This window comes from Tachyglossus aculeatus, chromosome Y2, assembly GCF_015852505.1.
Source record: "Tachyglossus aculeatus isolate mTacAcu1 chromosome Y2, mTacAcu1.pri, whole genome shotgun sequence".
In the NCBI taxonomy this organism is placed as follows: Eukaryota; Metazoa; Chordata; class Mammalia; order Monotremata; family Tachyglossidae; genus Tachyglossus; species Tachyglossus aculeatus.
The window spans coordinates 1,979,493-2,051,037 of NC_052094.1; the positions used below are offsets into that span (position 1 = coordinate 1,979,493).

Below are 71,545 nucleotides of genomic sequence, written 5' to 3' on the forward strand. Positions count from 1 at the left end.
GCGGCCATGTGGCTTCCCTCAAAGGAGGTGGAGATGGCGGAAAGGCTAGCGGGGATTAAAGGCTTGATGTTATTCCACTTCCTACTGTGATGAAGACCAAGCTTTCCCAGCAAGCAAAGGGCAGGTCACCCAGGGACTTTTCCCCTAGAGCCCTGCCTCTTACAGGGATCCTATTCCTCTGAAGCTATATTCTGCTCTTCTTTGCAGCATAAATAAGCATTAAAATGAAAAGTAAACTCAGAAGGCCTATAGCTGTCCCCCTGGGGAATTGCAGGCCAACATGTGGTTGGGATTTGTTTTACTTTCCTTTGGTGAGAGGCTGACCTGAGGGTGAATGGCCCCTTAAAATCCCCCACAGGGCACTGAGCCAAGGGGTCATTTGGGTAGAGCTGCTTTCTACACTCACAGGGCAATAAGGAGAAAACGTACTGTTCTTCTGATGACTACCATGCCTGAAATGTTCCTACCTTGGGTTTATATGCTCAGGGAGAAGTGAAGGGCTCTGTGGGATTCCTGACCAGTAAGAGGATCTAATGCAACCTGTGTTAGCACTGGGAAAGTCAGGAGCATGTTTGCCGTGAGCACACACACAACTTTAAAACAGGCACTTTTTTAATCCCCCACCTAGGCAAATTTCCACATTCCACCAGGAGAAACTACTTTGACTCATGGTAAAGTGGAAGCAGGAAGATGCATGCATGATTCGTAGTTAATGGGGAAATTCACCTGGGGAGACACTTAACCCACAGTCTTCCAACAACTCAGCTCCCCAAGAGGACAGGATATCACTAGCCTTGTAATGTCTTCAATGGAGCCCGCTTCCCTACTCACGGAAAGACAATTAAGATTTTGCCTGGGGCTGAACCAAGAACACCAATGGTGTAGGAAGCCTATTCCAGCAACTTCTTCCTGGATCTCCTCGTAGGGGACTACATTCCTCAGAATCCCTTGGGTAAGAAGGTTTTCTGGAGCTTGCTGGAACAATGGGTGGGTCTTGAATTTAACCAATCAATATACACAGTGGGAAATGGTATGAAAACACAGAAGAACCAGAAATCCTTCCTGTCTTGTTCTCCTTCCCCTACCTGGTCTTACACATGGGTCAAGACCATTCTGACTGGTGGCTAAATCACTGTTTCTGTTGGCTTAATAACTTACATCTCTGGGTGCTTTTGTTACGGAAGTATGAGTCTCTGTAATTTATTTTACTGTCTTTCTCCCACTTTAGGTTGTAAACTCCCTGGGGGCATGATAATGTCTACTAATTCTATGCACTCCCTTGGCATAGTAAGTGCTCAATAAATGCTATTGATTGATAGAATGAGTAGTGTCTCTAGCTTTGAGTAAAGAGACTTATAAATGCTTTGTTAAAGACAAGCTAGGAAGAGCTTTTAGCCCTGGCTGTTTGTAAGATACCAGAGAAGCAGTGTCACTTGATAGAAAGAGCACAAGACTGGGAGGAGTTAGGACACCTGGGTTCTAATCCAGTTCTGCCACTTGTCTATGTGACCTTGGGCAAGTGGTTTGATTTCTCTGTGTCCTTATCTGTACAATGGGGATTAAATCTATTCTCTCTCCTTAGATTTCAAGTCCTATGTGAAACAGGGAGTGTGTCTGATTGTATAGTATCTAGCACAGTGCGAGGCACATAACAAGCGCTTAACAATACCATGGTTGTTATCATCTTTGGTGGCTGCTGTAGAAGTTGGAGTTTTATTTCTTTCTCATTCTTTGTGCCAAATCAGGAATCCTCTGCTGTGAATTCACGTATCACTTGAGTTTGTCTGGGCTGCTGTGAATCATCTCCTGGCTCTGTTACCATTACTGATGGTCAACGTCTTTCGCCAAACGCCTCATGGATCGGAGCCATTATCTTGTGGTGTGGAATAAGAGGTTTGAAAAAAATATCAAATCCCAACAAATTGGCATCCTCGGGTGGACTGCGCAGAAGAAGAAGTTGGATATGGAGACCCTCCTGTTTGGAATACTAATAACTGTGGTATTTGTTAATAATGATGGCTTAGAATAGTGCTCTGCACATAGTAAGTGCTTAACAAATACCATCATTATAAAGCACTTACTATGTGCAAGGCACTGTTCTAAGCATTGGTGAGGTTACAAAGTGATCAGGTTGTCCCACAGGGCGCTTATAGTCTTAATCCTCATTTTACAGATAAGGTAACTGAGGCTCGGAGAAGTGAAGTGACTTGCCCAAAGTCACACAACTGACAAGTGGCCGAGCCGGGATTTGAACCCATGACTTCTGACTCCAAAGCCCAGGCTCTTTCCATTGAGCCATGCTGCTTCTCTGTTAAGCCCTTACTATGTGCCAACAATGGACTAAGAGCTGGGGTAGATATAAGGTAATCAGGTCAGATGCAGTCCTTGTCCCACTTAGGGCTTAAAGGCTAAGTAGGAGGAAGAACAGTCATTCAGCCCTGTTTTGCAGATGAGGACCTGAGGCACAAAGATATTAAGTGTCTTTCCCAAGGTTATAGAGGAGGCATGTGGCGGAACCTATATTAGACCCCAAGACTGTTCTCTGACTTCCAGTCTTATGTTCTTTCCACTAGGCTATGCTGTTTGCTGGATTATGATGATGATGATGGTATTTGTTAAGCATTTACTATGTGCCAAGCACTGTTCTAAGAACTGGGTATAAGCACACTTCTTCTCCTCCCAGTTGCTCTACCTCCTGCGCTTATGGACCACTGATTTGTGCCTTCCAGGCACTAAACCTCCAATTTCTCTGAATGAAGAGGAAGGTCTTTCCTGATGTACACCTTTCAACCAAGCCAACTAAGATCGTTCTAATCAGTCAGTCAATCATATTTATTGAGCTTTTCCTGTGTGCAGAGCACTGTACTAAGCGCTTGGGAGACTACAATGCAACAATAAACAGACACATTTCCGGCCCACAATGAGTTTACAGTCTTGATGGGGAGACAGACATTTCCTCGGCTGGCTGGGTGGAAAGTCTAATGGTCAGGGCTTCCCAACTCTTAAAATAATAATATCATCATTATTATTATGGCATTTGTTAAGTGCATTTCTATGTGCCAAGCACTATTCTAAACACTGGGTTAGATACAAGGTAAGCAGGTTGTCCCACATGGGGCTCACAGTCTTAATCCCCATTTTACAGATGAGGTAACTGAGGCACAGAGAAGTTAAGCGACTTGCCTAAAGTCACATAGCAGATAAGTGGCAGAGCCAGGATTAGAACCCAAGATATCTGACTCCCAAGCCTGGGCTCTTTCCACTAAGCCATGCTGCTTCTCTCCTCCTTCCTGACAAGTGCCTCATCAGCCACCCTAGCATTTACATATATAGCGGTTAATTTCTTATGTATTGATAATAATTATTTGGGGATGTCTTAAATGCTTACTATGTGCTGAATACTGGAGTAGATACAAGGTTATAAGATCAGATATAGTCCCTGTCCCACATGGGGCTACCGATCTATTTTGTCCCCATTTTACAGATAGGGAAACTGAGGCCCTCAGAGAATTGACTCATCTCCTGTCACAGAGCAGACTAGTGCTGCTAGACAAGACTAGTCCACTAGGCCAAACTGCATCTTTATGCATTTATGTTATTGATTAGTTTTGGCTTTTATTGCCCGCCAATGCTCTTACTATTTTACTTAGAATATACTGGCAATTTTTGCCCACTTGCCTCTCCCAATAGAGTGTAAGCTCCCTGAGACCAGGGCCTATGTCTCCTCCTCTAGCATATGCTCTCTAGCACCTGGTACAGTGCTCATCACCCACATTGCTCAATCAGTGCTGTTACTGTTGATGACGATGATGACAAAGGTGATTAAAGGGCCTCCACCTCAGGTTATAGGGAAGAAAAAGTCTTAAATTCACTGCTTCCTGGGCAGCTGCTGAATTTTCAAGACTCTCATCTTAGTGATGCAAGACTCACTTTCATTTTCTGCCCTCCTAGAAAGACACAAAACCTTTTCAAAGGTCAAGAACAAGGGTAAAACACTTCCTTGGACTAAAGTCTCTTAAGAAAACTAAAGTGAAAGAGAAAACTCAAAGTCCTCCAGTTCTCACTTTGATCACCACTGAAAAATAAGCTCCAGACCAGTCCTCTCTCCCCTGCAGGGTTTAGGAATCAACTGCCTTGATGATGCCAGGAAGTAGAAAGCTGGAGTGATGAGGTCTCCGTCTCCTTCATTCTTGGATGGCATTAAATTCCACCTTGGAGTTTCTCTCTCTGCTAGCCTTTGTTGAGTTTCCTTACAGGTCATTAGAACATGTCTGTCCTATCAGTTTCAAATCGTACTGTCAGTATTTCTCCTCTTGCCAAACTCAGCTGCTGTTCTTTCACTGGAAAAAATGGGGGAAAATGGAAATAGGGAACACGTAACTGGGGCCACTTTAAATTAAGGTTGAGGGGCAATGAAGACCTAATACATCCCTTGTTTCTCATCGTGGTGGTTCAAAAAGACTCTCAAAAAGATACAGGGATGAAGTTACGTCCCCTTGCCTTTTTTGTTTTCAGCAGTCAATCAATCAGTAGAATTGATTGAACCTCATTGTGCACAGAGTGCTGTGCTAAATCCCTGGGAGAGCACAGCATGAACAAAAGACAGTCTCTAACCTCAAGATGCACGAAGAAAAAGTGGACATTTAAGTGTGAATAAGGTGATCACAAAGGCCAATCTTTCCCTGAAACAATCTCATATTTTAACCCTTTGCCCGGCTGTCCCCACAAAATATCTGGGGGATGGGAAGAGCTCCTGCTTTCTAACAGTGCCCCACTAACTGTCTTGTTTTCATTCATTCATTCAATTGTATTTATTGAGTGCCTATTGTGTGCAGAGCACTATACTAAGTGCTTGGGAAGTACAAGTTGGCAACATATTGAGACTGTCCCTACCCAACAATGGGCTCACAGTCTAGAAGGGGGAGACAGACAACAAAACAAAACAGATGCTTCTGTTAGCAACCATCTAGCTCCCTGGATCCTAGCCCTCTTCTAAGAGAAGGGAAAGGAAGACTGAGCATGCAGAGTGTTGGAATAAATCTTCCTGTGCCATCAACCTGCAGGAGCTCAGAAAAGAGATACAGGGTAAAGCCGAGGGTTATGAGAGTAGAGGTGAAGTGGAAGGATAAACCAGGTACAGATTGTTTGGGGGCAAGAAGAAGTGTGGTCTCATGGATAGAGTAAGGGGCTTAGAGTAAGAAAGACCTGGGTTCTTATCTTGGCTCCATTACTTGTCTGCTGGGTAACCTTGGACAAATCACTTCACTTCTCTGTGCCTCAGTTACCTCATCAGCCAAATGGGGATTAAAACTGTGAGCCCCATGTGGGACATGGACTGTGCCCAACCTGATTAGTTTGTAACTACCTCAGCACTTAATACAGTGCCTGGCAAATAGTAAGAGTTTAACAAATGCCATTTTTTTTAAAAGGCAGAGAAGCAAAGAACAAGAAATAGGTAAGTGGAACTTCAAGAGGGGAAGATCTTGAGGATAAAGGGCAGAATGAGGAGGGCATCAGTGGGTCTGTCTATCTGACTATGTCTGCTTTTCAGGCCTTTTCATTTTCTCCCCACAAGCCGCTTATTCCCCTCTCCTGGAAGCCCAGAGGATGAGGAGATGAAGTAGAGTGGTATCCCTGCTTAATCTAAGAAAATTTGGCCTCTTTAGGTCTGGGCTCTATTACACTGGGGCATATAAAGCAAATTCCATAATGTGGCCTTGAGGCTTTTTGGTGTGTTTTCTTTTATTTTTTAACTTGAAAGTCGAGAAGCTAAGATCTAAACTGGCCCCTAGGAGAGAGGATGCAGAGTGCACATTGTTTTGCATTTTAGCCTCCCGAAAAGGTCAACATCCCCAGGGTTAAGAGGTAATTTATTCTTCTGGACAGGCACTGGCCAGGGCCTAAATCAGCACCTAATTTGTTAAGGGTTTGAAAGGACAGCTGTAATTTGTAAAGCCTGAGAAAAGTCCACTTTATCCAATGTTTCACAGTCAAAAGCCAGGGAGTGAGAGACTCTATAGTTTCCATCCAATAGGCCTATATCAACTACAGAGCCATCACTGAATCTCATTTTAACCAACAGAGGTGTCAAAATACAGTGTTGGAGACATGAAGCAACCCTTGTTACCCCACCAAATTCCAACAAACTCCTCTCAAAACTGTTCTGAAATGACTAGATCGATCAAGGCCAAAGTTTCTATTTCCGCTGAACTAGGTGGTGGATTGGATCTTCCCAGCAAGCTTTTTGTTTACTTAAGGTCTCCGAACTAGGATCAGGGAATTCTAGCCCTCTGTCTTTTGCAACAGTCACCCCGACAACGGATATAATACTCCATTTTCTTTTCTCAATCCTTTCACACATTAGTCACAACTGCCGACTGAAGCTGAGGGATATTTGTTTCAAATCCAAGTCATCTCAATCCAACAGCCACCCTCAGTGCTGGAGGAGAAGAAGCATTGTGGCCTAATGAAAAGGGTTAGGATTGGGGCCAGTGAGGCCTGGGTTCTGATTCTAAATCTACCACTTGCTTTCGGGGTGATCTTGGAAAAGTCACTTTACTTCTCTGTCCCTCAATTTCCTCATCTGTAATATGGGGAATCAATACCTGTTCTCTCAGTCACCTGGACTGTGAGTCCCATGTGGGACAGAGAGTGTGACTGGTCTGTTCACAATTTAGCTACCCCATGTCTGACACCAAGTAAGTGCTTAATTAATATCATGATCATTTTTACCAATCCTCTGCACTTTTGAATACATTTGTATTCAATTTTATATACAGTTATTTGTCCCTGGTAGTAATAATATTTATTAAGCACTTTTAGTGCACAGAGCACTGTACTGAGCTCTGGGAGAGAACAACCCCTGTCTCTCATGGGACTTGCCATATAAGAGTTTCGATGGGGACAACCTGATCACCTTGTAACCTCACCAGTGCTTAGAACAGTGCTTTCTTTGCACATAGTAAAATCCTCATAAATGCCATTATTATTATTAGTAGTAGTAGTAGCATCAGGGTACTGGGATATATATATACAGGAAACTGCGAGACTCAGGAAGTAATTGTTCCCCCATAATCTTCATTAATAAGAGTCCTATCAGAGTATTAGATTTACTTCTTAGACTTTTGGTTGTCCTACTGAAAAAAGATTTAGAGAAATTGGAGCAGATCCAGAGTAAAGCAGCATTAATGATTAAAGAGATGGAAAATCCATCTCTTGAGAAACAATGGTTGTTTTGGCTGGAGAAGAGAATGGCCTTAATAATAATCTTTAAGTATTTGAAGGGTTTTATGTTGAAGATGCTGACCACCCTGTCTTGCCCACTGAGAGCTGAACAAGAAGAACAGGGCCCAAGTTCAAAGCAGAAGAGTGAAAATGGACTTAGAAGCTTGAGTCTGTGACAACCACTGACTTGGCTAGCAAAAGGGAAGTCTCCATCCCTGAAAGTGACTGAGGAAAGAACTTGTAATGAGTGGCCTAGAGGCAAGAGGCTGGACCAGATGACCCCTAGCCCTTAGAGCTCTTCCAGATCTCTGATTCTCTCAGTGGATAATATGACTTCTAGACTGTGAGACTGTTGTGGGACAGAATTATCTCTGTTTGTTGCTGAATTGTACTTCCCAAGCACTTAGTACAGTGCTCTGCACATAGTAAGCCCTCAATAAATATGATTGCCTGAATGAATGAATGAAGGAGAAGAGAAGTAGCGTGTTCTAGTGGCTAGAGCATGGGCTGGGGAGTCCCCCCTAGACTGTTAGCTCATTTTGGGCAGGGAATGAGTCTGTTTGTTGTGATATTGTACTCTCCCAAGCACTTAGCACAGTGCTTTGTGCACAGTAAGCACTCAATAAATGCGACTGAACAAATGAGTGAATCAGATGGACCTGGTTTCTAATCCTGGCTCTGCCACTTGTCTGCTGTTTGACCTTGGGCAAGTCACAACTTCTCTGGACCTCAATTACTTCATCTGTAACTGGAAATTAAGAATGTGAGCCCCATTTGGGATAGGGATTGTGTCTAACCCAATTGGCTTGTATCCACCCCAGTACTTAGTATAGTGCCAGACACATAGTAAATGCTTAATGAGTAACACAATTATAATTATTAAGAGGGAAGGACAGAGGGTGTCTCTGAGAAGCACCAGGGAAGAGAATCAGTGAAAGGCCAAACCCCCTAAGAGGGGAAAACATTAACTGTAGAAAACTGACTTGGTCGGGGGATGAAGCCAGTGTCAATGGACAAACAGCAAGGGCAAAGAGGAGGAGAGACCCCACTGATCAGAACCAAATGTGCAGAAAAAATTTGAGATTCAGGTTAAGAATTGAGATGTGGGGTGGCAGGGAAGGTTGAGGTGCAACGGGGGGAAGAAATCACTCAATCAATCATATTTATTGAGCTTTAACTGTGTGCAGAACACTGTACTAAGATCATGGGAGCGGTCAGTATAACAGAGTTGGTAGACATGATCCCTGCCCACAAGAGTTAACAGCTTAGAGGAGGAAATAGACATTAGTATAAATAAATAAATTACAGTTATCTTCATAAATGCTGATGGGGTGAGGGACGGGTAAATAAAATGGGCAAATCCAGGTTCAAGGGCAGTGGAGAATGGAGGGGGAGAAGAGATAATGAGGGCTTAGTTGGAGAAGGCCTTTTGGAGGAGGTAGGCTTTTAAGGGAAGGAATGAACTGTCTGAGACAAGCCATTGAACAGGGGTAGTGTGGCTGGACTGGAGTCTTCCTGTCTCTTCATCTTAGCTTTTCAGAGTGTTTCAACACCAAACTGAACTCAGTCTGACAGGAAGGGTTTTAGTCAAGATGCGTGAGATCTGGATTGTGTTGGGGGACTTAGTGAACTCAATTAGCCCCTAAGAATCAATCCTCTTGTTTTTTTCTAAAATGTAAAACATTCACTCTATTGGAATGGAAGGATATTTGGTGCATATGTTTCTGTTTCATTCGCTTGTCGAAATGTTGTTCTGTTAGAGATATTGGATGTCTAAATACCTTTTCACTAGAAACAGGAAATTATATTTTGTTCATTGTGAGCAAGTTAGGATGTTAGAACAAGTCAGAACTCCAAGACGTTTTAGTTTGACTGGAAACTCCATCCTCTAACAGTTCAAATGAGGTAAAAACTAAAATAAGCATTATGTGGCCCTGGTTTCAATTATACACTTTGGCTTTTGTGTCTTCCTTGGCATCTGATAGTTTAGCAGTTCCTGGGAACATCAACAAAAGCAAGAGAAACTATTTTAGACATTTAACCAAGTGTCACTGAACCAGGAAATGAGTCAACTTCATATAAGCAGGGAACCATTCCACCGAGGTTCCTAGTATATAGATGGCTGATACCTTTACCACCATGTAGAGGGTTTTGGAGTCAACTGCATAGACGATAACCAGGATTTTCCCTTCGGCAGTAAGCTGGTAGCCACCCCAAGATGGATCGGCTGCAGTATATCTTGGCCCTGGAACAGGATGAAGCACCACATTTGTGGTGGAAGCTTCAAATCTAGATCAATGTCTCCAAGAACTTTTGCCTTTCTCAGCTTTCAAGGCCATGTTTCATTAGACCAAACCCTGAATCATGTGAGCTCCAAGTGAGATGGAGGTTATGTCCAACTTGATTACCTTGTATCGACACCAGTGCTTAGTACAGTACTTGGCACATGGTAGGGGCATAGAAATTATTATTATTATTATTATTATCTAGAGCTCCTCCTAATACTTTTCTTCTTCTACTACTACTACTATTCCTCCTCCTCCTCCTACTACTACTACAATAACTAATACAATTACCACTACTCCCTCTAGACCGTAAGATCGTTATGGGCAGGGAACATGCCTGCTAATTCTGTCGAATTGTACTCTCCCAAGTGCTTTGTGCAGTGTAAGTGCTCCACGAATACTATTGTGTTACTCCTACTGCTCCTAGTATTATTACTAGGAGCTGGTAGCCCAAAAGGAGATTAAGTCTAGAGGTGCTGACAGACATTAAAATAGATTAAGTATAGGGGAAATAGTGGAGCCTAAGGATTTTTACATATGTACTGTGAGGCTGTGATGAGTATCAAAGTTCTCAAGGGATACGTAAGCTAAGTTCATAGTTGCCACAGAGGGGAGAGCAGATAGGGGAAATGAAGGGCTTAGTCTGGGAAGACCTTTTGGAGGAGATGTGATTTGATGAGGGTTTTGAAAGTGGGGGAGAGGGGTGGACTGTTAAATATAAAAGGGAGAGACTTCATTTCTAGAATGATCCTTTTGGTCAGAGTTTGACATTGTGAGTGGGGATCACAAACTCTTCAAGGATGCCGGGCCAACCTCAGCAGATCAGGAAATTGTAGTCTTGAGAGGTCATCTAGTCAATCCCTCTGTCTTCAAGCAGTCCCCAAGCAGGGGCATCTGCTGGCTTCCATAAAAACCACTGATTGATCAAAGCACTCAGCCTCAGATCTCCCTGCCTGCTTCTCTCCTGTTTTTGGGTGGCACAAAGAGGCAACTTCGAATTCAATATAATTTCACATTTACAGAGAAAAATCAGTTAGATTGCAATAACATCATTCCTCATTCTAAATGAAGGATCTTAAAATTAACCATCTGCAGCTGGGGTTTTTTTTATTACATCTGAGTGGAAAATACATGGTTTTACAGGGCTGGCTGGTTTCTTACAGTGTAGAGTAGCAAATATACTTCAGTGGGTTAGAAAAATCTCCCCTTTTATATAGTGATGCCAAGGGGAGAATGGGCCCAAGGGATTTCTGAACACTTCATCTTTGACAACGCGAAGCAGCCTTATACCCAGTGTGTTGCTTTAAAACACAGAGATGAGGAACTTTATTAAAGCATCTTAATATTAAATATTCAGTGCCTCAAGGGCAAGACCTCTCAGACTTGATCAGAGCAAACTTCCTTCAGGCTACTTTTTTAATGGTATTAGTTAAGCCCTTACTATGTTCCACACACTGTACTTAGTGGTGGGGTAGCCACTAGATAATTGGGTTGGGTGCAGTCCTTGTCCCACATAGGGCTCACAGTATCAATCCCCATTTTACAGATGTGGTAACTGAGGCACAGAGAAGTGAAGTGACTTGCCCAAGGTCACACAGCTGACAAGTGGCTGAGCCAGCATTAGAATCCAGGTCCTTCTGACTCTCAAGCCCATGCTCTATCCAATAGACCATGCTAATTTCCAGACCTACTGAAGTGAAAGCAGCCCAAGGTGTCATTTGGAAGAAATGGAAACTTCTGGAAGTGTGAACATAAAATATACTGTTGTCACCAGGTTGAGATTGTTCCTTTCCAAAGCACAGAGCACTCTGGGGCCTGGTAGAAGCTGGTGACAGGTCAATCACCAGTTCATGGGGAAACATTTAGCTCCAGCCTTCTCCTTGGAGAATTTCTGAGTCAAACCATTCTTCCCCAACGTAAAAAGCTCTGAGGAGCTGCCCCACCATCAATGCGTCTGTTGGAGGAAAAGTGGGAGAGCAGATTGCAGTAATGATTGTGGACACCATTATTATATTTAAGAGTTTACTATGCTCCAAGTACTATACTAAATGAAGCACTGGGGTAAATACAAGATAATTAATTCAGGCACAGCCCCTACCCCACTAAAAAGGAGGGAGAACAGGTATTTCATTCCCATTTTACAGATGAGGAAATCGAGGCCCAGAGAAGTGAAGTGACTTGCCCCAAATTGCACAGTAGGTAAGCGGCAGAGCCGGGATTGGAATGCAGGACCTCTGACTCCCAGGAATGTGCTCTTTCCACTAGGTCATACTGTGCCTCAAAGGAATTTTAGGGGTACCCTGGGAAACAAGAAGCCTTTTGAATGGAAAGTGTGTGATCTGGAGGGCAGTGAGTCCCTTTCTAGGAACAAGGGCTATCTGAGTTCACAAAACAAATGCTCAAGTGCCAGTGTTAGGGACTTTGAGCAGACTCAGCCCTCAAGCCTTCAAGAGAAAAGCCCAACCATGCACTGAAGCCTAGAGGAGTCTGCAGGCAGCTCCAAGAAAGGTAGGGCACTGGGTAACATCTTGATGGGGCACTGGGTAATATCTTGACTCTCAGGAAAACGACAGAGAGGGTTGAACATTCACCCAATCAGAAATTCAGCTGGGTCTTTGATGGATTTTAAAGAGGTATCCCTGTTGGATGCTAATTAGAAAAGAGCCAAGCACTGTCTTAAGTGTTGGGATAAGTATAAGATAATTACATTGGACATAGTCTCTGTCCCACACGGAGCTCACAGTCTTAAGTAGGAGAGTATGAGATTTAAGCCTCATTTTACAAATAAGGAAATTGAGTCATAGGGAAGTTAGGCAACTAGTCCAAGTTCATGTAGGAGACAAGTAACAGGGTTAGACTGATTCCCAAGTTCCTCTGACTCCCAAGCCAAAATTCTTTCCACTAGGCCAGGTTGTTACCCTGGAAAAGCACTCAATAAATACAATTGAAAGAATGAATGAATGACAAAGGCACTAGTTTAGTGACCTGGGGACTTCAATTTGGGAGAGCAGGCCTCTCAAGCCTTAGTCTGAGCCCTTAAAATGATTACTGAGAAACAGTTGGCCCATTGATAAGAGACCACACTTTATCCCAGGAGACCAGACACTCCTTCTGTTTATCCATTAGACTGTAAGCTCCTTGAGGGCTTACATCTTCTTCTCTTTATCTCTCCCAAATGCTTAGTTCAGGCCTTAGCACTCATTACATGCTCAATATATATAATTGACTATTAGACTGATGGGTGGCATAAGGAAAATTTATCTGCTCTCCTAGAATAGAGAGTGGAAAAACTACTTCTGAAATTGTAACTTCAAGGGGTTTCATGGAAATCTCACCCAGCAGAGTCATGATTTGGTATTTTTTCCAAGAACTAGGTATTTGCTAGTATCCTTTCTCCACAATCTCATCTTTGGCCAACCAACCAATCAACAACACCATCCTCCAAGCCATCAGAAGACCCCTGGGGTGGGCGGGGGGGTTCATCTCTCTCACTGTGCCTGGCTCTCCCCATTCACTGAACCCACACTCTGACTTCCAAAGAATAAGTCAAATGGAAATATTGCACAATTCCATCACTGAGCATGTGCCAACCCTCTGAAAGGTAAGAAAAACAAATTCTTTTCTGCCATCCTTCAAAACTCCACATGGACCCCATTTCATCTTCTAACTGCAGCATCGTGCCTGGTTGAATGGGCTTTCTGTAACCTGGGCTGACCGTTTGGAATTTAAAATTAGCACAGTGACTATATTTGCTGGGCTACTGACTGAGGGGAAATTGAATTCTGCTGGTGGATTTGCATATTATGAAATAGGTCAGGGTGGCAGATGGCCTTCCAAGAAGAGAAGAATAACTTGGGGATTGGCTGCTCTTGGTTTGTTTTTGGGCTTACTTAATTAAGCCCTGCAAAGCATGCAAATGTTCAAATCAGTTTGAGGTGATTTAGGGTGGTAGGATGAATAATTATAGGGACTTGGAGACATTTTAAGGTGATCATTTTGAGTTTCAGAATACATTATCAGCATCAGATCAAAATGTATCAGGGCCATTGTGTTGTACCAGATGCTAGTTGAGGTTAGAAAAAAGAAAAACATTATATAATAATAATAATAATGATGATGATGGCGTTTGTTAAGCACTTAGTATGTGCAAAGCACTGTTCTAAGCACTGGGGGGATACAAGGTAATCAGGTTGTCCCATGTGGGGCTCACAGTCTTAATCCCCATTTTACAGATGAGGTAACTGAGGCTCAGAGAAGCTAAGTGACTTGCCCAAGGTCACACAGCAGACATGTGGCAGATCTGGGATTCAAACCCATGATCGCTGACTCCCAAACCTGTGCTCTTTACACTGAGCCACACTGCTTCTCATGAAGCAGTGTATATATCAGACATATCCAGGTTGTAAGCATGCTATGGGCAGGAAACGTGTCACTAACTCTATTGTATTGTACTCTCCCAAGCCCTTAGCTCAGTGTTCTGCACACAGTAAGTGCTCAGTATTTACCATCAATTGACTGATTGATGTCAGGTTAAAAGTGGAAATAATGGGCTCAGCAGAAAACTGTTTATTCTTTCTAAAGTTTCCAAGCACTTAGCATACCGCTCTGCGTACTGTAAGCACTCAATAAATGCTACTACTTTTTTAAAGTATTTGTTTAGCACCTACTATGTGCTAGGCACTGTACTAACCACCTGCATAGATACAAGCAAATTTGGTTGGACACAGTCGCTGCCCTACATAAGGCTAACAGTCTTAATCCCCATTATACGGATGTGGGAACTGAGGCACAGAGAAGTCAAGCGACTTGCCCAAGTTCCCACAACAGACAAGTGGCAGAGCCAGGATTAGAACTCAGCTCTTCTGACTCCCAGGCTTATGTTCTATCCACTAGGCCACACTGCTTCTCTTGATTGATTAAAAGCAGGTATTGATTAAAAGCCCCATTTTCAAGTGAGGAAATAGAGGCACAGAAAGGTTAAGACACCTGCCCATGGTCACACAGTGGATAAATGAAAGAGCTGGGATTAGAATTTAGATGTCTGACTGCCAGGATCGTGCTCCTATGAGCTCTAAGCAGTATGCAGTGTTGCAGTAATTGGTGTGTAGTGTGTGCACAGCACAAGTTGTCATTTCTCCTTCCAGCTGCCTCTTGGTCTCTCTGCCCTGCTCTGGTGATACGAACATGAATTACAGTTCCGGAGTTGGGGTGGATAAGGTAGAGAAGCAGCGTGGCTCAGTGGAAAGAGCATGGGCTTGGGGGTCAGAGGTCATGGGTTCTAATCCCGGCTCTGCCACTTATTGGTTGCATGACTTTGGGCCAGTCACTTAACTTCTCTGTGTCTCAGTTACATCATCTGTAAAAGGGGAATTAAGACTGTGAGCCCCATGTGGGACAACCTGATCACCCTGTATCCCCCCAGAGCTTAAAATAGTGCTTTGCACATAGTAAGTGCTTAACAAATACCATTATTATTATTATTATTATCTATCTGGTATTTATCATGAATTAGAATGTCTGACCTTTTTTCCAGTTCTATAGATTTTTGGAGTTTTTTTTCATATTCCTCACCCCTAGAATGAGTGGATAAGATTACGGAAAGCTTGACAATCAAAGACGTTTATATCAGAAAGCTCCTGAAGCTGCAGATCAATAGGAAATCACCCCCACATGATCCATCACCACCATTGCACATTACATCTGGTTCCTTTTATTATGCAGATGCGATTACCTCTCTATTTTCCATTATTACTAGTTTTACAAGTATTGCCATAGAGCAGAACTGAGAGTCATTTCTTTTAAATGAGAGGCCCATGAAAGAGACCCCTTCCATGACCTTAAACATCCTTCATTTTAGATTACATTCCTTAACCTGCAACTGTTCCCTTCTTCTAGAGTCTAAGCTCTTTATAATGACGATGATGATGGTGTTTGTTAAGTGCTTACTATGTGCCAGGCACTGTACTAAGCACTGGGGTGGTTACAAGAAAATTGAGTTGGACATAGTTCTTGCCCCATGTGGAACTCACAATCTCAATCCTTTTTGAAGAAAATTCTTATTATAGATGGATTCTGGTTTTGGCGTAGCCCGAGATGCATTGTTCTCCTAGTTTGGGGTTTGTTAGTGTCCAGAACTGGTCAAAATGGGCTTTAGGGCATCAACTGGAACCTAGTAGTCCAGAATTACCTCCTTGAGTTTTAAACAACACCCGAAACATTCTCAGCAACGCATTCTCTCCCCAAGTTCTTCTGATCCCTCCTGAACCTGTAAATGTTTCTTCTGACTGGCCGCCCCCTGTACTTTGAGATTCACGTGTTTTAGGCAAAGCACGTCTTGTTTTCTTCCAGCTTGTCTTTCATGTCAGAGCATATGCTTTTCTAGACTTAGATGTCACAGTTCATAGGGCAGGATTCATCCTTCATTTTCTCCACCTTTATGTTTGTGCTCTCTGGCAAACACTTCCTGGCTTTACAAGGCAGCAAGGCTAGTGTTTAACTTGCAAGCCAGCACTTTCATGCAGCTCTGACTGACAATCCCCTGGCAGGCAGCAAATACTTTCTGGAGGGTCCCACAGCTCCTTGAAGAATCCGTTTCTGTCAGGCAACCCATCTCCCAGCTTTGCAAATTGGTCACAGATGTAATTGCATTTGACCTACGCCCCAAGGAATCCCGCGTCTGTGGTTGGAAGTTTAAACTCCTCTGCTCCTTAAAGCGAGGACCATTTCTTCTGACTGCACATAACAGCCATGAAACAAAAATAAACTGACAGAGGAATTCAGTGTTGTCAGCAAGCACGGTATCTGTTGCCTGGCAGGACCAGTGGGCTGGGTGCCTACTATCAAATCAGGACCACTTAATGGGACCATCAGGATGGCTACGTGGTCCCCATCACTAAATTCAGCAACCAATGGGCATCACTGGATCCTGTCACAGGCTCTTCCCTCTTTTCATCTCCACCCCTGTTGCTTCCCTCTGTCTACTCCAGAGTAAGAGGGACTCAGGAAAATTTGGATGTAGCACTCTTTGGATGACAGGCCATAACATGCCTGACATCTATCACAGAGGCACCACATTCACTTTAACTCCCTACAGTTTAATAAAATAAACACAAGGATCAGATCAGGGCCCCACCCAATGCTGGATTAAACCAGGTGCTAAGACACGTGGCTGCTACGTTTACCTCACCACCACTTTTTTACTATTTTTTTAATGGTATTTGTAAAGCACTTACTGTGTCCAAGAACTGGGGTAGCTACAAGACAATCAGCACTTAATACAGTGCCTGGCACATAATAAGTGCTTAACAAATACCATAATTATTATTAATTATTAGATTGGACGTAGTCCTTGACCCTCACAGGGCTCACGGTCTAAGAGGGAGGGAGAACAAGTATTTGATGCCCATTATACAGATAGAGAAATTGAGGCAGAGAGGTGTTGAGCAACTCGTCTATGGTCACAGATCAGGCAAGCAGCTGGTGTCACAGCCTAAATTCAGACCCCTGATCATTTCACCTCTGCCTTCTCTTTCTCCCCAGCCTAAGGCAAAAGACACTTTCTTAACCTGGGTTTCCTGAACCCCAAATCTGACCCAGAATGGGCAGATACACAACTGGGTTGCAAATAATGATTTGGGCTCATACTGGTGATGTCATTCAGGGTTTAGTGGTGTATTACCAGGCTATGTGTTACAAAATGCAATAAATAGCTAAAGCACGGAACCGTGATAGAGTCTTGGGGCAGGGGAATGGGAAATTCCCCCAGATCCCATGAAAATTGATTGACCCAGAAGATAAAAAATCCAAATCATGTTGGATAGTTTACCAGCTAAGAAACCATTGCAAAGGCTTGTTCCAGGGTAAACAGAAATTGGTAAGGATTGCTTGTATTAGCATTTAAAGGATCGTTTATTCTTCTGTGCATAGCAGTGGAGCTGTTTTTAACCTAAACCCTTTTCCCCAACAAGGTATGGGACCCAGAAATAAATAATGGAGCTTTCTAATGCCGATTCGCACACCAAATTTCCAGATTAGCAAAGTGAATGCTCTAAAGCCTTCTTTGTAATTGAAAAGAGCTCCAGAAGCTCAGTCAAAATGATTGATCAATTGATTGGTTGATCAAATGATTGGGTCCTAACCCAAGGATGGGGCTTCCAGTCAGTCTCTTCAGTGACTTTTTGGGGAGAATGTGATCATTTGGACTTATCTTTCTATCACTTTTGCTCAGCAAATATGTCACTGCTATAAGAAACATTTCTAAATCTTAGAGTTTTCAGGGATAATTTCTAATTTCCTGAGCTTCTCCAGACGGAGACTGGGGCATTCTGGGAGAGATATGTCCGTGGTGTCGCTATGATTCAGAAACAACATAAGACAAGAACTTCTCCATCCATCCTTCCTCTTTCTACTTCCCCCTCTCTCTTTCATCTCCTCTTCTTAGGCCAGAGATGGTATTGTAGCTGTTGGTAGGCCCCTTAGAGAGCACGTTAAAGAGCAGAATGCAAGAAGGGGAGGGGATGTGATTGCTTCAGTGTCTGCTTGGCCTAACCAATCCCCTAACTCCATTCCAACAATATAATAACTGACAGCAGTGTGATCTTGTGAAAAGACCATGGGCCTAAGAGTCAGAGGACCTGGGTTCTAATCCCAGCTCTGCCACTTGTCTGCTGTGTGACTTTGGACAAGTCACTTAACTTCTCTGTACCTCAATTCCCTCATCTGTAAAATGGAGATTAAGACTGTGAGTCTTATGTGGGACAGGGACAGTATCCAATCTGATCATCTTGTATCTATCCCAGCACTAGTACAGTGCCTGCCACAGAGTAAGGGCTCAACAAATACCATAAAAAGCAAATAAACCAGTATTGACCTTTTTGGGCTTCCAGATTCAACTGGTAACTACTCATCCTACTAATTGAAAGGTCTATCTATTGAAAAAGAAAATAACATTCAGTCCAACTGACGGAAGGTATTGAATGCTGGAATTCCCATCTCTCCTACTCAATGGTATTTACTGAGCACTTGTTGTGTATAGAGCACTGTACTAAGTACTTGGGAGAGTACAATACAGTAGAGTTCCTCCTCTGCTGCTAATCTCCTCACCGTGCCTTGTTCTCGCCTGTCCCGCCATCGACCCCCGGCCCACGTCATCCCCCGTGTCTGGATTGCCCTCCCTCTGCCCATCCGCCAAGCTAGCTCTCTTCCTCCCTTCAAGGCCCTACTGAGAGCTCACCTCCTCCAGGAGGCCTTCCCAGACTGAGCCCCTTTCTTCCTCTCTCCCCCTCGCCATCCTCCCCATCTTACCTCCTTCCCTTCCCTACAGCACCTGTATATATGTATATATGTTTGTACATATTTATTACTCTATTTATTTACTTATTTATTTTACTTGTACATATCTATTCTATTTATTTTATTTTGTTAGTATGTTTGGTTTTGTTCTCTGTCTCCCCCTTTTAGACTGTGAGCCCACTGTTGGGTAGGGACTGTCTCTATATGTTGCCAGCTTGTACTTCCCACGCATTTAGTACAATGCTCTGCACACAGTAAGCACTCAATAAATATGATTGATTGATTGATTGAGTTGGTAGCCACAATCCCTTCCCTCAGTGATTTTACACTCCCAAATAAAACTGGTGAGGAGATTCTCAATTCCATTCTGGCCTTACTATCTAGTCTTGTGGCTGCTGAAGGGGTTGACCTGACCTCTGGCTGGCTGTTATGGCTACAGAATGGGAGGGAAAGAGCTATCTAATTCTCCGATCTCTGTCTGTTTATGTTTCCAACTGGAGCAGTGCCTTTGGACAGGACAGCTGTTCCCACACTCCAAACAAGGCCCAAGGTGGGACAGAGGGTGAAAGACAGAATGGAAGCTGTGTCTACATGTCGAAACACAGCAGGCCCTTTTCCTCTTCAAGGGAAGCCGTGTTAAGGCCAAATCTGAGCCGAACGTTGGAGAAGAGTTGGGAAAGGCCAAAGGAGACAGAGGCCTGTACTCCACCCGGAAATTCTCCATCAGGGGACAAGAGAGGGCAAGGAAGAAAGTGATGCTCTGTCTCTTCTCATACTTAACAAATACCATTAAAAAAAAGAGAGATAATTAAGTTTGACACAGTCCTGGTCCCACATGGAGCTCTATTCTACTCCTGCATTAATGCTTCCTATTATTGTGTTTAATATTCTCTGTTTCAGACAATGAAGCTGTTGGAAGGTGAGGCTTCTGAATCCCATTGTACTCTGGTCCTCTTGAGAGGGTCACCAGCAGTCTGGGACCACTTGGAAGCTATTTCTATTTTATTCACCAGAAATCTAGTTTATCCAGTGATGTCCAATGATACTGACCCATCAATGGATTTAACACCCCAATCGTCTTGTAGAAATAGCTTGCAACCTGTAGCAGTTTTTTTATGATCATTACCAAGAGGTATTGACTAAGTGTCCACTCTACTATTACCATTCAGGCCCAGATGAATGTGCTTCATTGCCGTCAGAGGGAGGCACAAGGAGAAGAATTTGACTGGTAAGTGGAGCAGTTTGGATGATACATGTACCTTCACACTGTGGCAACATCTGGGTTTCTGCCCCACAGAAGCAGCGTGGCTCGGTGGAAAGAGCACGGGCTTTGGAGTCAGAGGCCCTGGGTTCAAATCCCTGCTTCACCAATTGTCAGCTGTGTGATTTGGGGAAAGGCACTTAATCTCATCTGTAAAATGGGGTTTAAGACTGCGAGCCCCCCGTGGGACAACCTGAATCACCTTGTAACTTCCCCAGCGCTTAGAACAGTTCATTGCACGTAGTAAGCGCTTAATAAGTGCCATTATTATTATTATTATTATTATTATTATTATTATTATTATCATCATCATCATTATTTCTGAACGCTCTGAGCTTCCTCACTACAAAACGAAATACTCAATAGCAAGTACGAAACTGCCCTCTAGTGGCCTATGTTTTTCAGTGCTGAACCTGAACTGAAGCACTGAAAATGTTTCCTTTTTCGGAAGTGTCAGTAATCGTGGATGTCCATCTCTTTTTCAGTAAAATGGCAAAATTCACTGCCGACTACTTCTTTGGGGTTGGCTGAGGAGGTAGGAGAGGAAGGAAAGAGAATGAGGTATCCTGTTTCATTCCCGCAGGGAATGAACACAAATCCCATGTGGAACTGGGACTGTAATCTACCCGATTATCTTGTATCTGCCCCAGTGTTTAGGACAGTGCTTGACACGTAATAAGTGCTTAATAATTGCCATGAAAAAAACCAAGCTCCCCTCACTAGTCTGTAAACTTTTTGAGGGCAGGGATGGTGAACAACTCTGTATTAGTACTCTCCCGAGCCCTTAGTACAGTGCTCAATAAATACTATTGATTATGACTGATTTAGCTTTTAGAAGGTGGTATGCCTGTGTTTAGCTCAGAGCTTGGAGTGAAAGATCATCACAGAAAAACCCTCATGTATTAAAAGGGAAAAATCCAAGGAGGTTTGAAACAGCAGAATCTACCAAATGTGCAGTTTCTGCTGGTCTTAAATCCTCTCAATAGCCAGAGTGTAAGAGTTCAACGTATCAATCAACAAGTTTTTATTAAAGCACCAGCGCATTGGCCAGGAACGGTGGACAGGGAAGGGAGGGGGGAGAAGGGTGTGTGTGGGTGTGTGTGTGTGTTTATGAGTATGTTTGTGTTTAAGCATTGCATGAAAGCTGGGAAGAAACCTCCATTTTGTTCTAAGGACAAAACTTGCAGTTGTCTGCCTAGAGAGATTGTCAGTCTCAGAGCTGCTTATCCTGGACTAACATGCTTCTTGATTGGTTAATAATTTCTAGGTTGACAGTGTTTGCAAGGGTCTGTAGAGACTCCTTTTTAACTTGGATGGCAGCCACCAAGTGCCCAGAATAGTATTCTGGGAGTAGGGTGACAATTTGTACGGCTTTATACTCGGCGGATGGTTTGGCTTTCAGCTGGTCTGACCCCTGTGCTGCATGGTTTTGGACCCAGGCTAGTTTGCGGCTGGTATTTTTGATTTTTGGGCCCAGCCTACCTCCATAGGGTCAGGGAGATGAATGAGGCAAAAGCAAGACTGCTAGTTTGGAAGCCTAATGAACCTAATTATTCTCTTACACTCTGGCAATTGAGAGGATTTAAGACCAGCAGAAACTGCACATTTGGTAGATTCTGCTGTTCCAAACCTCCTTGGATTTTTCCCTTTTAATACATGAGGGTTTTTCTGTGATGATCTTTCACTCCAAGCTCTGAGCTAAACACAGGCCTTTGCAGAAGAGTGCAAGGGAAGAGGGTTTAAGGCTGCTCCCTCCTGAAAAAGAAGAGAAAGAACAATTGGTTAGGCAAGCCTGAAGTTGCCTATCCCTTGATTTCTCACCATGCTTTGGTTTCAGGGCAAGAGTCATGGAGGTCATCCTGATTTCAGAAGCTGAAAGAAAAGAATGGATACCTTGTTGAGAGCTTGAGTGTTTACTCCGCTTCTCCCCACCCCCTCTTCCCACCCCATCTCCTCTCCCTCGTCCCCTTTCCCCACCCCCTACTCAAAGAAAGAAAACAGTACATTAGTAAGAAACTGTACAGTTTCCCTGTGACAGGCCTGAGGTTTGTTGCCCCTGCAACCTTGGCAGACGTGGAACATTTACGAACAGGTTTCAGGCACTGGAACCCCGAGAGTGATTTGCAGAATAAGCTCTGACCCAGGGACTCAAATGAGCAGTGGGGAGAAGTCACCGAGTCTGTGAGGAAGGAGTCGTAGGAGGAGATGCAATGGATAACCATGAAGCTACAATTTCTTTCTGAGCTAATGGAACAATCATCCGTCTGTCTGGAGCAAAGGTCAGCCTCTGGAAGAGGTCTGATGAGTTAGTTTGGGAAACATGAGTTGGGAAATTATAAAATAGCAGGATGATAATATCTTCCACATCCTCCAGCCAGCATGTTTCATCCTAAAGGATCCCAAAGAGGTGAGCAAGTTAAATGATTTCAGCAAAGGGAGGGTTTGCTCTGTTTCCCTACAGTCACCCCGGCAGTCTTGTTGAGATGTCCCTTCCTTGGGAGCTACTCTTGGTATACCTAGTTAGGCAGAAAGACTACATTTTATCCATCCCTCTCCCAATCCTTCCTCATCTGCCTTGTCTGGCTCTTTCTTATTGATCCACATTAGAGAGGACAAAAGCCCAACTAAAAGCCTACTTGGGTGAGGGGGTTATCACAGGAACACTGATCTGTTCCTCGGAATTCTCTAGCTCGTTGTGGGCAGGAATTGTGTCTGTTTCTTGTTATTACGTACTCTCCGAAGTGCTTAGGACAATGCTCTGAACACAGTAAGTGCTTAATATATATGATTGAATGAATGAATCAATTTTAAGGCCAAATGTCCACCTTCTCCATCCCTACCAGGGCTTCAAAACATAAAAGCAAATCTAAGTCCTCATCTGCCAGCCCTATTGGTGGTGGAAGCATTGTGGCCTAATTAAAAGAGTCAGAAGGCTTGGACTCTAATCCCAGCTCTGCCATCAGTCTGCTGTGTTATCTTGGTCAAGTTCGCTAAATTTCTCTGGGCTTCAGTTGCTTCATCTATAAAATGGAGATTAAATCTTTAAATCCTACTACCCCCTATTTAGCCTGTGAGTCTCATGTGGGACACGAACTCTGTCCAACCAGATTATCTTGTATCTACCCAGTGCCTGGCACATAGTAAATGCTTAACACGTATCATAAAAGGCTCCAGGGTGCTAGATGGTAGCCTCACACCCAAACCTATATTGGAATGAAGATCATGTTGCTACAGAGTAGAATTTAAAGATAAAATGCTATTCTAAGTTGCCATTTCGTTCGACAATAGCATTACCCTGGGCACAGTGCCAGACTTTAAGAGCTTTAATAGGAAAATATCATTTTCCATACCCCCGATGCCAGAACAGGGGTGGTGGGGGAAAGACAGGTGGTAGTTTGGTGCAGCTCAGAGGAAAATTGGTTGATAAAGCATATTGCCTGCAAAACTGGCCCTGCTTTTATCCCTGCAGGACCATAAACCTTTATACGGGGAGGAATTTTGGAGTAAGGGAGAGAAACACGCTGTCGTTTTTATGGTTTTATTTATTTTTAAACAGGACTTCCTCTTCTAGAAATAATTGGGGCTGTTTATCATCACAGAGTGGAAGCACTGGTTCATTTCTGCCTCTCTCGCTTCCCGAGAAAACATTCTTGACTCCCTGAGTAACTATCGAACTAGTTCATGGCTTTGAGACTGGATGTACATACAGTGGTATCCATACACAGAGTTGTACAGGCTTCAAGAAAAGTTCACGTCCAGATCTCCAGGACTGATAAGTAATTAAGGCAGGGTTAATGAAAATCAAGCAGAGGGCTTCAAAGAATCATCCCCCAGAGAGGGGAAGTCATTTATTAAAGACATGATAGGCAAGTGACTGCTTGCCTTTTTTAATGTTGGAGAGTTCATATCATTCCTCCTCCATAAGGAGCTTGAAGAACTTTTCAAACACTTGCTTCAGTGACCCCGGTGAGGGAGTAAGATAAGGCTTAGATCAGTACAGCACAGAACTGCCTATCTATAAACTCTTCAAAGTATTTGTGTCTTTGTTCCCTTACTTAGGGCTCTTTTTTCTTTCTTTCTGCACAATCTCTTTTCTTCTTTCTTTTCCTTCCCCTGTCCCTTTCATCTTTCCCTCTCCCCCTTCACTTCTCCCTTTCCTCCCATCTCCCCGCAAGAATCGATCAATCAGTATTTATTGAGCACTTAGGATGTGCTGAGTACTGCACTAAGCACTTGGTTACAACATAATAGAGTGAACAAACAGGTAGGAAATTGACGGGTAGGTGGGCTGTGTTGGTGTATGTTGTGTCTGACATGCATGGGTTTGTGTGTGTTCACATGGATTTAATTCCCAGAGGGAACTGGGGCATGTGTCTCTTGGTGAGCGACTGAATATTTGCTTATATGCTCATTGCAGGGAGTGGGTGTGCGAATCTGTGTGGCATCCCTGAATGCGTGGATGTAAACGTGTTGTCTGTTTCTGTGTGTCTGTTTTAAGTGTCTGGCTGGGGTGTGTGTGTTTATGGAAGTGTACCCTTGGTTTGTCCTTAGAGTTGCCCAACTTAGTCTAGAGGCAAAAATGTCCCCTTCTACCCCCTCCTCTCCCTCCTCTTCCTCCTCCCCCTTCTCTTCCTCCTCCCACTCCTTCTTCTCCACTCCCTCCTCTCTCCACCCCTCCTTTTTCCCCACCCCTTCCTCTTCCCCCACCACTCCTCTTCCTCCTACCACTCCTTTTTAACAATAATAATTATAATGATGGCATTTATTAAGCGCTTAATATGTGCAAAGCACTCCCCACCCCTCTCCCTCCTTCCCCTCCTTTTCTCCACCAGTTCCTCTTCCCCCACCCCCTCTTCTTCCTCCATCCTCTTTTCTCTCTCCTCCTCCTCCTTTCTCCCCACCCCCTCCTCTTTCCCTAGCCCCTCCTCTCCCTCCATCTCCTCTTCCTCCCTCTCCCTCCTCCCCCAGCTGGGAGATTCAGGGTCCAGTGCCCGCTGCAGCGCCCTGGCTGCAGGCCCGGGGCCCGGACAGGAGGGAGCTGCAGCCACTGCATTCACTGCAACCCCTGCAGCCGAAACGGTTCTTGCCTAGTGACAGTCCGGGCCGGGCTCAGCTGGGCTGCAGGTCCTCGGCAGGAGCATCGACAGCACCGAGAGCACCAGCGGACAGAGCAGGGGAGCAGCAGCCGCCGGAGGGACAGAAGCCCCCTCCCCTTTCCCTTTCCCTTTCCCTTTCCCTTTCCCTTTCCCTTACCCGTTCCCTTTTCCCCTTTCTTTTCCCTGCCGGCGCCATGCCCCGCATAGAGACCGATCTCAAACTGGACTTTAAAGGTGTCCTGCTCAGACCCAAAAGGAGCAGCCTCAAAAGCCGGGCCGAGGTGCTGTTGCCGACTCTTTCTTTCATGTTTTTCTAACCTTGCCGCTTCCCACAGACCCCCCCCCCCCCGCCACTTCCCCGTTCCTCCCTGTCCTCCACATAGCACCTTTCCTTCCCTCCCTCTGCTTTCTTCTTCTTCCTCCTCCTCTTCCTTCCCTCCTACCTCTTCCTCCGTCCTTCTGCGTCCTTCCTCCTTCTGTCTTCGTTCTTCCCTCCTCCTCCCCTACCTTTTTCTTCCCTCCTTCTTCCCCCTCCTCTCCTACCTCTTCCTTCCCTCCTTCTTTCTTCCTCCTCTCTCTTCCTTCTTCTTCCCTCCTCCTCTCCTACCTCTTCCTCTTTCTTCCCTCCTTCTTTTCTCCTCTCTTCCCTCCTTCTTCGATCCTCTCCTACCTCTTCCTTCCCTTGTTCATCCTTCTTCCCTCCTTCTCCCCTCCCTTTTCCCTCCTCCTCTCCTACCTCTTCCTCTTTCCTCCTCCTCTCCCTTCCCTCCTTCTTCCCTCCTCTCCTACCTCTTCCTTCCCTTGTTCTTTCTTCTTCCCTCCACCTCCCCTACCTTTTCCTTCCCTCCTTCTCCCCTCCTCCTCCCCTACTTTTTCCCTCCTCCTCCCCTACCTTTTCCCTCCTCCTCTCCTACCTCTTCCTTCCCTCCTCCTCTCCTACCTCTTCCTCTCCTTTCCCTCCTTCCCTCCTTTCCCTCTTTCTTCCCTCCTCTCCTACTTCTTCCTTCCCTCCTCTCCTACTTCTTCCTTCCCTTGTTCTGCCTTCTTCCCTCCACCTCCCCTACTTTTTCCTTCCCTCTTTCTCCTCTCCTCCTCCCTCACCTGTTCTCTCTCCCCTCCTATCTCTTCCTCGAACTTCCCTCCTTCTTTCCTTCTCCTCTCCTACTTTTCTTTTCCTTCCCTTATTCTACCTTCTTCCCTCCTCCTCTCCTACCTCTTCCTCCCCTCATTCTTCCTTCTTTCCTCCTCTCCTAATAATAATAATAATTGTAGAATTTTTAAGCACTTACTATGTGCCAGACACTATGCTGATCACTGGGGTGGATACAGCCAAATCGGATTGGACATAGTACATGGTTTCTCTTTTGCCACGAAGAGCCGGGGGAGAGAAAATGGAAATAAGTACCCCCTCTGCCATGGCTGCCTTTGAGCAGGGAGTAGTCTGCAGTGACCTCCCAGGTAACAGTTTTGGAAGAAAAAGGACACAGACTCTAAGTCTGTCTCGGTGAACTTCAGAGTTCTTCAAGGAGTTAGTGACCTTGCCAGTTGGGCTGGCAGGTAATAATAATAACAATAATGGTATTTGTTCAGCACTTACTATGTGTCAAGTACTGATCTAAATGCTGGGGTAGATTCAAGCTAATCAGGTTGGACACAGTCCTTGTCCCATACGGGGCTCTCAGTTTTAATCTCCATTTTACAGATAAAGTGAATGAGGCACAGAGATGTGATTTGCCCAAGGTCACACAGCAGGCAAGTGGTAGAGTCAGGATTAGAATCCACATCCTTCCAACTCCTAGGCCTGTACTCTATCCAGTAATCCATGCTGCTGGTCACAGCTGGGCAAGAGCCTACGAGAGTGGGGAAGAAAGGTATGAGATTGGAGGAGTTATACATTGTACTTCCATTTGCCTAAACAGGAGATCATGGTGCAGTTTTGAGTAACAGGTGGAGATCAATCCATCAGGAGAAATTTCTGAGTGCCAACTATGTGCACAGCACTTGGGAGAGTACAACATTACTAGGGGATGACCTAGTGGAAAGAGCACAGGACAGGGAAGGGGGAAATCCAGGTTCTAATCTCGGCTCTGCCACCAGTCTGCTGTGTTAGTTTGTGCAACTCATTTAACTTCTCTGTGCCTCTGTTTCCTCATATGTAAAATGGGGATTAAATGTATGTTCTCCCTCCCCACCCACATGCCCTTTTGTGGTATTTGTTAAACACTTATTATGTGCTGCCAGGCACTGTACTAAGCACTGGCTTAGACAGAGCATGGTGAGGAATAGGGTTTGGGTCTGATCTGCTTATATTGTATAATAAAATAATAATGGCATTTATTAAGCACTTACGATGTGTGTAAAGCACTGTTCTAAGTGTTGGGAAGGTTACAAGGTGGTCAGGTTTTCCCACGGGGGGCCCACAGTCTTAATCCCCATTTTCCAGATGAGGTACCTGAGGCACAGAAAAGTTAAGTGACTTGCCCAAAGTCACACAGCTGACAATTGGCAGAGCTGGGATTCGAACCCATGACCTCTGACTCCAAAGCCCGTGCTCTTTCCACGGAGCCACGCTACTTCTCCATGGGGTATCTGCCCCATGCTTAGCACAGTGCTTGGCACAAAGTAAGCATTGAATAAATACCGCAATTGTTTGAAGTAAACATGATCCCTGCCCTCAAGGAATGTATTATCCAAGCAGGGAGACTGACACTGAAATAAATTAGAGGTAGTGGGGATTAACAGATTTTAAAGATCTAAATTCAATGGTGGGCTGATGATTGACTCATTTAAAACGGCTGTGGGTATACAAGTGCCTAAGTAGCATTTGTGAGTGGGGGGTGGGGGTGAGGGTTTAGGGTGAGGAAATAAGAGATTAATTAGGGAGACTTCCTGAAGAAATGGGTTTAGTCTGGAGAAAGCTGATTGGATTGGAGGCAGGGAAATGGCCAGCTTGAGGGGAATGGGAGGGAGTCATTTAGTTCTCTGGAACAGCCAGTCCAAGAGCCCCACGTGGCTGCCAGGATTTGAGAAAGAGCAGCAAATGCAGGTAAAGAAATTGGACACCTCCGTCCCTCCCGCAGAGCCTTGAAGCAGTAGGAATAAACAGCTCTGGCCTGAGCCCAAACTGAGGCTGCCCTCTCCCTCCCACCCTAGAAAATTAGCACAAACACCAACCTCCTTAAGCAGTGATTGGGGCTGCCCCTCTTCTGCCAGTGTGCAGTTCATGGTCCCACTGTGCTGCCTCCACAATAATTTTATTTATGAAGCACTTAACTATGGGCCAAAGCCTTGTGCTAAGCCTTGGGGCAGATAAAAGGGAATCAGATCAATCCCTCCTGTATCACTGGGGCTCACAGTTTAAGAAGGAGGGAGACTGGATGTCTTAACCCCATTTTTCAGGTGTGGAAACTGAGGTCCAGAGATGTTAAGTGACCTGCCCAAAGCCCAGCGGCAGGCTAGTGGTGGGAGGAGTTGGAAACGCTGGGGTGTTGACTTCCAGCCCTATAAGCTTCCTCTCAGGCAGTGCTGCCTACTTACTTGAAAAGTTGGAAAGGATGGAATCAGAAAGACTCAGGTCGGGGTTAAGCTCTTGGGCGAGCTAGCACATGTGTAGGACCTTCTATTAAAATCATGTCTCTTCCAGAAAGCCTTCCCTGACTAATCTTTTCACTCCACCTTTTTACTCCCCACCATATTCTCCCTCCCTTCTGCATTGCCTAGGCTCATGAGTCCCCCCCGATTCATGTTGATGGCCTGGGAGCACTGACTAGTGTGTTGTGCTCTCCCCACACAGGTGGATTTGGAGTGTAGCTACACGTTTCGCAACTCCAAGCAGAGTTACGGATCCCCATCATCGTGGCAAACATGGAAATGGTTGGCACATTTGAGATGGCAGCAATGATGACACATGTAAGTGTGCGTTTGTATGCATATTTGTGTTTCTGTGTTTGGGAGGGTGAGGGTGAGGGCACACATGACCTAGTGGAAAGAGCACAGGACTGGGAGTCAGAAAACCTGGGTTTCTAATCTGGGCCCTGCCTTTTGCCTTCTGTGTGACCTTGGGCAAATAATAATAATAAAAATAATTTTGGTATTTGTTAAGCGCTTTCTATGTGCAAAGCACTGTTCTAAGTGCTGGGGAGGATAGAAGGTGATCAGGTTGTCCCTTGTGGGGCTCACAATCTTAATACCCATTTTACAGATGTGGTAACTGAGGCACAGATAAGTTAAGTGACTTGCCCAAAGTCACACAGCTGACAACTAGTGGAGAGGGGATTTGAACCCATGACCTTTGACTCCCAAGCCCATGCTCTTTCCACTGAGCCACGCTGCTTCTCACTTAACATTTCTGTGCCTTCATTGCTTCAGCTGTAAAAATGAGGATAAATGTCTGTTCTCCCTCTCCCTTAAACTGAGAGTCCCATGTGGGACAGGGACTGCCTCAGATCTGATTGTATCAGTCCCAGCACTTAGCACAGGGTTTCAAACATGTCCCAGAGTTATTAACAAGGCAGTCTCCCCAGGGTGATTGTCCCACCAATGGAATGAGTGAAATGAAGAAAGCTGGTGGGAAAGATGCCTTTGGGCTCACAGCAGGTTAGAAGTTAGCCCAAGACTCCTCTCATCCCTTGCTTGTTGCTCTGCATGCAACAGATTGTACTAAGCACATGTGTGAGTACAAAAGAGTCATGACACGTGTTCCCTGCCCATTTACATTTGTCAGGGAACTTTGTAGATCAGTTTCTGTTTCTTCCCCACTTACCTCTATACTGTAAGCTTGTTGTGGACAGGGAATGTGCCGTTTATTGTTATATTGTACTCTCCCACATGCTTAGTACAGTGCTTTGCACACAGTAAGTGCTCAATAAATACAATTGAATGAATGCCCAATCCTCCCATGACCCCCTGTCAATATAAATGTTTAGGGTGATAGTGGTAATGAGGTGGCTTGGACTTTAGAATCATAGCATTTGGGGCAGTGTCACTTAGTGGCAAAAAACATGGGACTGGGAAACCAGTAGTCCTGGGTTCTAATCCCACCTCAGCCACTGACCTGCTGTGTGACCTTAGGCAAATCACTTCTTCTCTCTGAGACTGTTTCCTCCTCTGTAAAGTGGGAACATCATCTCTACCTATGTTTAGATTGGATCCCCTAGTTGGCTAGGAACTGTGTGCTTTGGTTATCTTATTTACTGCTGAACTTGGTACTTAGTAAACCCGATAATGATGATTATCTGATGAGGAACTTCAGAGGCAGACTAGTAATCTAGTTTCCCTCAACAACCACCCTGCAGAATAGCTGTTGCTGCAGAAGGAGAAGAAATGGTTGGCTAGATTGGCATTTGGAAGAGTCCCTAGCCTTTCTTGCTCAACCCACCGCCCTGCCCGTCTCCTTGATCTATTGACCACCCCAACGAACAGCTCTTCCATGCCCAAAGCCTTTTCCAGAAAGTTGAACAGGAACCTCAGAAAAATGTTATTTGTTAATATCCACCTCAGAAAAAGTAGGCTGACAGTTCCCACCCTAATTGTATTGTTTATTTCCCAGCATGCCATGTTCACTGCGATTCACAAGCATTACTCGCTGGAAGACTGGAAGACTTTTGCCAGCGATCATCCAGAATGTTTAGAGGTAGGTCCCATCCCAGCCTTCCATGAGAGCTGATTGTCCCACTGGACTCGGGAGGGTGGGGAGTGAATGCAGTGTATTGAGAAGGGAACACTTGGGAGATTAAGGGGGTTTATTTGTAGGGTGGGAGGGCTAACCGTTGTGACAACAAAGTTGGTTTTTAGTGAATCCCTGCTCCTTTATGCATCTCTTTGGGGTCAGCTGGGCCTCATTGAAAGAGAGAGAGAGAGAGAGAGAGAGAGAGAGAGAGAGAGAGAGAGAGAGAGAGAGAGAGAGAGAGAGAGAGAGAGAGAGAGAGAGAGAGAGAGAGAGAGATATCTTTAGGGGAGAGCCAAGCTGGAAGAGGACCTAGGTTCTAATCCCACCTCTGCCATTTTGCCTGCTGTATAGCCTCGGGCAAGCCACTTCGCTTCTCTGTGCCTCAACTCCCTCATCTGTAAAACAGAGATTGAATACCTGTTCTCGCTCCTACTTATGATGTGAGCCCCATGTTGGACCTGATGATCTTGTATCTACCCCAGTGCTTAGAACAGTGCTTGACACATAGTAAGCACTTAAAAAATACCCAATTACTATTATTATTATTATTCTTAGGAAGTGTTGACTCTGTGGTTTAAGAAAGCTGCATTTATCAGTGAATTGACCCTAGGAGCAGCTAGGCAGGTATCGCAGCCCAGAGAAGGATTTTACTTTCAGCTCACATTTAAAGAGACAGAGGCAGAGGCAGAGATTAGACAAATGAGATATCAGGAATGAAAGGTTAATCTGAGCTCAAATACTCCAAGACAGACACCTGGAGGAATATACCACAATATGTACCACTATGATCCATTTTAAATGTGTGTTATTCTGAACTGGTAACATGAGAGAACAGCCTAGTGGAAAGAGCAAGGACCTGGGTGCCAGAGGACCTGGGTTCTAATCCCTGCTCCACTACTTGTTTTCTGTATGACCTTGGACATGTCACTTCTCTGTACCCCAGTTATCTCATCTGTAAAATGGGGATTCAATCCTCCTCCCTCCGACTGTGAGCCCTATGTGGGTCAGGGACTGCGTCCAGCCAGATTATTTTATAGCCACCCCAGAGTTTAGAGCAATAGTAAGTGCTTGGTACGATAAATAAATAAATATCAGAGACCAGGACTTCCCTCTCACTCTGTGAGTCTTGGTTCTTTTCATGAGGGCAATTACAGTGTTATGCAAAATTTTACCATTCAAAGGAGCAACAAATAAAGTGCCCCTGGGTCCTCACACTGTGTCCTCACCCTGTCCGATGTCACACATAAACAGTTTCCTCTAGGGCTATATCCAGACAGGCTCACATTGTCAGATAAACAGTCCCTAATTCCCTAACGGTGTTCCAAACAAAACAGCCAGTGAAAGCCCACGTTGTCAGAACTGGCTGTACTAGGACCTATTCCAGCATTTTCCTAAAATAGGCACTCGATATATCTGGCCGGCTAGTGTTCACACTTCCTTTTTGTCTCCAAGAGCTTTCTTTGAAGTGTAACAGAATTCTTGCTACATCTTCCTGACTGCATTTTGACAAACTTCCCTAGAGTGTTGACCATAAATGCCCCAGTTACCTCCAGGGTTTTCTGAATTAGACTTGCCAACCCAAGTTTCTGAAAAAGGCTGGAAAGTGTCCGATCAGGGCTGAAAAGACCCAAAATAGTGGTCTCCTAGATTCTTAGCTCTTCATTAATTAATCATTCAATCATATTTATTGAGAGCTTACTGTGTGCAGAGCACTGTACTAAGCATTTGGGAGAGTACAATAAAACAATAAACAAGGAAGCCTGTTCCCTCCCTGGCCTCATTTTTCCTTTCCTCCCTCTTAAATTTTCTGCCATCATTATGCTGCCATTCTCAAAATGAAAAGTTGTGGTTTTGTCTCCTATCACCAACTGTGTATAGCATGATCCGCTCCTCAGTGTATGATTTCAATTAAAGTTTAAAGATGCCACTGCAATGATTCCAGAATGAATGACTGTCCAAGGACGACATTGAAAAGAGTCCAGTTGAAAAATGGGAGGGGTGGGGCAAAGGATCATGGGAAAGGTAGACAGGGCAATACTGAAATCTCCACAGTAGATTGGTACTCAACAGGGTGGCCTAGCCCGTGTAAAATGGGCTGTGCTTAGTGGAGTTCTCAGCAGTGAAGTTCTCAGTGAGTTTGGCCCAAAGCTGGAGAAGGGAGAGAAGACCCTGAGGTCATGTCTTTGTTTTTAGAACCTCTCTTTGTTTTTTGCTCTGCCCAGCATGTAGCTGTGAGCTCCAGCAGTGGTCAGAGTGACATGGAATGGATGGAACGGACGAGCAGTGTCTTGGAAGCCATCCCTGACATTAAGTACATTTGCCTGGATATCGCCAGTGGCTATTCGGAGCACTTTGTGGCATTTGTAAAAGAGGTCTGGGTAAAATTCCCCAGCCACACCATCATGGTAAGTCCTGAGCAAGTGCCTTGGGGTGGAAGGGTGAGCCTACAGGTATGTTCTTCAGGGTGATGTATGTGGCAAGAGGGGACCTAAAGGATTGTTAGGGAAAATGGCAGCATCAGCCATGGAAAACTTGGCTCCACCAAAAGGAAATTTCCAGCCACATTGCTTGCTGTGTAACTTTGAGCAAGTCACTTGAGTTCTGTGTGCCTCACTCTCCTCAACTGTAAAATGGGGATACCTGTTCTTCCTTCTATTTAGACTGTGAGCCCCATGTGGGACAGGTACTGTTTCTGATCTAAATAACTTGTACTTACCCCAGTGCTTAGAACAGGGCTTACACATAGTAAGCACTTAACAAAAACTGTTTTTTAAAAAGGGACAAATAGAGCTGTATTTCTGTGCAACTCCGGAGAGCCTCTGTTACAGCTATAAGGGAACACATTTGCTATTCACCTCACTGCACTTACATACCTATTTATGTTATGTATTATAAATCAGGTATTTATATTAGCATCTGTCTCCAGCTCTAGATTGTTAACTCATGTGCAGGGAATGCATTTACCAACTTTGTTTTACTGGACTCTCTCAAACAGTATGGTCCTCAGCACACGGTAAACTCTCAATAAATACCACTGATCGATTGAAGTGTAGTGTCGTAGTGTATCAAGAACAGAGGGGGAAAAGAGCAGAGGAGGAGCCGTGTAGTTTGGTGGAAAGAGCATAGGACTTGGGTTCTAATTCCAGCTCTGCTACTTGGCTGCCATGTGATCTTGGGCAGGTCATTTAAATTCTCTGCACCTCAGCTCCCTCATCTGCAAAATGGGGTTTAAATAACTGTTCTCCCTTCCCCTTAGACTATGAGCTTTAGGGGCTGTGTCCAATCTGATTTCTTGTACTGATCACCTGGTACTGATCCCAGTGTTTAGCATTGTAGTAAATGCTTGTAAGCTCACTGTGGACAGGGAATGTATCTAATAATAATAATAATAATTTTGGTATTTGTTAAGTGCTTACTATGTGCCAAGCACTGTTCTAAGCACTGAGGGAGATACAAGTTAATCAGGTTGTCCCACATGGGGCTCACAGTCTTAATCCCCATTTTCCAGATGAGGTAACTGAGGCCCAGAGAAGATAAGTGACTTACCCAAAGTCACACAGCTGACAAGTGGCAGAACCAGAATTAGAACCCATGACCTCTGACTCCCAAGCCAGCGCTCTTTCCACTGAGCCACACTGCTTCTACTAACTCTGTTGTACTGTACTCTCCCAAGCACTTAGTACAGTGCTCGGCGCACAGCAAGGATTCAGTAAATAACAGTGATTGATGGATGAACAAATGCCATTACTATTATTATTACATGGGAGCGTAGAGCACAGAAGGACAAAACTCTCTTGCCAGCTCGGATCTGGAAGGTTATGCTAAGGGATGGGAATGGGAACATGAAGTTGGACCGAAATTCCCATAATCCTTTGAGTAGCCCCCAGCAACCAATCATCCAAGCATCCTGTCCAGCCAGCAGAGTGACTTCTTTTTTCTGTTTGGTTTCCTAGCAATACACAGACAACCTTCTCCTCTTCCTAATCCTTCATTGTCTGTGCTGACCCCAGGCAGCTGTGATTCATCGGGGTGGATCAAAGAGTTCTGCATACTTAAAAAAACAAGTTGTAAAGGTACTGTGCAGGGCAACTTCTCGTAGAGCCCTTGGAATGTGGTGAGATAAACTCTCTCGCGATGATCAGGTTTCCTGAAGATGAATGAGACCATCAATGCTAAATGCGATGGGGAGGATGATGACAATACTCGAAAGGGTACCAAAGTGGCACTAGAAAAATTCTTGGCAAATGTCAGATGCTCCAAGCACAAAGTTTAAGGCAGGGCTTGTCAGAGCCTGTATCTCTGGTCCTTTAGCAAAAACCCACCCTCTTCTGGGTCCTTGTCCTGACTTTGGTCTCAGAGAAGTTTGGCTCACAGGGCTGGAAGGTGGATTGCAGGGACAAAGAATCCTGGATTGATTCAGATCTGGTAGTGTAGCTGAGGACTGAATTTCTTGGAATGAGTAAGGAAGCTCTCCCTCCAGCCCCTAGAACCTTGTGATTTGGATTAGTTGGGGCCACGGGGCAAATTACTTCACTTCTCTTAGCCTCAATTACCTCACCTGTAAAATGGGGATTAACATTGTGAGCCTCATGTGGGACATGGACTGTGGCCAACCTGATTAACCTGTACCTGCCAAAGTGTTTAGTACAGTGCCTGGCACGCAGTAAGCACTTAACAGATACCTTCTTTAAAAAATGGATTCTCAATCCAAGGTTGGGCTAAATTAGCATGCAGTGGAAGAAGGAATCATGCAGGAAAATGGTCAGACTCTTCCCTGGTCAGTCAGTCTGGCCTTCTTTGTTACTAGGAGTGAGGGGAGTCATCTAATCCCTGTTCTGCCACTTGCCTGTTGTGTGGACCTGGGCAAGTCACTTCACTTCTCTGTGCCCCAGTTTTCTCAACTGCCAAATGGAGATGCGATATCCGTTCTCCAGATTCTATACCTGTTTTTCCTCACACTGAGATTGTGAGCTCCCTGAGGGACAGGGATCATGTCACACCTGATTATCTTAAATCTACTCCAGTGCTTACTACATAATAAGCACTTAACAATTTCCATCATCATCATCATCATTATTAGGACCCTATAGACCTTCAGCTGCTCCAGGGACACAGCTGCACATAATAATAAAAATTGCGATATTTGTTGAGCACTTACTATGTGCCAGGCATTGTACTAAGCTCCGGGGTAGATACAAGCTAATCAGTGGGGAGACAGTCCCTGACCCACATAGGGCTAACAGTTTTAATCCCCAGGGTAATTGGGGTCCAAAGAAGTTAAGTGACTTGTCCAAGGTCACAGAGCAGACAAGTGCCAGAGTCAGTATTAGAACCCAGGTCCTCTGACTCCCAGGCCTGTGCTCTTTCTGCTTCTGTGCTTGTGCTGTGTGGGCAAGTCTTGGTAAGCCTGTATCTGCTCGACCCACTAGGGACTTTGCTTCTGAGATAAAGTCGGCTTGCTAATCTCCATGTGGACATACATGCTCAGCTCCTCCTCATCCTCAGCCCAGATTCTCTAAGAACTGGCCCAGTTTTCTGCTGTGAACTGCGCTTCCTTTATTCCCCTCAGTTTTCTCTTCAGACTTCCCCGATTTCACTTCTAACCTTTGAGTGTATCTCTGTACATGCCCACCAGCATTCTTGTGTGCACACACATGCACACAGTTGTGCCCGTGCCTACACACATGTGCGCACATGAATCTCTTCTCATGTCTGCAGATGGGAACCCAAATGCCTGATCCACAGAATTTATTGGTTAACATCTTGCAGTTGGAAAATATTGTATAATCATGGAGTGACTATTCTGTGTGACCTTAGGCAAGTCATTTAATCCACCTCTGCCTCAGTTTCCTCATCTGTTCTCCCTCTTAGACTGGAGGATGGGGACTGTGCCAGATGTGATTATATTCTCTCTACCCCAGTACTTAGCACAGTGCTTAGCTTATAGTAAGTGCATCAAAAATGCCATTATTACTATCGTTATTATTGTTAGCTTTATCAGATTTTTTGATGTTACCTGTATTGATCAAGAACCAGATCGATGCTTAGATGACAGGATAGGATCAATAACAATCCAGGGGTCAGATTCTAGTGTCTAATATTATTCACTGATTATATGTCTTTTTAATCAATCAATAGTATTTACTGACAGCCTCCTGACTGCAGAGCATTAAACTAAGCACTTGGGAAAGTACAAGAGATGCAAAGCACTGGTTCCCTGCCCCCAAGGATCTTCCAAGAGACCTATCAATCAGAGGTATTTATTGAGCACTTGCTCTGTGCAGCACTCTGCTAAGCACTTGGAAGAATCCAAGACAGCAGGAAGACCTGATCCCTGCCTTCAAAGATCTTTCTTTAGATCTAGTTAGATTTTATTGCTGTATTGTACTCTCCCAAGTGCTTAGTACAGTACAGAAGGCCAAAAGTGCAGGTGGTATGAGAAGCGGTGTGGCTTAGTGGATAGAGCGCAGGCTTGGGAGTCATAAGGACCTGTGTTCTAATCCTGGCTCCATCATGTGTCTGCTGTGTGACCTTGGGCAAGTTGCTTAACTTCTCTGGACCTCAGTTACCTCATCTGTAAAATGAGGATTTAGAGTGATCCCCATGTGGGACGAGGGACTGTGTCCAACCTGATTGACTTGAATCTACCTATTAGTTAGAACAGTGCTTGGCACATAGTAAGAGCTTAATAAGTACCATAATTATTATTATTTGTATATATCTATAATTCTATTTATATTGATGCTTTTGATGCCTGTTTACTTGTTTTGATGTCTATCTCCCCCCTTCTAGACTGTGAGCCTGTAGTTGGGTAGGGGTTGTCTCTATTTGTTGCTGAATTGTACTTTCCAAGCGCTTAGTACAGTGTTCTGCACACAGTAAGCGCTCAACATATACAATTGAATGAATTATTATTATTTTTAGTCCTGCAAGTAAGCAGCTGGATTGGAATGGCTCTGCCAATTGTGACTCCCATGGCTGGTCTAGGGTGTTATTGAGGCATCTGGGGGAATGCAGACTGAAGGAGCCAGCTATATCTCACCAGTTCCGGCCAAGTCCCCAGATAGGGTCCCTGAAGGGTAGCGAGTTCCCCGCTCCCCCTTATCTCTTCCCCACATTCAACACACAGAGCAAGATGCTGCCCATTTCCAACTCAGCCTCCTCTGGACACTACTATTCTACTGCGTCACTCCATGGTGGCAAGTCCATTGCAGATAGAACTGGTTATAGCGGGTAACTCTTCTTAAGAAAAAAGCCCCCGAAACCACAGTTAAATATCATGAAGACGACCTGAATGGTACCCCATCTCCAAAACAGGAACTGCCTATTTATTGTGCATTTACCACATGCAAAATACTGTACTAAGCACATGGGGGAGGACATCAGATTTGGTGGATGTGTTCCCTGCCCAAAGAGACCTTACAGTCTAGAGAAGGAGAGAGAGACATTAAAATGAATTATGGATACGTACACAAATACTGAGGGGCTGAGGGTGGGGTGGTAATCCAGTGCTTCAAGGGTACAGATCTAAGGGGCATAGTCGATGCAGACGGGAAAGGGAGTAAGGGAAAAGAGGGTTTAATCAGGGAAGTCCTCTTGAAGGAGATGGGATTTTAATAGGGCTTTGAAGGTAGGGAGAATGGTGGTTTGTAATTTATGGAGGGGGAGGGAGTCGTTGGAGGTGTTGGGGTGGTGGTGAGGAGAGAGAACATTAGAATTGGTAGACACAACCCTTGCCCTTGGGGAGCAGATAAGGAATAATATGACAGACAGACAGACAGAAAGACACACACACACACACACACACACACACACACACACACACACACACACACACACACACACACACACACACACACACACACACACACACACACACACACCTGAAACATTGTGGTCCAACACCCCCTGAGGGATAGGGATCACGTCTAAGTCCCACCTGTGCATTCTTTCCCCATGTTTAGTACGGTGTTCTGCACACAGTAAGTGCTTAAAAAAGACTATTATTACTAGGTGAGTGCTTCTTTATAGTGAATCCATAGTGCCCCTTTGCAAGCTGTGTAGCAGGGGGCAGACTAGCTCCACCCTGAGAGGGGGACAAATCTTTGCCAGACTAAGATCCTAGTGGAACTTCTGCAGAGAGTGGGCAGCATTAAGTAGCCCGTGGACTTCTGGAATTGATTGGGCTTTTCTCTCTTTCTCTTTCTCCTTTCTCTCTCCCTATGTCTCTCCATCTCTTGCCATCTCTGTCTCTCCCTCTGTCTTTCTCCCTCTCATCACCTCTTCACATTCTCTCTCTCTCTCCCTCTCTCTCTCTTTCTCTCTCTCTCTCCCTCCCTCTCCCTCTCCCTCTCCCTCTCTCTCTCTCCCCATCTCTCCCAGGCAGGTAATGTGGTGACAGGAGAGATGGTAGAGGAACTCATTCTGTCTGGAGCTGACATCATCAAAGTGGGAATTGGACCAACTAAGCCCAATCGATGACGCAGAGACACCCAGGGAGAGAAAGTGAGAAATAGCATGGCCTAGTGGATAGGGAACAGGCCTAGAGTGAGAAAGACCTGGGTTCTAATCCCGGCTCTATAACTTGTCTGCTGTGCGAACTTGGCCAAGTCATTTAACTTCTCTGGGCCCCAGTTCCCTCATCTGTAAAATGGGGATGAAGACTGTGAACCCCATGTGGGACATGGACTGTCTCCACTATGACTAGTTCTAATCAACCCCAGTGCTGAGTACAGTACCTAGCATATAGTATGTGCTCAAAAAATATCATTTAAAAAAAAAGTTCTGTGAATGAGCTGCTCGAGGCCTCTCCTATAGGCTGTGGTCCCATTGATAAGGAAGCAGAAGCAGCATGGCCTAATGCATACAGCACGATCTAGGTCCTAATACTGGCCCCCCCACTCTTTTGCTGGGTGACCTTGGGCAAGTCACTTAACTTCTATATGCCTCAGTTACCTCATCTGTAAGATGGGGATTGAGATTGTGAATTCTCTGTGGGACAGGGACTGTGTCCAACCTGATTATCTTGTCTCTACCCCAGTGCTTAGTACAGTGCCTGGTACTTGATGATGATGATGATGATGGCATTTGTTAAGCGCTTCCTATGTGCAGAGCACTGTTCTAAGTGCTGGGGGGGATACAAGGTGATCAAGTTGTCCCACTTGGGGCTCACATTCTTAATCCCCATTTTACAGATGAGGTAACTGAGGCTCAGAGAATTTAAGTGACTTGCCCAAGGTCACACAGCAGACATGTGGTGGAGTTGGGATACAAACCCATGACCTCTGACTCCAAAGCCCGTGCTCTTTCCACGGAGCCACGCTGCTTCTAATACTTACAAAATGCTTAACAAATACCATAAAGACAAAACAGCCACACCACTGGCCTGCTGGGGAATGCTGAGCAACCTCTCTGGGCCTCAGTTTCCTCATCTATAAATTGGGGCTAACCACACCTGTCTGTCCCTATCCTACAGGGATTGGGGAGGGAGGAGATAGAAAATGAGGTCATTGGCGGGAAAGTGCTATCCCCTCTGGATCAACTCCAGAGAAGCAGCATGGCTCAGTGGAAAGAGCATGAGCTTTGGAGTCAGAGGTCACGGTTTCAAATCCCGGCTCTGCCAACTGTCAGCTGTGTGACTTCGGGCAAGTCACTTAACTTCTCTGGGCCTCAGTTACCTCATCTGTAAAATGGGGATTAAAACTGTGAGCCCCAGTTGGGACAACCTGATCACCTTGTAACCTCCCCAGCGCTTAGAACAGTGCTTTGCACATAGTAAGTGCTTAACAAATACCATTAAAAAAACCTCTCCTCTCCCTCTGACTGTAGGCTTGGTGGGAGGGGAGAATTGTTCTGTGTGTGTATGTGTACTTGTGTTTTTGTGCATCTGTGCTTGTGAGCAGACAGTTGGTGTGTGTGAGGGCAGGAAGGGCATAGGAGATATATGTGATGTCTGGGTGGAAGGGGTGGAGAGAGTAACAACATTCCTCCCAAGCGTAAGTCGGCCTCGCCCCTCTTCTCCCCAGATGTGTCCTGTGTCCCTCCTAGGTTCTGTGTGCACTACCCGCCACAAGACTGGCGTGGGCTACCCTCAGCTCAGCGCTGTGATCGAGTGCGCCGACTCCACCCATGGCCTCAAGGGCCACATCATTTCGGTGAGTCTGCCCTTCCATCTGTCTGAGTGACCACCGGGGTTGGCTGCTCTGTCCCTGGGGGAGGCTGGTGGCTCAGGCCCCCCACTTCTTCCCTGCCCAAGAACACTTGGGAGCCCGGCCCCGGGACTGGAGAAGGACAGCAAAGCAGCAGCCCCTGACCCTGAGGCTCCCAGGGATGGCAGTCCCCCCTGCCTGGAGGCCAGGAGAGGTAGAAGAAGGCCAAACAAGACCGGAAGTTCGCTGAGGACAGGGAATATGTCTATCGATTCTATTCTACTGGACTCTCCCAAACACTTAGTTCAGTGTTCTGTAGGTTGACTAGTAACCCCTGGACATTTTTGAGGAGGGGAGTAAACATGCTCAGAGCATTCCTGCAGAAAGATGATCCGGGCAGCAGCGTGAAGTAGAGACTTAAGTGGGGAGAGACAGGAGGATGGGAGATCAGAGGGGAGGCTGATGTAGTAATCCAGTCGGGATTGGATGAGAGATTGGACCAGCAAGGTAGTGGTTTGGATGGAGATGAAAGGGCAGATCTTGGCAATGTGGAGGAGGTGAGACCGGCAGGTTTGGGTGATGGATTGGATGTGAGGGGTGCACCAGATAGCAGAGTCGAGGATGAGAGCAAGGTTGCGGGCTTGTGAGACGGGAAGGATGGTAGTGCCGTCTACAGTGACGTAGAAGTCAGAAAGTGGGCAGGGTTTGGGTGGACAGATAAGGAATTCAGTCTTTGATGGCAGGCAGACATCCAAATGGAGATGTCCTGGAGGCAGGAGGAGACCCGAGCCTGAAGGGAGGGAGAGAGAGCGGAGGCAGAGATGGAGATTTGGGTGTGTCATCAGCATAGAGATGATAGTTGAAGCCGCGGGAGTGAATGAGTTCACCAAGGGCATGAGTGTAGATAAAGTACAGAAGGGGACCAAGAACTGACCCTTGAGGAACCCCTACAGTAAGGGGGTGGGCTGTGGAGGAGAAGCCCGCAAAGGAGACTGAGAATGAATGGCCAGAGAGATAAGAGGGGAACCAGGAGAGGACAGAGAGTCTGTGAAGCCAAGGTTGGATAGCGTGTTTAGGAGAAGGGGGTGATCCCCAGTGTCGAAGGCAGCTGAGAGGTCGAGGAGGATGAGAATAGAATAGGAGCCGTTGGATTTGTCAAGAAGGAGATCATTGGTGACCTTTGAGAGGGCAGGTTGGGTGGAGTGTAGGGGACGGAAGCCAGACTGGAGGGGGTAGAGGAGACACATACACACCCCGCCCCCTTATAGGAGAGACCGTTAAATTGGAGGCCACCAAAAACCTGAATTCTTAGCCTTCCCCAGCCCTCCTTGAACTGCTGTGAGAACGATTCCCCAGAGCCTTTGAGTGCCCTTTATCTCAATCCTTCTGACCCTTGACACAGCTACAAGCTTCAACGCTTCTGAACCCTAGACTGCTCTGAATCCAAAGCCCTAACTCCGGCCTGCTATTCCCATTCCCTGACCTACAAAGACATACACACGCACACAAACAACGTCAGACACCAACACATGCACATGCCTCCGTTCAAATCTTTTTGATCATTCAACAACATCAATCTCTAAACCTTCTTAGCCTTTAGCTCCCATGCACACTGATCCTTTGGACACAACCAAGTGATCTGAATCTGTATTTCTCTGAGTCCTAAACCGAGGGTGGAGGGGGCCAAAGGATTTGGAACTCGAGCACATTAGTGTTCAACCGCTTCCACTCCCGTGGCTTTCAACTATCATCTCTATGCAGATGCCACCTAAATCTCCATCTCCTCCCCTCTTATCTCCCCCTCCCTCCAAGGTCGAATCTCCTTCTACCTTCAGGACACCTATGTATGCCTGGCGGCAGACACAACCATCCTTTACATCACAAAAGCGACCACCTAGGAGTTATCCTTCACTCCGCTCTCTCATTCACCCCACATATCCAATCAATCACGAAAGCCTGCCTGTCTGGGCCTGGCCATCCCCTGGCACGAGGAGCCATAAGGGACCTCCAGACTCAGGGGTCGATCGGCATCGAGGAGGCGAAGGGGAGGGGACAGAGCAGCCATCTGCGATCGATCCGCGAATCGTTCGAGCGCTCCGGATTGGGAGCGTTAGAGAAGCGGCACGGCCCACTGGAAAGAGCAAGGGAGACCCTTTGGGCCGTGTGAATGTGTCTCCCGTCGGCGGTTCTTTGGTTCCAGTCGTGCCCCCCGGGGCTTTTGGGATCCCGCGGTCGTCGGGGTGCGGTTTGGAGGTCCGCGTACCCCGTGCCCGTGGTATTCGGTTCGTCCCGCGTCCCGCCCGGCCCGGTCTAGTTTCTTTGGTTTTTTTCGGCGGTGCGGGGGTATCGGGGCCAGTTAGTCTTTATGTGCCTCTCGGCCGCTCGTCGCCTAAGTTGTTTATGCTGCCGGTTTGTCCGGGCGGCTCCCGTTATTAGTGGGGTCGTTGGGCGGCGGGGTTTCACTTTGGCGGCGAGAGGAAAAAAGTCATTGTCAGGTATTTTTCACCGTTGGGGGTTTCCTACGTAGGCGGAGCCCGGACCCTGTCCAAATGTGGGTGTGGTGTCATTGTCACGGCCACCTCTGGCCCCGGGCGGTTTTTAGTTTCCGCTCGTGTCAAGTCTCCTCCCGGCCTGCATATCGGACGCGGGGTCCAGCCGATCGTGCTTTTGGTTCTGCGGTCTTCAATCTCCGGGCGCTGGGGGCGTATGGCAAATGGGCCAGCGTAAGGTTTTTGGACCGCGAACCCCGTGCCTGGGGTATTCTGGTGTATGTGGTGTAGTCTGAGGGGTGCGTGTGTTGTCAGAAGTGTGAGGCGAGACTGTGATCCCCCTGTTGGGTAGGGACCGTCTCTATATGTTGCCAACTTGTACTTCCCAAGCGCTTAGTATAGTGCTCTGCACACAGTAAGCGCTCAGTAACTACGATGGTTTGATTGATTGACTGAGGCTTTTTGTTGCCGGCCTTGCATTCGGGTGGTGGTATCTATTGGGTTTTGTCGTTCCGCTTAGGCTGCTTCTCTCGCTGGGGTGTTTGCGCGTTTCCAGGACCGTTAAAAGTAGTCGGTGGCGTTTATATCCGAGAGTCTGACGGGCAAATGTCGGTCAAGAGCATCTCGGAGAATAGTCGGCGGTCAGGCCGGGAGTCGAAAAACTATTTTCTGGGTTTTGGGGGACTTTGGTTTGAGGACAGGTCGTTAGTGGCTCTTTAGGTCTGGAGGTGTCTGTGTTGTGTCTGTTCCAGTTTATCAGCGTTTCCCGGAGTTTATTCAGCTACGGGTCAGTGAAGATCCTTTTAGCCTTTGGAGTCTTTGATGGGCTTTCGTGTCCGTGTCTGTCAATTTTCGGAGTCTGGTGCTTTCGGACGGGTTCCCTTGTATCTGCGGCGGTCGTCTGCGAGCTGTATCCCTCAGTCGAGGCGTGTGAAAGATCGAGCTCTGTGTTTCGTTGTTGATTGTTGTTTGCCCCTCTGTATCCCGCCTCCCTCCTTGGCGTTTTTCCATGTGTGAGCAGCTGTCGTATGGGACTGTGATTTTTGACGGCCGTGTCGAGGTGGCTAGCAAGAAGCGGGTCAGTGAATGCGGCTTTGTATAGCGGTCGTTAGGGTGGCGGTCTTAGGAATTTTTGGCATCAAATGAGGCCCCTTTTTTGGGGCCTTTCTATCCTGGGGTAGATTATGACATTGCCTCCCCAAAGTTGTTTTCGGCCTTCCCGGTCAGGGCTTGGATATCGCGGTCCACGTTCAACCGGAGGGTCGACCGAGTTTTGCTCGTCTGTCTTCGGTTGTGTTTAGGCGACGACTGTCTTTTTTTTCCGAAAGCGATCGCGCCCGTACTGTCTGGCAGGGTCTGTAGAAGTCTCGATCGGCGTGCGGCTTTCCTTGTTTTCGGGTCTGTTTGCATTCGTGACGTCGGATCGGGTTCTGTTTGTTTTTGGCCGAATGTTCATTGTGCGCTTTGAGCTGTCGCAGATGCGTGTCGGCTTTGCGTGGTTCGGGCCACGTTTCTTTGGGGAGAGGCTTTCGGTCGGCCGTCCCTCGCGGTCTGTTTCGGCGGCGATCGGTCTCCGCTTTCCCGAAACGGAGCGGGCCGTGTCGATTGGCGGCCGCGACGACCTCGCGTGGTTATTTTTTGCCGTCTTTCCGGAGCGGGCGGTCTGGTCGGGTGTCCCGCCCGACGGCGGCCGGCGTGCGGTATTCCTCGTCGCCCGTCCGTCCGTGGGTCCTGTCCGTCGGCGGGGGTGTTTGGCGAGGACTCTGTCTTTCCGTTCGTTTGCCAGTTTCGGTCTGGCACCGTCCGTTCGGGTTCCCGTGTTCGATTCCGGCGTGCGTACTTAGGGGTGCCCGTGTGAGGTTTCCGGAGGAGGTCTCGCTTTGTCCGGTCGTGTGCGTCTGTCCTCGGTTTTGCGGATGCGTCGTTGTCTCGCACGGGTCCGACGGTTTGGAAATTTCAGGAGGTTGAGAAGGGGCCCCCTTAGTGTGATCTGGACTCTAAAGAGCCGGACGGGTGTTTCCGTGGATGGGTTTAGTTTGGGCTCCAAGGGATGCTCGGGGCAGGTTTCTCGGGGTTTGGTGGTCTTTTTGTAGGGTAGTTTTAGTTGCGGGGGGCGGGGGGGGGGTTAGTTATCCTCTGTATTAGAAATTGGGGTCGTGCCTTTTCCCCGGTCCTCAGACTTGGCTTTGGGCATTTTTGAGCCTGCTCGGGTCGGGCCGTGGACGTGGCCGGGGCTTCGAAGCGGTTTGGGCCGTACCGTTGGGGACGGCCGACGTAGCGTGTTTCGAACATCTGTGGCGTGGCTCGGTTTGCTGGTGCCAGTGTGAGGTTCCCGTTGTCGCGGGAAGGGTAGCGTTCTGTCTCGTTCAGGTAGGTCGGTTGTTTTCTGGGACTGTAGTGTGTTTAGGCTTATGGGGTGTCCCTATGTTCCGGTTTAGCGCGGCCGTCAATCCGTCTGGCTGGCTGCCGGGGTCGAGGAGACGTTTGGCGACGTCGAGCAATTTCTGTGTCGTCTGACTTAAGGCCCGAGGTTTCCGTGGAGCGCCTGTGGGCGACCCGGGCAAATGGGGGGGGGGGGGGGGGGGGCGTCATCTGCGGACGGCGGTCCTCCCCGGGGGCCTTCTTTTGGGTCCCCTCGTGTGGGTGGTGTGTGTTTTTTGTCGTCTAGGGTTAGAACCATTGCGGAGCGATGGAAAGTGTCGGTCGGCATTAAATTAGGACCGGATGTATGTAGGCGCGTGTTAGGTGTCGACTCAGGGATGGGCGCGTCCGTATCGGGCAGCTGTCTTTTGGCCATGCAGTCGGCAAGGAGTCTCCGGGAGGCGTAGGATGTGTCGGCAGTGCGCGCAGGCCACTTTTCGCCGAGGAAGCGTCCGGAGTGGCAGAGGAAAATATTTTTCGTGAAGTCCTCCGGGGCGGTTACATGGGGCGGTCCGTCGGGGGTCTTTTCTCGAGTCGCGGTTCGTCTTTTTTGGGCAGCGGGAACGGCTTTTTTACGGGTCACGGGGGAAACGCGTTTTAGATGGGGAAGAGCGGCCCTCCGTTCTGCGTCCGGACCCGACCCCAAATCCGTGCGTCGGACGTCCGTGCAGGGGAGAGGATGGCCGTTGGAGGTGCGGCCGGCCGTTTTCGGTCGGCGGTATCATGTGGCCGTTCATCGGGGGACGCGTATGTAAGCGATCTCTCGTTGGGGAACGGCTGACCGTCTGGCCAGCTCCCTTGCCGTTTCTTATGTATCCGTGCTTTTTTAGGTTTCGGGGTTTAGTGTTTTTCTGTCGGAGGGCCAATGTCCGAGGGAAAAAATTTCCGGCGTGTCTTCGGTTTTGGGCAGCGTAGAGGTTTGGCTAGGGCGGCCGTTGTGGAGATTCTCCCGGAAGGTAGTAACGGGTCTTGTTGGATTCTTCTTTGTTTCAGTTAGCGTTCTGAGCGTTTCAGAGTGGGGTTTTTCGGGAAGCGTGTGAAGCAGAGGGTCAGCCTGGGCCGTGTTTCGAGGTGGGGAATCCAGGGGGGGAGGGGGGTTGGGGTAGGCCGGGTTAACGAGGGTTCCTCGCGCGTGCTTTCTGTGCGGTCGCGGCCTTTCGCGGTGTTGTATCGAAGAGCAGAGTTTAGCGTGGCACTGTCGGTGTCGGTCTCGTTTTGGTTTTGCAGTCTGTCTGTGAAAATCTTGTCCCTTATCAATCACGGGCTCAGTGTCTGGCTAGTATGATATATATCTCGGTGGAGCTTGTCTGCCGTCTCTGTTTTGGGAGTCGGAGTCGTGCAGCGTTTGTACTTATCGTGGACTTTGGGTCAGCGTGGGGTTTGGTTCCGCCGTGGCGTCTCGTGTGGAACGTGGCCGTAGTTCGCGGGCCCTCGCCGTCTGTCGGGCGCGTGTCATGACGGTGTCGAATCCCGGCCCGCCTCGGGGGCCCGGGACAAGTCGTGCCCTCGGTCTGTGCTCGGGAGGTGTTATCGGCGGTTCGTTGTTTCGGGGATCAGTTTCGACTGTTGTCGTCAGCGGGAGATCGGCCTTGCGAGGAGAATTTTGGCGGAGGTGTCAGGTGTTGGGTTTCCGGAGCCCGCGTGGACAGGTGGCCTTTGATGTGGTTCGTTGATCGTTGCCGGGTGTGTCTCGTTTCCGGAGGTGTCAGCCGGAAGGTCTGTTTGGATCTTGTGGATCTTCCCCTTTTATGTGGCCGGTGAATTGATCGCTGTCCTTTGTGGTTTTCGGTTTTTGTTTGCTCGGTTTATTCTTTCCCGGGGAAGTGGGTGTGGCTTTTTTTGGTTGTCGTGTATAGGTGTCGCCGGTGTGGTTGGAGACGAATGGAGTCTCTTCGCGGTGTTTGCCAGTTGCGGAGGTCTGGGGTTTTTCTCGGCTCGGTAGCGTATTTGGGCAGACTGTGTGCAGCTGAGGAGTGTTTGGGTAAGGAGTTTGGCTTTTGAGCCTCAGCGGTTTATTGTCTGGGCGTCGTTGTTGTTTGGGTGTGTGTGTTGGGGGTGTGTGTGGGTTGGTGTGTTGGTGTGTGTGTGTGTGTGTGTGTGTGTTTGATAGGGCTGTGTGTCTTGCTGGCTAGTGAGTTTTTTGGACGTTGTTTGGGTGAGATGATTTTAGGTTTCCGGGGTGGCTTTGGGTGCAATGTATGTATTTGGCCGGTCTCTGGGTTAGGCTGAGGTGGTAGATTGGGTGTGTGTTGGCCTGGTTGTGGTGTTCCTGGTGCATTTTTGTCCTTTGAAATAGTTGCCTCTGTGTGTGTGAGCATGGCTTTAGATCGTTGGCCCGTCCCGTTTTGGGCTTGTTTGTGAGGTTCCGTGGTTTATCCTCGGAGGTTTGTGTTTTTGGAGCCCGTCTTTGGAATTTTCAGGATTACTTGCAGCTGTGGTTTAAGCGCCTAACTGGGCAGCCCTAGGCTGATTGTTTGGTCAGTTCAGGGCGCCTTTCTTTTTGCCTGTGTTTAAATTGTGTGTGTGTGTGTGTGTGTGTGTGTGTGTGTGTGTGTGTGTGTGTGTGTGTTGACTGTGGTGGATTTGGTGTCTGTGGTGTGTTTTGGCTGGGCAGGCTGTGTTTCTTTAGAATATGCAGTGATAGTTTTTGGGTGGGATTGGTTTTCAGGTTGGCCTGTCATGCCTGGCGTGTGTGTTTGTCTGTGTGTGTTATTGTGGCGGGGTGGTGTGTTTCCCGCGTGGACCAGAGCTGTTGGTTGTTTGGATGGGAAGTACCGTGGGGGGAGAGGTTTGGCCATTGTGTGATTATGGCTGTGTAGATTTTGCCTTGGTTGGTTCCTTTGTTGTTATTGTTCTTGGCTGTGCTGTTATCCACTGGGTGGGTTTTGGGGGCTTTTGTGTTGGATTTGGGGCTGATAGTAGGCAGGTGTGTTTGGAGGCTGTTGGGCTCTGTGTGTTTTTGTAGGTGTTTATGTAGTGCGGTTTTTTTCGGGTGGGTGGATCAATCAATCAATCGTATTTATTGAGCGCTTACTGTGTGCAGAGCACTGTACTAAGCTCTTGGGAAGTGCAAGTTGGCAACATATAGAGACAGTCCCTACCCAACAGTGGGCTCACAGTCTAAAAGGGGGAGACAGAGAACAAAACCAAACACACTAACAAAATAAAATAAATAGGATAGATATGTACGAGTGTCAAGGACTTTGTTGTTGTGTGTGTGTGTTGTGGGCAGGAAGCGTCGCAGGCGGCCTGGGCCTCAGATGCGGCGGTAGGGACGTTCGGCCCGGGTTCGGGGTGAGGCTTCGTGCCGGATCTATTTGAGTCTTCCTCTTTTTTGGTGGTCGTGTCGGCCGAAGGTCGCCGGTGATTATCGTGTCCTGGAAAAGGCGGCTGTCGTGTTCAGGTGATCGGGTGTGGCTCCCGTAGGGTTATGGCCCCTTTCTCTGCCGGCGTGTTGGGTTTGGGGATCACTGATCGCACTTGGCCGTATGTGTGGGTGGGTTTGGAGCTCACCAAGGTTTTCCCTTTGCTTTTTGCGGGCCTTTGGCTGTGGCAGCTGCTTTGGCCCGGGCTTGTGAGGGGTTGTAGGGCTGTGGTTTGGGCTGGGACACTTTGAGGGCAGGTGTGGTCATTTGGGCGTGTTTGGGGCCTGTTTGTGTTGTAGTGAGTTGAGCTTGGGGCGTTTCTCTGTGGTGGGGTCAGTTGACCTGGGTGGGGTCGGTTGGCCTGTCGCTTTGGGCCGGTGTCACTGTCTCGGAGTGAATTGGGGCCTGGGTGTCTGGGTGGCCCTTATGTAGGCTGGTGGGGTTTTCTGGGCGGTTTGTTGGGCCGGGGTCTTTTAGGTGGCCTCTGGGATTGCGGCAGAAGATGTCTTCCTGGATGGAGAGGCTGGGGAAGGCTGGGCCTTCTGGGGTGGGGTGGGGGGCTAGGTGATTGCAGGAAGGTGTTGGGCTCGGAGGCAAGGGGTCGCCTTCGGATCCCGCTCGGGTTGGGCTCGGGTCCGGGTTGCCCTCGGATGCGTCTCGAGGTGGGCTCGCTTTTTCGGGAGTTTGCGATCTGGGAAACTTGGAGCGCTCGGGCGGGGCGGGGGGAATGTTTGTTTCGGGGGCTGGATGGGTCTGGCCCAAGTTCGACGCGGGCCCAAGTTCGACTCTTTTTTTATATAATATATAAATATAAGTCGAACTTGGGTTTTTTCGACTGGCCTCCACATCGCTCGGAGGTGTGCGGTTGGACACACGGGCGAGCTGGCCAGCTGTCCCCCAAACGGCCCGGGATTGGCTAGATGCTCGATTTCCCCTCCAATGGACGGGCATTCCGAGGGACGTCTTGCAAGCGAACAGACTCTCTGTCGCTAATAGAAGAGGAAGAAGAGATCCCATCTCGACGACTGAGTCAAAGAAAGATTCCGGGGAATCCTCTCGTCAAAGCCTGCAGGGCTACCATCTCTCCTCCGAGCATTACGGACACGGCCTGCCGGTAGACATTCTCCCTAACTGTGAAAGCATACTCTCATTCTCACGAGAACTTGAGCAGATGACACATGCCACTGACACCGAGTGAAATGATAGGGTGCAGCCTCTGTACTGGAGGATTGGGTGCACGTCTACAAACCCCCGACCCCCTCCCCCCCCCCACCAATGTAATAGGCAGCTCGGGAACAGCTCCCTAACATTTGACCACTCTATGAGTATTTCACTCCCAATGGCCACCCAAAGACAGGGCGAATCACTCACACACCTAAAAAACACCGATCACCTTCATTTGCGGGGATTCTACACTCCATGCGACTCGTATGGTGAACCGCCCATCTCGGCTACGGGATCGATCTCGAGAGAATCTCTGGCTCGCCTCTTCTACGGCCCCCTAATGTTCATTAGGGCCCCGAGAATCGAGACTGTCCGTGGGTGACGCTGAAATGCTCGGGTTGGATCCGATAGACAGAGAACTCGACGGAATAACTCCACATGAGAGAATAGCTCTCCACGGGGCGGCCAGCTATTTCGCACGTACCATGAAAACACAGACCAGGTCAATGTCCATCCAAAACACTTTATTTCCAATTACAAAGGGAGGGGGTATGGGCCGCAAAGACAACACATCGCATTTGCTACATGTCTTAAACACTCCACCCACCAGACGACAACCCGTGCCACCGGGCAGCCCGTCGGGCCTACGGACGGTTCGACGCCCAGCTCGGCACGGATGCGGGCGGGCGGACCCAAAGGAAGACGGGGACCCGAGCGTGGCGCCCGTACGTCTCGACCGACCGAGGCGACAGAGACGAGGGGCCCGGCCGGGAACCGCCACACTTCGGGCCGTTTCCGCCCGGCTATGGCCCGCGGAGATCTTCATCCGGCCCGACTCGGGAGACGCTCTCGAGACGATTGTGCCGTGTCGGCCGCGGTGGGGCTCCGAGGTCACATCGGAAGGGACGTCCGGGGGAGCGACCCGGGGCCCCGGGTAGGGCGGCCCTACGGTCTCTGGACCCGATTCGGAGTCGGACCCGCGGGTGGAAGGACGGAGTCGCTCGGGGAGCCGTACCCACAGACGTGCGTGAACCCGTGATCTCTCTACATAAAAACCTCGAGATTTTGCGGGCCTCCTCCCGACTCTACCGAGCTACCCCTAGACGGCCTGGCGGAATCGGCGTCGACGCTTCGGGATCGAGATCGCGAAGTGTCCGTCGGAAATTGCCGTGGGTGTCCACGCCCAACCGTGGCCATCCCCCGAGAAGCCTCTGGACAGTTCCCCTTTTACTGCCGTCTAACTCTCTGCCTCCCCTCCAAAGGGATCTCCTCTGTGAAGTGACACGACCCCAACCTGTTATGGGAGCTCCACTCGACACGAGGGAAACGGTACAGCTCACTGGGGAACCCACAGACACTATCCTTGGGAGAGGGACAGCTCGCATTTCCGGCGTGAAGACCAAGATACCCACGCCGTCCGATATGCAAAGGCCGAGAGGTGGACGATCCGAACGAGGGCGCGGTCGACTCTGAGGACCGTCCGACAGCGTCGGGCGGAACACACGATTTCCAACAGTCACCCCCTCAAGGACGAGTCCGATCGGCCGTGCCCGTCCGGATCCCACGTGGAAGACGTTAATGTGCCCTTCGAGACCTTGCCCGCGCCGGTTAAGGAGAGCACAACGGTGAGACGCACAGAATGAGCCCGATACATCTCTCGTCACGTGACCCCGGGCGCGACCCGCTACGGGTCCCGCCCGACAGAGGCAGAGGTGCACGGTGAGGGAGCGGTTCCCCACGGGAAACTCTCCGATCGCCAGAGTCGAGCCGACACCCATCGTGTCGCACTTACGTTCCTCCCCCGTCGTGGTTGCGTTCCGTCCCGTCGGGTGCCTTGTTCCGAGGCGGGGGTCTCTGGCCCGCGACGCTCAGGATGTACTTTCGTCACGTCGGGGCGAGGGATCCAACTCTGAGACTCTCATCTTCCGAAGCCGCCCCTTCCCGGCTCGCCTCGTCACGTCTCTCCGTTCCGACTCGGGGGAGGTTCGGGCCGCGGCTTCGGCGGTATCACCCTCACTAGATCGCCTGCCCAACCGTTACGCGATCCCGTCCTACATGCCTTGTGACCGTACCCTCCATCTGGTTGCATGCTCCAAGGCTAGACCTCACGCGATTCCATACAAAGGTATCCTAGGAAAAAGAAACAGACTTAGTGGACGGGACTCGGACTCCCGCCGGATCCGAGGATCCGTCTGTGGACGGTGTTACACGGACGTCTCGACGCGCATCGGACTCCTTCCGGGGACAGATCACCGCCGTCGGGATTGCGACGCGAGATTCATGCCTCGGACTATGCCCGAACGGGCACGGGGACGTGACCAAAGGCCTAAAGAACAACTGGGACCCGATTGCCAACTTTGACCCTCTGAACGTCGGTATGCCAAAGTCCACACGCACACTCTCGGAATTCTCACCTCCCTCCAGATAGCCGTCCACGACGAGACATCATAGGCCCATGAGGTCGCTCGGTCCGCCGCTCCATTTAGACGAGGAGGCTTTTCCAGGCCGGACCACCACCGTTCGACGACGACGGCGCCGAAGATGGCACGCATGCTCTCTGGCCGTTGCCTTTCAGAAAACAAGTTACCTTCTCTCGAGGGATCGAGGACAGACTACGCCGGCAGAGTCGGTGGCGGGATCCGACATGCGGGGCAACGATGAAGACCCAAAACCCGAAGATATCTTCGTGGGGATGCCCACCAAAAAGGGCGCCGTTACAGCCTGCCCCGGAAGACGCGTCGAGCCCGGGGCCGGTGCCCTCGTCCCCTGGGGACTTTACCGCCGGGGGACTGGCGACCTCCCGGTCGGAAGGGGGACCGTTTGAAACTCAAGTCGAACGGCCAGAAGCCCCAGGGGAGTGGGCCTCCGGGTCCGGAGCGGCGGCGTCATGACGCCGAGAACACTCCTCCGCCCAAATGGCCCGACTCCCCCCACACGTTTCCACACCGAGGACCCCGGGAAGGTGCCGTGCAAACGGACCATGTTGCCAGAAACGACAGCGTGGGTACTCCCGAAACCACGGCCGGGTGCCGGGGCGGCCCCGTCTCCGTCCGCGCCTCTGACGCTTAGAGGAGCCGATACCGAGACGGCCCCTTCCGGGACTCGGTGCCAGAAAAACCGACCTGGACGGCGACGCTCCTCTGCGGGGATGTTTGATCCAGCCGGGGAGATTTTGGTTTTTCAAGGTCCCGGGAATTGTCCGCCTGTCATCACGTGACGCTCCTTTCCATTACAAACCTCACACTCAACCTCATCTTTCCACCAGAAGTACCTTCCCGACAACTCGGTGAGGTGCGGGGTCTGCGGGCTGGTTTCCGCCCGGGTTCCGTGACGGAGGGTCGCTCCTACTGCTGCCGAACGTAGCTCTGAGATAGAATAAAGATGAGAGAGAAAAACACGGTCACGTGTCAATTGGCCAAACCCAAGTGTCAGTGCACCGTTTAGAACTGCAGATTACTCAGGGTGACCCTGGAACACAACACTGACTGTGTGGCACACGCTGAATACAGCCAGAGGAGGAACGAGCACCTAAAGCGGTAAGACGCAGTCCCTGCCCTGCACGGTCTGAGTTGGAGGGACTCCGATTTGATCCTCCTTTTACAGCTGAGTAGGAGGTGGCCCAGAAAACTGAGGTGACATCTACTAAGTACTTACTGGATGCCATCATATTGACTACTATTCTGAGATGGAAGAGGACAACGGCGCAGCCTTGCTTGAGAGATGACCGGCCCAGGAATTTCCTTCCTTCCCACCTTGCATCCGGTTGCCGGAGTGCTTCCGGTGTACCACGGACTGTTCTACATACTCGGGAGAGTAAAGCATTGCAAACCACAGCCTCGTTCCCCATTCGCCACACCCTGACGGTCGACAGAGGGAAGGGAGGCGGGAAGAGAGGTAGGGGGAGGGGGCATAGAAAGACAAAGAGGGTAAGGGGGGAGGACGAAAGAAAGACAATGACGGGGGTGGGAAGGGGGGAACCTGCACCGACAAACAACAGATGAAAGGTGACATCACTAAACACAACACCTAAGGCACAGCAAAGAGAAAGACGACTTGAAGTGGGCTGGAAGACCCAGAGAGAGAGGCCTGGCAGAAATAGAGAAGGGACAGTGAGGCCTGGAACATACATAAGGGATTGGGGATGAGGGGGCACACAAACAGAGTGCGGGGGAGGGAGATCGAGAGAACATGGCAACAGATTTCAGAGAGAGGGGGGAGGAGGCACAAAGACCGCCATCACAGATAGGGTCAATACAAAACCAACGGGGACTAGGGGCCGTAAACATAGGGAAGGGAAGGGTGGACAGGAAGAAAGGCAGAGACGACAGGTGGGCAGAGAAAGGGGAGAGGGGATGGGGGTTCACCAAAAAAAATCCAGAAGACATGGGGAGCAAGAACCAAGAGAAAGGGGAGAAGGGGCGGGGAGAAAAACACAGGGATGAGGGGGAAGTAAGAGGAATAGAGGTGGGGGAGGTCAGCAAGAAAGAGAAAGGGAAAGGTGGCCCACATAACTGACCAGAGAGGCGATGGGTGTCTGGAAAAAAAAACAGCAAGAGAGAACGGGAGGAGGAGGAGGACTAGGGGAAGGGAGGCAGGAAAGAACAGAGAAGGAATGGAGATCCGGAAAAAGGAGGCAGGGGCCAAGGGGCCCCCACGGCAATTATAGGGGAAGGGGTCGGGAAGACACCGAGAGGGGGTGGGAGGTCCGGGACTAACAGAAACAAAACCGAGAGGGGAGGTGGGGGCCGGAAGAGATCGTTCCAGCCCGACAGAGAAGGGGGAGGGAAGCGAGAAGGAAGACACGGGATCGGGGGGAAAACAACACAGGGGATGGAGGTCAGGAAACAACCCCAGGAAGAGAGAAGGGCAGGAAGAAACAGTGAGAGTAAAGGAGGCGCCTGCAGAAACAAACAGGGGATGGGGGCAGGAAGAAGGACAGGAAGAGTGTGCGGATGGAAAGAAACCAAGAGGAGATGCAGAACCTGAGGACAAGAAGCAGAGATAGAGGCAGTAAGAAAGAATGAGATGGACTGAGGGAAGATGAAACAAACGGAACCAGTGGGCTAAAAGAAAGAGAGATGGGGAGCGGGCCAAGAGGGAACATGCAAACAGTCATTCGTTCCTACTTTTGGAACTCCTACTGCCGGCGGAACACTCCGGGAAGCGCTTCATAAGTAGCCGTCGGCGACTCGGAGAGCCCGTCCCGGCTCCCAAAACGAGTTCACGGTCTAGACGGGAGAGAGGGCCGGGATGAAAACAAGGGCTTGGGGGGATTAGGGACACTTACAGAGGGGATGACGGGAGTGGACCAAACAGGCTGGCGGAAAGCAGGCGGGGATGGGGGGCCCAGAGGACGGGGAGTGGAAGGAGCGGCAGATGGAGAACCGGGATAAAGGAGGGGAAACAAACGGGGGGGGGGGGCAGGAAGAAGGTCAGAGGGGGAAGGGGGCAGAGATACACCTATAGGGCAAAGGTGCCCAAAGAAACTTCTAGGGGATGGGGGCCGGAATAAACATAGAGGGGACGGGGGGGGGGGGCGAACGAAAGTCTTGGGGGAAGGGTGGGCGGGCCAAAAGAGAAGGGAAGGAGAGCCAGAACAAATAGAGAAGGGGGCGGCCATTAAGACGAGGGGAAGGAGGTCGCTGAGCAAAACGGAAGGGGAGCGGATTCAGAGAGAGTACAAGAGAGTGGGAAGCGACAGGGTTGGGGGCCACAAAGAAAGACCGGGAGGGGGGCAGGAAGGACCTCACAGGTGACGGGGCAGGAAGAACCTGGGGGGAAGGGTAGCGGGAAGTAAAAGAGAGTGAGGCACAGGAAAAACCAGAGACTGGGATGGGGGCAGAAACCAAACGCAACGGGGATGGGGAAAAGAAGAAACAGGGGGCCAGGAGGGCCGAGAGAAATACAGTGGGGGGGGGGGGGAGGAAGAAGCAGAGTTGGAGGGTAAGCGGGAAAAATAGAGGTGATGTGAGTGCAGGAAGAAACAGAGAGGGAACGGGGCCCGGAAATATCAGACTGTGGAAGACGGGCGGGAACAACCAGAGAGGATGGGCCAGGAGGAAACAGAGAAGGGAAGGGACCAGGAGGAAAGAAAGAGGGGTGTGTGTGTGTGGAAGAAACATAAGGGACAGGGGAGGGGAGAAACAGACACACAGAGTGGTGGCAAGAAGAGAGAGACAGGGGATGCGGGGACTTAAAGCGGCACCGACAAGGCATTTGGGGCTAGGGGATCCTCGAGACTCCCTGACGTCGTCTCTACGGGCGGACAGACAGACCCCGGGCACGCCTCGGCAAAAAGCCCGTCCTCCTTACGGCGTTCGGCCCCCGATCCGTACTCCCTCGATACCCGCCGACCCGGATGGGGACCGCGGATATGGACCGCATCCTCGGGGCCGGGCCCGCAGAGATCACCGTACCAATTATTTGGGCCTCGGGAAAACGCTTACTCTGTGCAAAGCACCGTCCACAGAGAACCCGCCGACCGAGCGCTCTCTCCGGACCCTGACGCCGGGGGCCCCGGCTCGCTCCCTGGCCTCGCGATCCTCGGGGTCACGGGCGTGTTCTGACGTGGCGAGACACACCGGGTAGACCGGGCGGTCGAGACCTTAGTTACCTTCAGAGGCCAAAGGGGGGAGAGGTGGCATGACAAGAAAAGAAGAACCAACCGAGGGGAGAAAAAGGAGGCCGAGAAAATCGGCGAGGAAGAACGAGAGAACCCAGAGGGAGAACCCCCAGAGGGGCCCGGGTTAGGCAGATAGCGGGAAACGAGCTTTGAGGGGTCGAGGGGGTCGTCCAACGGGTGAGAGGCCTCGGGAAGGTCTACGGGGGCGGGACGGGAGAAGGCACCCTGACGCCTTAGAGGAAAAGATGGAGACAGAGGGGGTCACCTGGGGTCCGATGAGTGGAACTCCTCACCCTGGGCTTCAAGGCTCTCCATCACCTCGCCCCCTCCTACCTCACCTCCCTTCTCTCCTTCTACAGTCCAGCCCGCACCCTCCACTCCTCCGCCGCTAATCTCCTCACCGTACCTCGCTTTCGCCTGTCCTGCCATCGATCCCCGGCCCACTTCATCCCCCGGGCCTGGAATGCCCTCCCTCTGCCCATCCGCCAAGCTAGCTCTCTTCCTCCCTTCAAGGCCCTGCTGAGTGCTCACCTCCTCCAGGAGGCCTTCCCAGACTGAGCCCCTTCCTTCCTCTCCCCCTCGTCCCCCTCTCCATCCCCCCATCTTACCTCCTTCCCTTCCCCACAGCACCTGTATATATGTATATATGTTTGTACATATTTATTACTCTATTTATTTATTCATTTTATTCGTACATATCTATTCTATTTATTTTATTTTGTTAGTATGTTTGGTTTTGTTCTCTGTCTCCCCCTTTTAGACTGTGAGCCCACTGTTGGGTAGAGACTGTCTCTATATGTTGCCAATTTGTACTTCCCAAGCGCTTAGTACAGTGGTCTGCACATAGTAAGCGCTCAATAAATACGATTGATGATGATGATGATGATGATGATGGAACTGAGACACGGAGGGATTCTAGAGGAGGGTAAACAACAAAAAGGTCACTCATTCACATAGTCCATTCGAAGGTTTGGAACACAAGGGGTAGGGAGAGGATGCAGTGAGGAGAGGAGGGGGGCGGGGGACGATAGGGGCCAAAGGGCAGAGTTCTGTGGCACTTTACTAACCGGGTATCGAGGAGCACCATTTCTCGAAGTACAGCTAGAGGCCGGTTGAGACTGAGGGTCTGGGGGAGGACGGTCATCCGGAGAAAAACACTAAGGAACGCGAGAGTTCGGGGCACGGTGAAGAAGGGATACCCGAGCCCCCGTTTTCACAGACCCATTCGACGGTCGGACAGACGTGAGATCACTGTAGCGCAGGGGGATGGACGGGGAATGGGTGCGTTGCAGTTTCTCACGGTCCCCCCGCGGGGACGGAGACCCCAACGGGAACCTAAACGCGGCCCGCGCTTACCTTCCGACGACGAAACGGTTTTCCGAAGGTCGGCGATGAGCGAGTCCGGCCCTCGTCCGGGGCGCGACGGCAAACCTCGCTCGTGGGGAAGGCCGGCGACGGGCCCGACGCCCACCGTGCCTGTGCACGGAAAGACCGCGAAACAAAAGACAAACTTCTTAGGGGCCAGAGAGAGGAGGGAGGGGAGAGAGGAAGGCGGCAACCGAGAGATCTCTCAACAGGCTGCTCAGAGTCACCGGCTCATGACCTCGGGCTGGGTCTACGGTCGGGGCGGGGGGGGAGGGAGCTGGGCGGAGAGAGGGACGAGACCCCACCCTGAATTCTCTCGCCAGCTTTCCCCAAATTCCCCCCCCCCCCCCGCGACTTTGGCCGCACGGTGTGTCAGATGGACGGCGAGAGAAGGACGAGGAGAGGGGAAGTCTGGAAGACAGGTCTCTTGCCCGCTTTCGCCGGGATGCTCGCGTCTGGACTTCGGGCGAAAGCTGTGTGTCCCGGGGGGATGGAGAGAGAAGGGAGAGGAGAGGTGAGGGAAGCGACCCGAGGACCACACGCTGGCTTAAACAGATTTCCCGGGTCCGTACCTAAGGACGTGGCTGTGTTTGGTCTAGCCCGGAGCGCAGACGGGCGGGAGAGGAAGCTTGGAAAAAGTTCCAACCTAGAATGTTCACTTTCAGGGGTCTGGCTAAAGGCCAGAATTGCGTTGCTGCCGTCCCATCTGAAATACAGGCGGGTCACCGTGCGATTTCTCGGTTCTCCATAGACATGTGGAAGCACCCCTGACCAGTACACTCAGCACAACTCGAGACACTCCTCTGTTCGGGAGGGGAAGGGACTGACGGCAGTTCTTTGGGGTGGGTGAAATCCATCACTAAATCCAAAGGCTCAGTTCAACACAGACAAGACAACGGTATTTCCCCATCAAAGCTCTTGATGAATTGAGACCTGGAGGGTTTGTATTTCTTCATTGACAAAAAAGGGGCTACGATGTGAATTACACGCTTCCCTCACAAAGTCAGAAAGCTCCTAGACTTCCATACGCTAAGGCGCGACGGGATTCGGACGCCTCCACCGAGGGGTCCGTCTGTGGACTGTACCGCACGCCGGCGGTTCCCCCTACCGTGGAACGGGGACCGTGTCAGACCGCATCTGCTCGTCTCCGAACCCGTCGCTGCGAGCAGCGACGGGACGGAGTACGGGCTGCACAGACACCATACCGATCACTCTTCTTCTACTTTGCCTGGACGACGGGACAGAGAGACTACGACTCGACGCGGAAAGCTCCGGAGGCGGGTGACGGGGAGGGGGGTTCTTCCAGAAAGAGCCCAGTCGTGAGAGTCGGGAGACCCGGGTTCGAAGCCCTATTCTGACATTTCTCAGACGGAAGGCCTGGCCCCAGTGAGGCTCGCGGGGCCTCTGTTTCCTCAGCTGTAAAATGGGGAGAGGGCTCCTCTTCTCCCTCCCCAGAAACCACAAGCCCACGGGGGACAGAGACGGTGTCCTTTCCCCTGGGCCTCTATTGTTTTTTTTCTTCGGAGGGAGGAATTACTGAAGTGCTTACTAAGGAAGGATCAAAACATTTCCAAAAACTGTCTCCTCTGGGCCCGGGGAGTGGGGGTGGGGGCCGCCAACGGGGACTCCGGTTCTACACCCGGTCTTTTCACCTTCGGGCATCCTTTCCCAGGGAAACTGACAAAGGAAAAAAAAAGACGTTGCAAACAAAACTTAGGGAAAGCAACAATGCTCTCCATTGAGGGTTCTGGGGTTCGGCCCTAAAAGGCCTTCAGAACTCTGAACGCATTAAGTGCTCAAGCCATACTCTCACGGGATACAGTGAGCCTAAATTCCTGGGAACCGACCGCTCCCATCGGGGCACGTTTGAGAGAGAAACATGACAACTTAGTGAGCCCCGTGGCAGCCGGGGAATGTTTCGGGCCACATTGCCTACCCCAAAATATACGGTCTTAAGGTCCTCGCGGACGATCGGCAGATTATGCTACTGTCCCACTACGAAGAATAGTGGTCTTCGTTACGTGCTTACTCGGTAACGAGCCCCGTTCGGAGTTCCGCAGGGCTTACAAAGTTATCCAGATGGGCAGAGTCCGTGTCCCGTGGGAGACTCGTGGTCCCAAACCCAATTTTACCCAGAGGGTTCCCGAGACTCACAGACACCAAACGACTCGCTCCAGGCCACACGGCAAACACGGGGTGGAGCCGAGAGGAGAACCCGTGTTCCCCGACTCCCGGGCCCGGGCTCTTTCGACTACGATACCCGGCTTCTTCAGACAAATGGCCACCGCGTCGGGAGACATCCTAAAGCGGTCACGGACACATTGGCAACCAAGGGATGAGTGTTGTCTGGAAAAACGTGAACTAACCTTAGGCCCAGAGGGAAGAGAGCGACAGTTGCCGAATGGCCGGACTTGGTTTTCCTCAAGTCTAGCAATGGCCTGAGACGCTCGAAAATCGTCAAACACTTAGATTCGCACAACCAACCTTCTCACAACATCTGAAATGCATCGTGACACATTTACCGACATGTCAGAACACACAAACATAACACACACACCTTCACCTCATTCCCACTTTTCGCCGTGGCCTCGTCACTGCCGATACAAGGTTAATGACCACGTTCGAAACACACTGACGACCGTGCGATCGCAACATCGATGCGTTCGGGAAGCCGCATGGCATCGAACGAGGGCCCGGGAGACAGGTTGCGATCCGGTCCCAGGTCCGCCACGTGTCCGCAACGTGATCGGGACCAAAACGCTTCACTTCTCTGGCCCTCGGTTGCTTCGTCTGAAAAATGGAGAAAAAGACTATGAGCCCCGTGTAGGACGGGGACCGTAGGCGCCTGATCGGCTCAGATCCGCCGCGGCCGGGCCCGCCAACTCCCGCGCCCGGCCTCGTTCCGTCGGCCGTGCCGCTTCTCCGATGCTCCCGATTTGGAGCGATCGCCACATCGATCGGTCTATCGATCCCGGACCCCTGTGCTTCCCCCTCGGGTTCCCCCCTTCAAAGTCTATCGCCTCCGGGATCCAGAGATTGCCCCGGCACCCCCCTGCACTCCGGGGATTCCCGGATCTGTACTTCAGGCTCGGCCTTGGTTCGAAGGATGAGAGAGGAGGTCGAGGAGAGGGAAAAGCAGGAAGCCAGAGTCCTTGCCACCCCTTGACCGGGAACGCTCGGCGACGTACGGTGGACTGAGGGTGGGGGTTCGGGGGGACGGAAGTGGAGGGCAAGAAAAGGGGCAAGAAGCGACCCAGAGTCCTCTCGCTTGCTCGTTCTGAATTCCCAGCTACATACCTGAGGTCAAGGCTGCGTTTAGCCACAACACGGACAGGAGGCCGACAAGAGAACATGGTGTCCAGGTTTTCCTTCTGAACACTCTCGAGGGTCTGGCTCGGGACCAGGGTTGAGTCCGTTCGGTCCCATCTCCTATAACGGTAGCGTGCCGTGAAAATGCTTAGTCCGGGAAAGGTCTTTTTCTTCAAACTAGCCCTGGGAATATTGGGCCGGGGACAGACTGAGTCTCTGAGGACCGATCCAGCGAGAGCACCAGGGCGCTGACAGCGGGCCAGGCACGCTACAAAGTACGAGAGAGCCGGCAGAACTCATCCCTGCCCCGCGGGAGCTCGGCCGGTGCGAAGCAGTGTACCGAGCTCCTGGAAAAGTACGGTCGACCGGCCGCCCTCGATCTGTCCCGCCCTCTAGGAGACTATATTCTGCGTGCCGAGTGCTGAAAGAAAACAGCACTCGGGAAAGCGCGACAGTCGGTGAACGTGAGGCCCGGCCTCGTGGAGTTTACCGACTACTCCGGGCGGTCCCCGGTACCCATCACCTGGGAGAGTCCGAGAGAGGCACCGGACACCATTCTCGCTCTCAAAGAGCCGTCGGTCCGGCGGGGGAGACGGATGGGAGGGTGGCGCGTTCAAAAACGGCGCGGACAAACCAGAGGCACGGCTGTTCCCGCTGGTGTCATCTCCGGAACCGGCGGACGAGGTCGGGGCTACCCTTCCGCCTGCAGGTCCGGAAAAAAGGGAGAGGCAGGGCGACCCCGGAGATGACCCACCGGCTTAGGGATCGGAAGGAGCGGGGAGCCGATCCCGACTCCCCCGCCCGTCGGCCGCGTGACCCCGGGCCCACTCCCTAGACTGACCCCGGGCCGACTCCCTAGACTTCTCCGTGCCTCGGTCGCCTCTTCCGTCAAATGGGGATCGATACCGTGAGCCTCCGGCGGGACGGTGACCGTATCCGACGATTACAGCATACCCGTCCCACACTTCGGTGCGGGACTGGGCACGTAGTCGACTCTTAGTGGATGGGGAAGCTGATCGATCGATCGATCCTATTTATTGAGCGCTTACTGTGTGCAGAACACTGTACTGAGCGCTTGGGAAGTAAAAGTTGGCAACATATACAGAGTCCCTACCCAACAGTGGGCTGTTTAATGTCGTACTGTACTCTCCCGAGCGTTCGGGACAGCCTTCTGCACACTGTAGGCGCTCAGTACAGATGACTTAATGAACAGAGAGCGTGCTCAACACATAGCCTGACAATTATTACCCCCTAGAATAGTGATACTTGCCTCTCTCGGCTCAACAAGGTAAAAGGCAAAGACGGTTTTCTATCACAGGCATTTCTGGAGCCCTGACTCCCTCGGCCCTGGGGAGTGTACAATACAGCCTAGATAGGCATGTTCCCCACCCACGGCCAATTTCCTGTCCACAGACCAGCTGACAGTTTAGGGGGACACAAACATAGAGGCGGGGGGGGGGGCGGAGAAAGATCGAGGGGACATGGCACCAGATTACAGAGAGAGGGGGGAGAAGCCACAAAGACAGCAATCAGAGAAGGAGTCACTAAAAAACCAATGGTGATCGGGGGGCCGGAAGACCGAGACTGCAAGAGGGGACAGGAATCAAAGGCCAAAAGGATGGGTGGGCAGCAAAAATGGAGAGGGGATGGAGGTTCACCAAGAAACCCAGAAGACATGGGGAGCAAAAGCCAAGAGACAGGGGAGAAGGGACAGGACAAGACAAAGAGGGGAGGGGCGGAAGGAAGAGGAATAGAGGTAGAGGAGGGCAGCAAGAAAGAGAAAGGGGAGGCGTGGCCCAAAAACAACCAGAGAGGCGATGGGTGTCCGGAAAGAAAAGGGCCGGGTGGGACGGCTGGAGGAGGGAAACGGGGAAGAGAGGCAGGAAGGAACATAGAGGGAATGAAGAGATGGAAAAAAGCGAAAGGGGCCAAGGGGCCCCAAAACAATGATAGGGGATAGGGTCTGGAAGAAGACAAGAGGGGCTGGGAGGTCCAGAAAAAAAACAACACCGGGAGATGGGGGCCGAAAGAAATTCATTCATTCATTCATTCATTCATTCATTCATTCATTCAATCGTATTTATTGAGCGCTTAATGTGTGCAGAACACTGTACTAAGCGCTTGGGAAGTACAAGTTGGCAACATATAGAGACGGTCCCTACCGAACAGCGGGTTCACAGTCTAGAAGGGGAAGACAGACAACAAAAGAAAACATATTAACAAAATAAAATAAATAGAATAAATATGTACAAGTAAATAAATAGCGTAGTAAATATGTACAAACATATATACATATATACAGGTGCTGTGGGGAGGGGAAGGAGGTAAGGCGGGGGGGAGGGGGAGGAGGGGGAGAGGAAGGATGGGGCTCAGTCTGGGAAGGCCTCCTGGATGAGGTGAGCTCTCAGTAGGGCTTTGAAAGGAGGAAGAGAGCTAGCTTGGCGAATGTGTGGAAGGAGGGCATTCCAGGGAGGGCATCTCTTCAGCTCCTAAACGTGGAATGAGGGCATGGACAATTCAAATAACTGAGATGTACAAGCTCTTAGTACAGTGCCAGTGCTTAGTACAGTGCTCTGCACACAGTAAACACGCAATAAATAGAACTGAATGAATGAACATAGGTGTGAGTGGGCAACTAAGTCTCTCATTCAGTCCAGTAAAAGTCTCTTTCATTCATTTGTTCATTTAATCATATTTATTGAGAGTTTATTGTGTGCAGAACACTGGACAAAGTGCTTGGGAGAGGGCAGTATAATAATAAACAAATAAGGGAAGGGATTGAAGGGAAGGTCCAGCCCGACCGCGACGGGGTAGGGGAGTGAGAAGGAAGAGACAGGATCGGGAGGAAAAATTCCAGGAGAGGGGATGGACAGCAGGGAACAACGACAGGAGGAGAGGAGGGCAGGAAGAAACAGAATGGGGAAGGTGGCGCAGGCAGTGACAAAAAGGGGATGGGGGCATGAAGAAGGAGAGAGGGAGGGTGGGCAGAAAAAACCCGAGAGGAGATGGGGAACCAGAGGACAAACAGCAGATATGGGGGCAGGAAGAAAGAATGAGAGGAATGGGGAGGATGAAACACAAAGAAACAGTGGGCTGGAACAAAGAGAGTTGGGAAGCGGGCCAAGAGGCAACATACCAACAGTCCTTCATTCCTACTTTTGGAACAACGACTGCAAGCAGAGCACTCCACTAGGCACATGGTAAGTAGCCATCAGCAACTCAGAGAGACCGTCTCTGCCCAAAAACAGGGTCACGGTCTCGAGAGGGGGAGAGGGCCAAGATGAAAAACGGGTTGGGAGGGAGAATTACAGAAGGGATGAGGGGGCTGGACAAAACAGGTTGACAGAAAGAAAGCGGGGATGGGGGCCCAGAAGACAGGGAGTGGAAGGAGCAGCAGATTGAGAGACTGGATGAAGGAGCGGGAAGAAAGGGGCGGGGGAGGAAGAAGGACAGAGGGGGAAGGGTAGCAATACACCTACAGGGCTAAGGGGCCCAACGAATCCTGTAGGGAATGGGGGCCGGAATAAACAGAGAGGGGATGAGGAGCCGGGAGTAAGGCAAAGGGGAAAGGGTTAGCGGGAAGAAAGAGGAGGGAAGGGAGCAAGAAGAAATGGGGGGCAGCTATTAAGACAAAGGGAAGGGAGGTCACAGAGCAAAAGGGAGAGCAAGAAGAATCAGAGAAAGTACAGCAGAGCGGGAAGAGACAGGGGTGGGGGCCAAGAAGAAAGACGGGGAGGGGGGCAGGAAGAAACTGAGAAGGGAGGGGGCAGAAGCAACCCGGGGGGAAGGGTGGCAGGAGGAAAAACGGAGTGAGGGACAGGAAACACCAGAGACTGGGACGAGAGCAGAAAGAAAGAGCGAGGGGTTGGGGGAAAGAAGGTGGGCAGGAGGGCACAAAGAAACAGGGTGGGGTGAGGAAGAAGCAGAGTTGGAGGGGAAGCCGGAAAATAGAGGCGATGAGAGCACAGGAAGAAACAGAGGGGGAACGGGGGTCGGAAGAATCCGACTGTGGGAGGGGGGCGGGAAGAAACAGAGAGGATGGGGCAGGAAGAAAAAGAGAAGGGAAGGGGCCGGGAAGAAAGAGGGTCGGGGGTGGGGGTGGGGAAGGGGCCCAAAAGACAGATAAGGGATAGGGAAGGGGAGAAACAGACACACAGAGTGGCGGAAGGAAGAAGGAAAGAAGGGATGCGGGGACTCAAAGCAGCACGGACAAGCCATTCGGGGCGAGGGGATCCTCAGGACTCACTAACGTCATCTCTGGGGCGGACAGACAAACCCCGGGCTCACCTCGACGAGAAGCCCGTCCTCCGTACGGAGCTCGGCCCCCGATCCGTACTCCGTTGATACCCGCAGACTCGGATGGGGACCGCAGATACGGACCACAGATACGGACCTCGAACCCGGGCCCGCGGATATAATCGTCACAATATTTACGGCCTGTGTTAGGCACTTACTATGTGCAAAGCCCCATCCACTGATAGCCAGCGGGCCGAGCGCATTCTCCGTATACTCTGACGCCGGTGGCTCCGGCTCGCTCCCCGGCCTCACCAGCCTCGGGAGTGAGGGGTGTAGTCTGCCTTTGCAAGGCACACCAGAGAGGCCAGGCGGTCGATACCTTAGCTTCCTTCTGCAGACCAGGGGGGGCGCGGTGGCATGAAAAGAAAAGAAGATCCAACCTAGGGGAGAGAAAAGAGGCCGAGAAAATCTCCACGGAAGGGCGAGGGAGCCCAGAGGGAGAACACCCGGAGGGGCTTGGATCGGGGAGATCGCGCAAAACAAGCTTTTACGGGTCAAGGGGGTCGTCCACTGGTTAAGAGGCCGCTGGTAGGTCTACAGAGGCGGGACGGGAGAAGGCACCCAGACGCCTTAGAGGAAAAGATGGAGACATGGGGGGGGGGGGGGTTGTCAGCTGGGGTCCAATGAAGGGACCTGAAACAAGGAGGGATTCTGCAGGAGGGTACAACCGAAAAAAAGTCGCTCAGACGCATAGTCCATTCGAGGGTTTGGAACCGAGGGCGTATTGAGAGGACGCAATGAAGAGAGGAGGGGGGCGGGGGACGATAGGGGCAAAAGGGCAGGGTTCTGTGAGAGTGACCTAACCGGGAAACAGTGAGCAGCACTTCACGGGGTACGGAAGGAAGTCGGTTGACATTGAGGGTCTGGGTGAAGACGGTCATCCGGAGAGAAAGACTAAGGAATGCGAGTGTTCTGGCCACGGCGAGGAGGGGAAATCCGAGACCCCGTTTTCAGAGACCGATTTGACTGTCGGACAGACGTGACATCACTGGGCATTTGAGTTTCTCATGCCCCGCCCGCGGCAGCGGACACCCGAGAGGGGCCCGGCCCGCGGCCCGCGCTTACCTTCTGAGGACGAGGCGGTTTTCCAAAAGGTCGGCGACGAGCGAATCCGGCCCTCGTCCGGGACACGACGGCGAACCTCGCTCGGGGGGAGGCCGGCGACGGGGCCGACGCCCGCCGTGCCTGCAAACGGAAAGACCTCGAAAAAAAACCGCCTTCTTAAGGGACCGAAAGAGGAGGGCAGGGAGAAAGGAAGGCCGCAAGCAAGAGATGTCTCAACAGCCTTCCCAGAGTCCCCGGGTCCTTACGTCGACATGGGGCTACGTTCAGGCGGGTGGAGAGACCGGGGCACAGAGAGGGACAAGCCCCCGCCCGGACTTCTCTCGCCTGCTTTCCCGGAATTCCCCACTCGGGACTTCGGGCGCAGGGTGTGTCCGAGGGACGGCGAGAGAAGGGCAAAGAGAGGGGAAGTCTGGCAGACAGAGGTCTCTCGCCCGCTTTCGCCGGAATGCTCGGCTCTGGACTGCGGGCAAAAACTGTGTATCCCGAGAGGATGGAGAGAGAAGGGAGAGGAGAGGTGAGGGAAACAACCCAGAGACCACGCGCTGGCTTAGCCACATTTCCTGGCTCCGGACCTTAGGACGTTGATGTGTTTGGCCTAACCCGGAGCGCAGACGGGCGGGAGAGGACGCTTTGAAAAAGTTCCAACCTAGAAGGTTCCGTTTCACGGGTCTGGCTAAAGGGCAGAATCGAGTTGGCTCCGTCCCATCTGAAATACAGGCTGGTCACCGTGCGAATTCAAAGTTAGCGATAGACATTTGGATGCACCTCTGACCAGGACACTGCACACAACTCAAGACACTCCTCCGGGAGGGGAAGGGACTGACAACAGTTCTTTGGGGCCGGTGAAATCCATCACTCAATCCAAAGTCTCCTTTCAACACGGACTCGAAAAATGTTTTTCCCCGACAAACCTCTTTATGAAGTTAAACCTTGAAGGTTTACAGTTCTTCATTGACCAAGCAGGGGTACAATGTGACTTACAGTCTTCCCTCACCACGACAGACAGCTCCGAGACTCGCATAAACGAAGGCGCGACACGGTTCAGAAAGCTCCACCGAGGGGTCCGTCTCTGGACTCTACGGCCCGCTAGCGGTTCCCCGTACCGTGGTACGGGGACCGTGTCCGACAAGATCTGCTCGTCTCCGAACCCGTCGCTGCGAACGACGACGGGACAGAGTACGGGCTTCACAAAGACCATACTGATAACTCTTCTTCTACTTTTACCGATCAACGGGCCGGAGGGACTACGACTGGACGCGGGAAGCTCCGGGGGCAGAGGACGGTGAGGGGGGTTCTCGCCGAAAGAGTCCAGGCGTACGAGTCGGGAGACCCGGGTTCGAAGCACGATTCTGACAATTATCAGCTAGAAGGCCTGGGCCGAGTTACGCTCGCGATGCCTCTGTTTCCTCATCTTTAACTTGGGGATAGGACTCCTCTTCTCCCTCCCCAGAAACCATGAGCCCACGGGGGACAGTGACTGTGTCTTTTCCCCTGGGCCTCTATTGTTTTTTTTCTTAGGAGGGAGGAATTGTTTAAGTGCTTACTATGAAAGGATCGGGACGTTTCCCAAACCTGTCTCTTCCGGGCCCGGGGGTGGGGATGCCGACACCGGGGACTCCGGTTCTACGCCCGGTCTTTTCACCTTCAGTCATACTTTCCAGGAGAAATGGACAAAGAAAAGAAAAACCGTTGGGAAAGAAACTTAGGGAAAGCCACACTTCTCTCCACTGAAGGTTCTGGGGTTCCCCCCTCAACAGCATTCAGAGCTCTGAACCCATTAGGTGCTCAATCCATACTATCATGGGCTACAGTCAGCCACACTTCCTGGGACCCGAACTCTCCGAGCGGGGAATGTTTGGAAGAGAAATCTGACTCTGTAGTGAGCCCCGGGGCGGGCGGGGAATGTTTCGGGCCACATTGCCTACCCCAGAATATATAGTCTGAAGGTCCACAATTACTAGCAGCAGATTACACAACTGTCCGACTACTAATAATAGTGGACTCCGTTAAGCGCCGACTAGGTGCCGAGCCCTGTTCTGAGTGCCGGAGGGCTTACGAGAAAATCCGGGTGGTCAGAGTCCCTGTCCCTCGGGAGGCTCGCGCTCCCAGGCCACTTTTTACAGATGGGATACCTGATACGTGCAGAGGTGAACCGACTCGCTCGAGGCCACACGGAAGACACGGGGCAGAGCCGTGAAGAGAACCTGTGTTCCCCGACTCCCGGCCCTGGGCTCTTTCAACTACCATACCCTGCTTGTTCATAACAGTTGCCGCCGCGTCGGGAGGGATCCTATAGCGGTCAAGAATACATTGGCTGCAAAAGGATGAGTGTCTTCTTTACAAATATGAAATTACCTTTTACCTGAAGGACGATAGCCACATTTGTCAAATGGCCGGAGTTTGTTTTCCTCAACTCTAGCAATGGAGTAAGATGCTGCAAATGCGTCAAACACTTAGATGTGCAAAACACAATTTTCAGAACATCTGAAATGCATCGTTCCACATTAACCTTCACGTCAGAATACACGAAAATGACACCCAGACCTTCAAAGACTTCCCACTTTTCGCAGTGGCCTCGTCAATAACGAGAAACGGTTACTGACCACATTCGAAACAAACTGACGATCGTGTGATTCCAACATCGATGCGTTCGGGAAGCAGCATGGCATCGAGTAAGGGGCCAGGAGACAGAATGTGTTCCGATCCCGGGTCAGCCACAGGTCCACAACGTGAACGGGAAAAAAACACTTCACTGCTCTGGCCCTCGGTTGCTTCATCTGAAGAATGGAGATTTAGACGCTGAGCCCCGTGTGAGACAGGAACCGTATACGACCGATTTGCTCAGATCCACCGCGGCGGGGTCCTCCGGCTCCCGAAACCTTGCTCTTTCCATCAGCCGTGACGATTCTCTAATGCTCCCGATTTGGAGATATCACCAGATCGATCGATCGATCGATTCCAGACCCCTGTTCTTCCCCCTCGGCCTCACCTCCTCAAAGCCGATCGCCTCGGGAATCCAGAGATTTCCCCGGCCCACCCCTGCCGGGGGAGAGCCGGGCCCGGGCGGCTACGGGCCGGCCCGGGCAGTGCGCTCGCCTACCGACGACGCTTGGTGCGGTCGGGCTACCCTCGGCCCCGAGGAGAGCCCTGGGGGACTCGGACCTAACGGGCCGATCCCTAGTGTGCGAGGGCTGCGTTCAAGCAAGAGAGTTTTCTAAGGTGGGCTCTTTAAGGGCATCTGCTAGTCACTTACTATGAGCCGGCCATTTGCGCTGCAAAGGTCACCCTCCCCCCGCCTTCTCCGCTCGAGCACGTTCCGGAACACTTCACGAGGTAGGTGGTCTCCGTGCAGCTTTCAGACAGGGACCCTGGAGGGAAATTCTTCTCTTGGGAAGAGCAAAGCTGCTAATGACCATAACTTTCGTTCCAGGACTAGCATAACGCTAGCCTGGGTTCGACGCCGACATGAGAATCGACATAATGGCAGGTTTTGGGAAACACTTGCTACGTGGCAAACTCTGGAAAAACCCAGAAGGGTAGGTAAAGGATGAAAGGGAGGAGCAGAGTCCCTCTCCCACATAGGCTCGGTTGGAGGGAGTAGCGGCGCGACTCAGTGGAAAGAGCACGGGCTCCGGAGTCGGAGGTCACGGGTTCCGAGTCCGGCTCCGCCAAGGGTCGGTCGTGTGACTCCGGGCGAGTCGCTTCACTTCTCGGGCCCTCAGGTCCCTCGTCTGGAAAATGAGGATGAGTTCCGGGACCTCCCGTGGGGCCACCGGATCACCGTGTAACCTTCCCGGCGCTGACAACCGTCCTTTTTGCAGAGCGAGCGCTTACTAGATGCCAGGATTAGAATCATAATTAGAATTTACTCCTCCTTTTACGGAGGAGGGGAAGGCGGCCCACAGAGGTGCAGTGACTCGTCTAAGACAGATCACACGGCCGACAGACGGCAGAGCCTCCGTCAGAGCTCGGGTCCTTTGACTCCCAAGTCCGGGCTCTTTCCGCTAGGCCCCGCGGCTACTTACGTTCCTCGAGCCGAGGGCCTCGAGCCAAGGGGTACCTGGGCCGCTCCTGTCCATCTGTAGGCCGAGGCTTTCGGCCGAGGGGCTTTCCCTTCTCACGGAGTGAGCGCACGCTCGAATCGCGGCAGTGGGGACCCGAGCCGAGGCCGCGAGTCCCGACCCCGGCCGGTGCTCACCTTCTTCCGACGGGCCGGGTCTCCGACCGCCGGAACCCGACGGGACTCGGACGCCCTCGACGGACGCTCCCCTCGCCGCTCTCGGCTGCGACGACGAACCGTTCTCGCGAGGAGGCCGGCGACGGAGCCGACCCCCGCCGCGCCCGCCGACGGAGATGCCCACAGGAAACCCAGAGACCTCTCTGGGGATGGAGAGAGGAGGGCTAGATAAAAGGAAGGTGACACGCCAGGCCACTCTCAACTGCTGTTCCAGAGTTCCAGGCTCCGTACCTCAGGCT

The 71,545-nt window shown here is 50.1% G+C and overlaps 1 protein-coding gene across 1 annotated transcript; it reads left to right on the top strand.

Moving 5' to 3' along the window:
* The first annotated feature begins 25,230 nt into the window (after positions 1–25,230).
* GMPR (guanosine monophosphate reductase) lies at positions 25,231–54,245 on the top strand. Its single transcript, XM_038768088.1, is given in 8 exon segments — positions 25,231–25,438; positions 28,951–28,996; positions 28,999–29,066; positions 30,706–30,789; positions 33,048–33,230; positions 39,208–39,287; positions 40,871–40,979; positions 50,245–54,245. Coding segments are annotated over 8 exon segments (690 nt in total). The 5' UTR covers positions 25,231–25,351; the 3' UTR covers positions 50,278–54,245.
* The last annotated feature ends 17,300 nt before the right edge of the window (positions 54,246–71,545 follow it).